This window comes from Camelus dromedarius, chromosome 15 (genome assembly GCF_036321535.1).
Source record: "Camelus dromedarius isolate mCamDro1 chromosome 15, mCamDro1.pat, whole genome shotgun sequence".
Classification (NCBI taxonomy): Eukaryota; Metazoa; Chordata; class Mammalia; order Artiodactyla; family Camelidae; genus Camelus; species Camelus dromedarius.
The window spans coordinates 52937318-53009406 of NC_087450.1; positions in this window are offsets into that span (position 1 = coordinate 52937318).

Consider the following 72089-nt stretch of genomic DNA (forward strand, 5'->3'; position numbering starts at 1 on the left):
AGGATAGACATTTCTCCAAAGAAACATACAAATGATCAACAAATACATGAAAAAACGCTCAATGTCACTAATCATTAGGGAAATGTAAATCAAAACTATAATGAGATATCATCTCACACCAGTCATATTAATAGAGTTTTTTTTTTGTATTTAGAACAAATTGCCTATTTGTTTGCTATTTTCCATTCCTCAGAGGAAAATTTAACAAGGCTGGATCGCATTTAAGTGGGGCACTCAGTTCGTGTATAGACATTTACTAGAGGGGTCTAATTTTTGTCAGGCTCGGTGCTAGGTGGAAGGGAGTCTGTAACAGAGATTCTCAGTTCAGACTTCTCTCTGGTGCTGCAGACTTGGAAACTCACTTCCTCCTGTGCATCTATACCAAGATATCCCATAGGAATTTCAAACTAAATATGTCTAAAATCAAATCCTTCATCTTATTCTTCCTCTCTAGTGTTCTTAGCTTCCCAACCAAGTAGCAGATGTCTTTTCTTTCACACATCCTTTTACTTTGGCAATACTCATCAATGTGTGCATTAATCGTATAAATTAATATTAGAAGTATTGATATTATTATGGTTTTAAATATTCCCATCCAGTAATAGCATATGCTGCTTCATTTGTTTCAATCTTATTTTATGTCCTTTTATATGAATTATAATTTTCTTCTTATAAGTCCTGTACATTTTGTTAAAATTTGACCTAGGTGGATTTTACAAATTTTCTGCTAATATAAAGAGACTTTTTCTTTTTTAATTTCTATTTGGTTATTCTTAAAAATGAAAACTACTGAATTTTGATATTCATGTCTTAACCTAAATGGCATCTTCTTTCGGAGCCTTCCGTGATCACTCCACTTAAGGGACCACCTCCTATCTGGTCTGTTTCTATACATATATGCCCATTTTACACCCCTGCTTTATTTTCAACACAGTGTTCACTATCTGAAATTGTATTAATTAAAAAATGTTTATATCGATTTCTCTTCCATCAGAATATAAGCTCCATGGAAACTTCTACTCATCTCTTTATTTCTATCACCCAAAATAATGCCTGGCATAAAATAACTTCAAAAATATTTATTGAATGACGAATGAAATGATGCGGTTTTATCATACATAACATTGTTCTTATGTAATTCTATTAACATTCTAATAAGATGTTTTGTTCTTTTATTTTGACTATAATTTTTTGTTTTGTTCTAGTTGTATAACCATAGCATCTGAAAATATATTTTGCCTTTCATTTTATTTTATACAGGTTATTTAGTTTAGTTTTCCTCCCAGACTCTATTAGCTAGAAACAGCAAAAACTATGGACTATGAGTGGTGATACAGGAGATTCACATCTTATTTCTGATTTTAATGGAAGTGGCTCTATTATTTCACTATTTGTGCCAATATTCATTGCTAATATCTGCAGATTGTTGGCCTGTGAGCTAACTTTCTTAATATTTTTATTAGAAAAGGTTGCTAGATTATTTCAAGTAACTTTTCAGTATCTATTGATATAATTTTATGGTTATTCTTTTCATGTAAGGTATCATGTTTATAGATTTTTCTGATAGACTCTAATTGCGTTACTGGAATAAATCCTCTTAGTTGTTGTGTTATGCTTTATTATGCTGTTGGATTTCATTTGATAATATTTTTTAGAATTGTCGCACCTATATTAAGTAAGTTAAACTGAACGACAGTTATTGTTCTTTGTACTATCTCTGTTAGGTTTTGATTATAAAGTTATACTATCATCACAAAATGAACTGGGAAGTTTTTCATCATTTTTTTCTGTGGCCTGGAATAGAATAACATTGAAATTATTTGTTCTTTAAGATTTAAAGAGAAGTCAGTTTATAGTTTTATGTAATCTCTGTGTTACTGTCAAAGGATATACTGTGGAGTTTTTACAAATCTTAGATGCCATTGATAGTAAGAAGCTCCATTATGTCATGTACTACTAAGAAAAGAAAAAAAAGTCAAATTATGTTAAGCTATTACCATACATAGTTTTTATTTTACAGTTATTTAAATAACTTTTTAGCGATATAGGGAGAACTTTTATCATATATGAAATTTGTGCATAAATGAAAAGAAACTGAAGATAATTTGGTAAAAATTTATTCTAAATACCTTTCACATCCAGAGTTGACTCTTCTGAATCTTTTTTTAACTTAGTGTCATTAATTTCTGTGTTGACTTACTAGCAAAGTTTTCTATATCCTTTCTCATTTCACTTCTGTTTACTTTTTCTTCCATTTTTAATCTACTTGTTTTATATAATATTTAGTGTAAGGACATAGTATGTCTGTTGCTACTAAACTCCAAGTTTCATCACCATCAGTATTTTCTATTATATACCTCTCTAACCTGCACTCAGAACATAGCTGCTAGTCGGCCATTTTTATTTCTCTGTGATATTCTCATATAGGTCTCCTCCTTGGAATTTGAATTTAAGCTTAATTTCTCACTAAAACTCTGTTCCTTAGTAAAAGAATTTCAGGTTTCAGGAGGCATGTCAGAAAGAGTTTGATTGGCTGTTATTATCCAAAATCAAATAAACAGAACACATTTCTATCTCTTCTTTTCAGCAGTGATGTTAGCCAGTATTTTCTTGCTTTCTTAGTCTTTCCATCTAACTCAGGCTCTCATAAAGTAAAAAAAAAGCTATGATCTTGTCTGAAAAAGAGACTGAAGTCTCAGTGAGTGAGTAGAGATTTGGTGGATCCTGAGATTCATGAAAAAATTTTCTAGCCAAGGCTACATATTCCATCCTCTCTATGAAAGAGGAAGCTGGAGACACACTGTTTTGGTGGAATCCATTTTCCTTTTTAACCATCATCATTTAGTGTCTTTTGTCAGCTATTTAGACTGTAGTACATCCTGCCAATTTTTCTGGTCATAAAAAAAAATCATTTTCTCTTTACTGTCGTCTTTGAATTGTGTTGAGATCTGGAGATTATAAATTCAACATTGGCATGAAATAAGTAAGTCTGAGATGGTTATCATTAGAGCTCTTTCTACTCAGGAAAGGAGTCTTTGAAGCTATTGTCTTCATTGTTTCAAGGAATTACAAACCCTAGCATCTCTGTGCCGAGGCAAAGAGGGAATGAGGATATTCTCAGAGGCTGCCCCACCACTTTCAGAGTTGAATGTCCATTTCCAGCATCCCCAGTCTGAGTCCTTGTACCTCAATGTTCAGGACTCTAACCACCAAGTACAGGTCTCACCTTTTACTATTTGCAAGTAGTTTGCTGCTTACATGGAGCAACTCCTTTTATGAAGAATGTCAAGGACTGAGTACTCCCTGGTCCTTTCAGCATGCCCAAGCTGGGTGGAAGTGGTAACATTTTCCTTCTGAGCCTAGGAGACTCTCATGTGGACAATGTGGTTAAAAATAAGTTAAACAAAGGACTGTGAAGAGTGGAGCTTCAAAATAAAACCTTAGGGAGACACTTATACACTCACCCCAGCCTTCAGGTTCTTCTCTCCCATTTTATCTGCTTTTCTATGATTGTCACCTTGAAGGTTTCATCCAACTCTCAGTCTCCAAACTCCCAACACTGTGCCATGCACAGGGGAGATGCTCCATATAGGCTGAAATACGTAGAAGCAGGGAAAATCAGATATGGCCATTTTATCTGGGTTCCCTGAAATCCCAGATCTTATTTTGTCACTATCCTCATTAAAAATCTCATTTTTTCTGTGTCTTCATTATAAAAGTTTGGGGTTTTTGGCTTAACAATCAATCCATATATAATCTTGCCCCACTAAGGCTTTTCAGGTGTCTTAGCTCAGGTTATCATAACCATTGACTAAGGGGTTTAAACAACAAATGTTTATTTCTCACAGCTCTGGAGGCCAGGAAGTCCAAGATCAGGGCACCACAGGCAGACTTTATTCTGGGACCTCTTCGCTTGCCTTGTATGTGGCTGCCATCTCACTGTGTACTCAGATGAACTCTTCTTTGTGGAGAGAGAGAGAGAAGGAGAAAGAAAGAGAGAGTGAGTGGCAACTCCTCCCTGGTGTCTCTTCTCACAAAGGCACTAATCCCGCCTTAAAGGCCCCACTCTCATGACCTCGTTTAACCTCAATTACCTTGCAGAGGCCTCATCTCCAAATTCCATCATATTGGAGGGTAGGGCTTTAACATATAAATTTGGGGCTACACAACACCATACATACAGGCTAACAATATTCCTCTCCACCACCCTTTGTATTCTTTATGATCACTTTGGCAAGCCAGTTCGTCTCCCTGAGAACAATTACTTTGATCTTCACAGCAGTGACGAGGCCATGCAGTGGTTGTGGTTGGGAACAGAACAAATATGCAGAAGCCAAGAAGTCAGGGCCTTGCAGAAGGACTTGGAACAGAGACCAGTTTGAGCCTATGAGGTTGTGTTTTCACTTCCCTCATGCTGCTTAGGACAGTCTCAGATGTAGAGAAAGAATTGATCCCTCCCTAGAGCTGTGGTAATTAATGTCCTGTCTACTAATTACAGAATGAGGGCTTGGCCAGCCTGTTTCTCAGCAAGATTACCTGGCAGCCTTCCAAGACTTCTAGTGTCACAAACTAAGGTCCACGCAGTCCTGTAACTGAGGGCAAACCATGCAAGGCAGGCGTGTACCTGGTGGCTATTTGTAGGATGCCCACTCTTAGACGACCCTCTCCTTCAAAAAAAGGCCTGTGTCTTTCTCTTTGATATCAAGTTGCAGTGAAACAAGCACAGACTTTGATCTCAGGCAGTTCATACCCCCAACCCCAGCAATCAAAAATTATGCAGTATTTGACAAATTAATTTAGTCCTCTAAGTCCCAGTACTATCGTCTGTAAACACAGGAAAATCATATCTAACAAATGAAATAATGTATTTTAAGCGTTTGGTCTGCAGAAGCAAATCCGTGGCAAGGAAAAATGGTTGGGAACTTTTTAATCCCTGTCTTTTTGTCATTCTCACATTGTCTTGTAAAAAATGAGTATACAGTAAATATTTGTTGAATGATGAGCAATGGGATTAGAGCAGGGACAGCAGTATAACAAGAACTAAATTGAGACTCCAAACTCACAGCTGCTGAAAAATACCTTTATTTTTTCCCACCCACGTATTTTGGTTACAAGTCAGTTTCTCTCCTGGCTGGAAAGCAGCATCTAAGAGGCTGTGTATCTCTTCTCTTCACTTTAAAGGAAGAGATCTTTTGAGTGTGAGCTAGATTATTCTGTTCCCCCTCTCACCTTCACAATTTCAAAGGCTCCAAAGGAACTTGTCAGTGAGATCTCATAACAGTAACTGGGCTGGTTTCATATTTCAGAGATGAATGGATGCTGAAAGGAATGCAAGCAATTTTTGTGGAGCACATATTATTATGTTGCCCGTTCTGTTGTAGGCATGGAGAATGAAAGATAGATAAGACTTGGCTCCTGCTCTGTAGAATCTCAGTTTGCAGTGAGACAGTTACAGTATAAATAAAGTGCAGTGTGCTGTGACAGAGATACATATAAAGTTCAGAGCCAGCAGAGAGAAGAGTTGTAACTACCTGGGGCTAGAAAGGTGGGCAGAAGACGCCTCAGAGAAGAGATCGCCTTTGAGATAAGCCTGGCAGGATAAAGATGAACTTAACAGGGAGAAGCAAGGGCTACAGCTTGGGCGAAGGCACAGAGGTTTCCTCTCATTTGAGAGGTTTTCGGGAATGAGGAGAGATAGGAGGAGGAGAGAAGATTTATTTTTAAAATAATGCTAACCCAACCAGCTGTTCTTGACCAAAGAAAGCTCTATAATCATTACAAAGGTGCTACTTGGAGCAGGGTTCAAACCCTATGCATGTATTTAGCTTTCTGGATCCTCCTGTTTTCTCAGACAGGCTTCAGATCCTCGGAACGAAGTGGAGATTTTAACATCTCATGAGCTCTTCAAAATGGGCCCTTCTAAAGTGGTTATATGCAAATCAAAGGCCATGAGGATTGTCAATGGTTCTACCAAGAAACTCACTGTGAGACCTTGAACTGATTATTTAGCCTCTCTGGTCTTCTGGTCCCAGAACAGAAACTGAGAAAACAAATTAAGACGTTTGCCAAATGTTTCCAGTCTAAGATTTTATATGAATACATATAGAAGGTGTATTAACATGGGGGAACTTCTTAAATTTGGACTAACTGAAGAGAGGATATTTTAAATTAGTAAAAACCCTGGGCACAACGCGTAGTGAAGTCTTACTGCTTTCAAGTACTCCAAGGAATTCCAAAAAGGCTAAACATGTAAACAAGTGTTTTCATTTGTAGATTAACCCTGATTTTTTCAACTCAGTTATTTGTACATTGAAAAATATGAATCTGTTTGACATGTGCTAGATTCTTCAAATAAATTAAATCTCCAACAACAACAAAACCATGTTCGTTGGCTGCGCTAACTCCATTTTTATAAAAGATCCAAAGGACAATCCTTTCCCTAAATATTGTGGTTTTTAAATTAACAGGTTATATTGTTCAGTTGCCATAGGCAATTTTAGAAAGTCTTATCCAACAACATAAAACAATGGGTAGACTTAAGTGTCTGGTGAAGAAGAGAGTGTGCTTGAAGACTCATTCTCTCTCCCTTAAAATGAAGATAGGACTCAGACTACTCTAAACCCTCTGAATTAGTGGTACATGTGACTGACAATCCTCCAAGGACTGTTTTCACAGTTACTGTAAACTCTCTGTTCTATACTTTTTACTTGCTGTTTAAGCTGCGGACAGTAGTGGCTATTGCGTTATTTTTATCCAACATAAATGCAGCTCCAGAACTTTGAAACTGACTTAGTTCTGCAGTGCTGTGTTTTCTTTAAACTAAGGTTTCTGTGTTTTCTCTGTGTTCTTCTTTGATAGGAGGACATAGCTTAATGTTCCCTTTTTCCTGCTGATTAGCTATTTTTGAGGGAGAAATCAAATTGACAACATAAAAAAAGTATGACTCCTAAAAGCTCATAACTCCTACCAGCTGATGAGATAAGAGCTCTCTCTGTTCTTTATCCATCAGGGAAAGCACATCTATCTGACAGCTTCCAGGAATCAGACTGGATAAGACTCAGGAAGCAAATTTTTGCATGATCACTGGAGCTGTGGACAGTCATATCAACCAGTCATCATTGTTGCTTCTAGAAAACTTCTATGTCTGAGCCTAGATTGCAGCTGGGTTTATGTTGAGACCATAGAGGTCAAAGGGACAGAACAAAACTGAGAAAAGAAAAAGTTAAAAGCCAAAGAAACTGGGGTAAATTTATTTGTTCATCTATCTGCTTTGTGCAAGCTGTCCCTCATCTATTGTGGTTTCCGTAGGATCTAGTTTGTCACTTTGACATCCCTGGGCAAGTCACCTGGTAGATGAAAAAGCAGTGAAATAGGACTTCTGCTCTGGCAGCAACCTGCAGTGTGACATTGGATGGATCATGAAAATCTCTCTTACTAGAAACATCAACTTCAGGAATGTGGCTGAATTATTCTGTATTGTTTCCTCACGGACTAGCCGAATACATTTACCACTGGGAATTTAGCAGCAAGAATGAATCCAATGCAAATTTGCTTGAGCCTCCTTACCAAAAGCTATTGGATTCAATGCAGAGTAGCGAGCCCACTTCCTTCATCATGCGTTTGAGAAGACTAGAGCCCGCTGATGGAGAGAAATTGCCGAGGACTTGCAGTGAATGTGTGGCAGAGTCAGGACTAGCACCCACAACTGCTGGTTGTAATTCAGTGCCCATCCTTGTACTTTTCCCTCCAATCGTCTCTTGATCTTTTCTGTGTGGTATTCAGCAGCAAAACGCAACCATTGTTCCAATCTCCTTAATCAGCTAGACTCACAATGGTTCCTGCTCATCTGTGCCTTCTAAAGCAGAGGTTTTCCAACTTTGGTCTCTAACAGAATTATCTGAGGAACTTGGTAAAATCACAGAGGCTCAGGCTCTATCCTGCTTCTGTTTAGCTGCCCAGGTTGATTGTGATACATGTCAAAGTTTGGTAAAATTTGCTCTAAAGCAGAACTGCTCAAACTTTTATGTGTGTATGAATCATGCAGGGCTCTTGTTAAAGACAGCTTGGTTTCAGGAAATCTACAAGTGGGCTAGGATTCTGTGTTTCTAACAAGCTGGTGGTGCAGGGGCTGTCGGTCCCTGGAACACACTTTGATTGGCAAAGGGCCTAAACGTAGGCCTATGACCAGGGAAATGTGGGCTGCCAGAAAGAATAACTGATCTCTGGGAGGTCTGGCAGCATTTCTACTCAAAAGGAAAGAGCCCATTTTGCTTTTCAGTACTCTGCTGTGTCCTGTGATATTTTAGATATTCAAAGCTGAGCGAGATTTTTCATCCAGTCCTGCTAGAGAGCCATGGTAGCCCATGTCGCTGTGCATCTAAGCAAAGAAATTAAAGCAGGGGCAGGGTGTTTGGCGCAATCATTCATAGCCACTGTGTGATTCATTCCTGTTTCTTCCAACAGCGCACCCTGCAAGAAACTGGGGGTTATTGGAAAAAAAAAGAATTTCTTTCCCGAATCATAATAATTTCATTCATTCTGTGCATAGTTGGTGCCTCACAGTGTCATGAGATTTGGATGCATTTCACTATAAAAATTAACCAATTTATGATATGCACAACCTTTTACTTTGATTTTTCAAATAACAAAACTGAGACAAAGAAAGATTAAATACTGGTCCAAAGGCACATAACCACATAGCGAGTGGTAGAGCCCAGTTTCAACACCTCTACATCTACAAAGTCCATGCTCTCAACTTTTCTGCCAATATGCGCCAGATTACAAAAGCTTCTCTGCACAAAGTCTGGGCATTCAGATATGCCACTGAATGAAGTACAAGTGACATTGGTCATAGGGATTCTGGAATCATTGAATACTGCCTGTTAGCGAATAATATGTGGTTTAAATATTGATGATGGTAAGTCTTTAAACCTTACTGAGAGTGTCTGGAAGCCCCTTAAAGTCTTGGTAATGTCTGGATTTTTGTAGACAAAACAAGCCTGTGTGGTGTATAGGAGGAAATATTTAGCTAGGAGTCAGGAGACAAAGATTCTTGTCCTGACTCTGACCCTGATTTGATGATTTTGAACAAGTCATTTTCCCATCCTCAGTCCCAGTTTCTGAATCTATAGAATAATGGATTGGGTCAGGTCATCTCAATTGTATTTTGCAACTTTATCACTGAATATAAAGCATCTACTTCACCGCTGCTGAATGAAAATAAAGATGTGATCAATAGACCCATAAATTTATTACACAGCAGAGATTGCACACCATAATGTTGTGACCTGTTTAAGGTTATGCAATGACTTGGTGGCAGAACAAGGACAAGGGCCCAGGTATCCTCAGTCCTGGTCCTGTGTTTCCCCCACACCATGGCCTTGCAAGATGGTCACTGAATATTCATCTAAGTCAAAAATACAATTATTGAAATAATGGATAATCCTTGGAAGTATTTTGTAAATAACAGAAAGAGTTGGATTTCCACACACATAAAAGACAGAAATTTCTAATAAAAGTAAAATTTAAATGGCTAACAATGTATTTGATTCTCCCAGTCAGGCATCATGGGAGATGGATGGGGGTGGGGAGTGGGTGAGCACTGACTCTGGTGACAGTGTCACTTTGCCCCTCTGTGCTTCAGTTTTTCCATCTGACACATGGACATAATGATAGCACATATCAGTGTAGGGTTGTGGGAAATGGTGGGTTATTACATGGGAGGCACTTAGCACAGTGCCTGGGAAAGTCAGGCTCCATAAGTATTAGCTATTATTACCCCAAGTTTACAGACGAGGTAACTGAGCCTCACAGGGGAGTTATAAGTCCAGGAACTCTTAGCCAAGTAAATAGTTGTTTTTTTTTTTTTTGTTTTGTTTTTTTTTTTTTTTTTTTTAACAGACCCTTCTGCTTAGTCTTGGAAGAACAAGGGTGCATGAAGAAAGCATACGGTTTGGAGCCAGAAGACTCAGGTATGAATCACTTTTACGTTCTATCCTCAGCTTGTAACATTGAGCACAGTTCTCCGATCCTTGTTTGATTCACCTGTAAAAAGAGTTAACAGTGATATCTATTCCCTAAGTTGGCTCTGAGGATCAAACTGTAATGTTCTGTTACAGTCTCAGTTATTGCTGTCAGCGCTATGAACAGTCCAGCTGGCTTACAGAGTTGGGCTTGGTGAAATGAGGGCATCCCCTGACCCAGTGGCCGTGGAGGTGACCCAGGAGAATGACCATGCCAGTGCCGCTGGGTACAGAGGATCCACAGTCACCCAGCATAGTTCTTAGTTTGAAAGTGATCTTCAAACCCCAAGGAGAAGACAGCTCTGTTAGGCAGGGAGAGGGCCTCACACAGGCAGACAAGTTGTAAGAGACCTCTCAGCTGCTTTAAAGCAGCTCAGACCATCTGGCCTTGATGAAAGACATCTGAGGCCTGCTTCGTGGGGTGACTGAATTCCTGGGGCAGATTCTTGAAGATCTGTAGACAGTAGCGGGGTCTCCAGTGAGGTCTCTAAAGTATAGAGTGACTTTTCAATGTACATTTGTCCAATCACCCCTTCATGGAACACTTTATAATGGCATGCAGTGGTTCGAAGAATGAAGACAAAGCTCTTTAATGAGGAGTATGTGACTGACTTTTCCTGCGTGGACGAGGCCCTGCCCACCTCTCCCCTTGATGTGGTACCTAGCTTCCCTCACACCCTCCCTCCGGCCAGTCTTCTTATCACTTCCTCCATCACAGAGGCTTGCACATTCTGTTTCCTCTGAGACTATCCTCTCCTCCCCCGCCTCTTCCTGGTTCGCTCCTGCATAGCCTGGACCTCTCGGGGAATCATTATTTTGGCGCATCCTCAGTCATCCCCGCCCAGAGCTTTTTATTAGGCCGATATCTTATTTTACGCTTTTTGGGTACCGCGTATCTCTCCTTTGTAGCACTTGTGGCAGGTGGAGTTTTACATGCATTTATGTGATTATTTGATTACCGTCTCTCCCCTCCAAGCAATATGAGAGCAGGGACAAATTATGTCCTTGTTCTTTATAACCCAGAAGAGTGTCTGGACATGGGAGGTGCTAAAAAGAAAAATTTAAACAAATGAGATAATAAATGAAAAATGTAGCTTCTTTTCAAATAGTGTGACTAGTTGGACGAATTAAAAAATTTTAGTAAAGCATCTAATAAGGACTTTGTCATCTCCTAGAGAACAAATGGAGAAATTTACTCTCAGATATGGTACAAATGCATTGATGTCTAACTTAGTAATGGCTACATTCAAAGCGAGTACCTTAATTTCTCCCTTGAGGTCAAATTGGAGAGAGGACTATAGCATCTCTATCTTACACACACAGCATAGCAATAATTTGATTAAAGACACCGGGAATGCTGGCAAAATTTTGATAAGATTGATGGAAAAATCAAAATTACAAAATGATTGATGGTCAAAATATTGAGGCAAATCTAAAAATTTGACATTGAACCTGGATAAAACCAAAGATCATTGTTTTGGGCTAAAACAAAGATATAAACAATTATATATATATATAATATATATATATATATATATATATAAATATAACCATTCTCCAGGTGGAGGGTAGTAAGGATGATTAGAAAATACATACGATCCATTCTTATGCTCATGATCTCTAAGCTTTGTGCCTGGCAGCCCGGATACCTTAGCAAACCCATAGGGAAGCCGCAAGGCATTTGAGGAAAGACAGAGAACTACTGGCTGAAGGTTGTGCACAGTTTCAACATGAGACTGACCTACATTTATCTCCATGATGTCATATGTTTGTGAAGCTGGGTTTTGGGAGGCTGCTGGGATAAAAAGCAAACACCATGTGAAAATCACCATGGAACAGGAAGCGTGGGTCAGAAGGTTTAGAAAGGTGTGCAGAGCCCAACAGGTGCACATATCCCATCAAGTAATTGTGGTTATTTAAAAATAAAATTTAAAAATATTATTTTTCTTTCATTCATGCATGTTACTTTTAAATGACCACTTAGTTGTTAGAACATAAATACTTATTAAATTATTTGGACCTCGCTATTGAATTAACAGTACTGTTAGGGGTTTATTTTGGCCTGGGTGCTGGGTGTGCTGAGACATTAGGATAAACTGAACCAAGAGAATTTGGAAAGCACTTCCCTGGGCATTTAGGTTCTAACCTAAAGCAATTACTGTAGAGAGGGAGGTAAAGAATTTGATTTTTTAAACATTGCTGTAATATTTTTCTTGTTATACACTAATGTATGATAATTAAGAATACAGTAACACATTGTAAGGAAATCACTTTGAAAAGTGGTGCATGGCACATAGTAAACATCAAAACAAGTAGAAAAGAGTAAAATAAAATAGAAAATTATTATACAGAAAAAAAACAAAAACAAATTGTGAAAACTTACTGATCTTTTAGCGTGTGTGTAAATTACTATGATAAATACTGTTGAGATTATAATTTGTGGGCTATTTTCTTCCCTGATTTTTCCAATGCAGTTTTTATCAGAGATATTTTCTTGTGCCGTTGAATGTTTTTCATAAGTTTACTTTAATGGCTCTGTGATACTCCATTGTGTGAATATGCCATAGTTTATGTCTTTCCTCGTTATAATTTAGCAATTTCCCAACTCTGTATCATAAAAATGCTTTTTTATATACTTGGGCAAACATACTTTTCTACACATCTTTGGATGAGTCACATTAATGTAAATACAATAAATGTCTTTCAGATGAAACACATAGTATTTTATAATTGATTGGCTGTAGAAAAGTATAGGGAGAGAGAAGAGCAGAAGATGAATTCGATGACTGGGTGGAAGGTGTTCACAACCCCTAACATGGCAAGAAAGAGGAAGTGCAGTATTGGGGGATACAGGAGAGAAAGAGTTGAAGTTTATGTATATCGAGTTTGAATTGCCTGGGGAAACATGCAAGCAAAGATATTGAGAAGCAATTAGATTTGTAAGTTTAAAACCTAGATAATATGTCTGGGCTAAAGATATGAAATTGATAATCATCAATATCATATGTATGTGGATTACATATATGTGCATATATATTTATATGTGTATGTGTGTGTCTGTAATTTGTGAGCATACATGAGCAGATGAGATCACCTAGAAAGAAAATACAGAAACATTAGTATAGTGCATAGAATGAAGTGAACCCATCAATGTGCATCGCATGGCCAGACCACAGTTAAGCTTTAGGTCCAGTGTTCAGTGCCAGGTTTAAAACAGACTTGGGTAGAGGAGCCAGATCTCTGAGTAGAGTTATCAGAATGATGCCTAATCACAGACTCTGTGTCCCAATGGCCGGTGAATGAATAAGAAACTATAGAAATGACACAATGAAAAAAAGCGTAACCAAAACAATACTGGCAGCCACCAAATGAAGAAACAGTTACCATTTCTGCCAACTCTTACTTCTCAAACTACAATAAGGTAAGTAGAAAGCAACAATGAATCCTCAAACTCTAGGTCAAAGGATAGGCAAGTGGTCTCAGATAAGGTAGGGAAAGTGTCAAAGAAAACGTCTCTATCTACTGATCAGATAGGAGGGCTGGACAGATTTCATGGAAATCTAAGGAAATAATATAATAAATATGTGACACAAAAACATATTTTAAAATAATTAATAAATTGCAGTAGACTGAAATATGAAAGTAGAACATAGTTTCAAGAAAAACAAAGCTTGAGAAAGAGAAACTGAATCCTGTTGGGTACTTGCAGCATATAAGACTTTAAGAAAATAAATTCAATAAACATGAGCCCAAAGACAGGGTTATTACAACTTGAAGGAACATACTAAAATCTCAAACAGCCTCATGATTGATCTAATATACACATTTAAGGAAAAAGCTGACATAGGGTAATTAAATTAATCAAACTAATAGTATAAAGAAAACAGTTGAAAAATCTGAGGAAATATAAAGAAAAAAGGTGGAATATTAAAATAATTATACAAAAATGTTAACTATGAAAAATAGAAAAAATACATCATAAAGAAAAGAGTTATTTTGAAGTAAAGAACTCTGAAATTAAAGTGCTTAATTTTCAGATAAAATGTAACAGGAAGAAATTATGCATTTTTATTCAAGTTTTTATTAAAAATAGATGATATTCTAGGTAAGTTACTGAGCTTAATGGGCAAAGAAAAATTATTTTGTATTTAGGTAGAGCAAAACGATCACCTAAAAATGGAGAGAACCTGGCTGGCCTCACAGTTCTCCACAACAAAATTTAGTATAAGAAGATAATGGCTCAATGTCAATATTTTGAAGAGAAGAAATCTAATCTAGAAATACTGCATCCAGTCATGTTGCTATTTAAGTACAAAGGCAGAAATGTGCTAACATGACAGAAGTTAGGGATTACAGCTCTCACAAGCTTCTTGAGTTAATGACTTGACAATCAAAGTCACCAAGAGGTAACTCAAAATAACACACCCAACACATGAGAGAAGCCACAGCAAAAGCACCAGAAATTTATTAAATATAGAACAAAGACCAAAAAACAGGAGAAATTATGAATTGTGAACAGAATATACATCTTAAAAACCTTGCTGTAGAGTCTAGAGAGCATCAGGGGAAGCTTTGGGTTTGTCCCGATCAGTGCTTGGAGGATCGCTCTGTAGCTCACTTCTTTTCCCCTCCAAGGTGCTAGCAGAGGGAGGGTACAATCAAGGAAAACTAGCCCAATGGGTATCAAAAAAACAGCCTCATTAATGGCTGGTAGCACATGATAGACCGGACTGTCAGTAGTCTTACCTCATAAAAGTGTGGCTTTTCAGAAAAAAGCTGGAGTGGAAAACATGAGTTTTTCTGGGACAGATGTGGGTTCTACCCACTCCATCCTCCACATCTGTTCAGTGGAGCATGCAGTCACTCATAAAAGCGTAGTGAGTGGTCCATTTGAGCCTAAAGCCCAAATGCAGTTCCCACACTGCTGCATGGACAAGGGCAGGAGTCAGCTCCACACCAGTCACTGTCAGGGCAGAGGGAAGAGGAGTGATAACCTCACTCCAAAAAGAGGCACTGCCTGAACTCTGGGCAAAAAGTTTTCATAGTCAGTGACCCACCAGCCTGAAATTAGATTGTGAAAGGGAGGTATACCTGAGTGTAGTCAGAGCGAACCTAGGGAGGGAATAAGCTGACTCTCTTCTTACATACCTGCTTCACCACTGAAGTGATTGTCAGTCCAAAGAATTATCTTTCAGAAAATAAAAACAAAAACAAAATGCTAACTTTTAGGAACAGACCTTTTGAATCCCACCAAAGTGAGAAATTTTTGACTGACCTGATGCATTTTTAAAGGAAATTTTGTTCTGGCTGGAAAGAAAAGCTTATTATATATTGCAAGTAAGTATATAAAAACTTTTATTTGGACTATCTAGAAGCGTGTTGTGTTCTGAATGGATCATAAAGTCATTTTAGAGTGCTGAGAGGTGAGCAATGCTGTGCCGGGAGCAGTGGGGATCCCATAGTGTGCCTTCATCTTCTGGGATCATCAGTACAGGAAGGAGACAGATCTCCATCTGAGAGTTTCTAATAGAAGGCAGACTAGCTCACTATTTGAACTATGGCATACATGGTATGGTACAGGGAAAATTTTGTCCAAAGGAACTAGTAAGGCTTTCTGATATTAGCAGTGGGAATTGCTATTTAAGCTTGGGAAGTTAGAATTCTAAAGGTGAAATGGATCTACTGGGCATGGAGATGCTGGTGAGTATCAACACTGCCATTCCTGCCCCCAGTGCAGAGGAAGGCTCTGGCAGACCATTGCCACATGTGTGCTGTGTTATGGATGAACTATGGTGTCTGTTTTCAACTCACTTTTGTAGTTATTGAAAAGCTGGAAGGAAGCTTTAAAAAAATTTAATTCAACTTGCCTCTTTTATCCCGTTGGTATTTTAAAAAGGAGGAAACTGGTTTAGAAGGAGAAGCAACCTGCCCAAGGTAACTTCAGAGCTGGAACTAGACCTAGGCTTTTTCTAGATAAAATTCTTAAAAGCCAGGTGAAGGCTTTTCATTACGGAAGCCCTAAGTCCATGTTGGTCTTTGTGCCACACACTTCCACTTGTTATTTTGAACCATGCTATTTTACTCCATTATAAAGTTTCTCATTTCCAAAGTAAATAATTTCTTAACTGAGCAGAGCCAAAACAAAACCCTCCCTGATTTGAATCATGCTGGTGTGACAGTGCACAGTGTAGGCTGGATTTCCAGCAAGGGTTTGGATTTCCTCTTCTAACTATAAATTCGCTTTTTCTTCCCAAGACTATTTCATTGCTCAGTCAAGAATTTTCAGATGTCAGAGTTTGCAAGAAATACGGCTCTGGGGTGTAATCTAGCCAAGACTTTTTCTCGAGGAGAACTGAAACCTGTTATTAAACCTTATTTCTAAAGGATTTACTTTTCCCCTAATGAGATCGGGAGCTTCTGTTAGGGGCCTGAGTTTCTCCTAACATAAAACTTCAAAGGGATCAATTACTGATACTCAGAGCTTCTACCTCATTTTTGTAGTTTCAGACTGAATATTTTTAGCTTTTGGATGCCTTTTTAAAAAAGTGTTCCTTCTTCAAGCTGTCAGAGAGCAGGGTACAGGAGGTACCACAGTAACCAATGTGGACACATCAGTCAGGAAAGGACTGCGTATACTCTTTTCCACCATCAAACCACTTTTTTCCCAGATTTTTTCCCCCTGGTTGCCATTCTTTATGTTACACAATGAATGTCAACATTACCTGTTGAAAGTAAAAGGGATTGTCTACATTTTCTCACTTATTTTTGAAGCCAAAGCATCTTTATGTACATTAATAATAATGAGCATGTCCAGAATTATGGGGAAAATGACAACACAGCTAACATTTATGTACTCTTTGTGTATTGGGGGCCAGGAAGAGATTTTTATTCATTCATTTCACAGATGTGTGATGAGTGCTGGATGTGTGCCAAGTAGCGTCTAGGATTAAAGATGCAGCACTTAATAAAATGAAAAAGAACCTGTCTTTTTGTGACACTTACATTCCAGTGAAATCCTTTACATTAATGACCTCACTTATTTGAATGAATACATTCATTTAGTCTCTACGCTAAATTTAGGATGCAGGTATGACTATTTCTTCAGTTTTACAGAAGAAACTTGGATTCAAAGAAGTTAAATATTTTGTCAATGATTCCAAAGTTAGAATGAGATTCCAGGGTTTGAACTCAGGAATAGAATTTTACAACCTGAGCTCTAAACTACATTATCTCATCGAATCCTCAGTATAATCTTTCCTTGTGATTGCACTAATCATTACATTTTGTATATGAGGAAACTAAGGTTGAGTTACTCTCCCTAAATCCCACTTCCGGGATTTGATTACAGTAGCTTTGTGGTAAGTGTAGTCAAAAGTCAGGGAGCATGGTAACTCCAGCTTTGTTCTTTTTTCTCAAGATCACTTTGACTATTCAAGATCTTTTGTGTTTTCCATATATATAGTGTAGGATTGTTTGTTCTAGTTCTGTGAAAAATATCATGGGTATTTTGATAGGGATTGCATTAAATCTGCAGATTGCCTTGGGTAGTGTGGGTATTTTAACAATATTAGTTCTTCCAGTCCATGAACATGGGATATCTTTCCATTTCTTTGTATCATCTTCAATTTCCTTCGTCAGTGTTTTAATGTTCTCAGAGTTTAGGTCCTTTATCTCCTTAGTTAAGTTTATTCCTAGGTTATTTTATTCTTTTTGATGTGATTTTAAGTGGGATTGTTTTCTTGTTTTCTCTTTCTCATAGTTAATTATTAGTATGGATTTGAATTTAGGACTTCTCTAGTTCAGTCCACTCATTCTTCCATGTACATGCATCACACATGTAGGGGTACACACACACACACACACACGCACACATACACATGCAGCCTCTACCTTGAATATGCTTTTTACGTATGAACAGTTGGGATCTGGAAGGATACATTCTTTGTGAAAAATGGCTGGACTATCATATACACATGAAGCAAAAAACTTCCTTCTTCCAATTTTCATACCAGATATGTCATTTCTGTATGTTATATTATTAATTTGAAATAAAGTAGGGTTAATTTATTTCTGTTTACAATTTTAGATTTTTCTTTTATCCCATTCCTGTTGATTTCATTATATATGTATACATATATAATGAAACATATATATATGTTTTAATTTATAGAGCATTAACATGCTTTTAAAAGTCAAAACTATGCAAAAAAGATGCTCAAAAACATCTTCTGCTCAGTTTTTATTTCATCCCTTGCAAACAACCAAATTCATTTTTTGTTTATTTTTCCTATATTTCATGCAGCAGTAAGCAGATATGTGTATCTTACTTTATTTTACCTTCTTCTTTACTCAAAAGTTAGCACATTATATATATATGTATATATGTATACAGATATAGATATATAGATATATACATATGTTGGGTTGTTTTCACTTAATATATCATGGAATTCACTCTCTATCTGTTCATAGATACCTTCTTTCTTCTTTTTATGGCTGTATAGCACTCCATTTTGTGGATGAAGAAGTTTATTTCATCAATCTCCTGTATTTGGACATTTAGTTTGATTCCAAATCTTGCAATTACCAATAATGTTGTAAAAAATAACTGTACATAAATTCATTTTCCTAGTATTGGATATTTATTATCATTTAAATTCTTAGAAGTTCTCTAGGTTAAGAGGTAAATTCTCAGTGGATTTCTGAGATAAGAGATATATGAACATGTAGTTTTATTAGATATTGCTAAGTTTCTCTCCTTTGTTACACTATTTTTATTTCCATCAACAATGCATGAGTGACTTTTCCTGCAGTTTTGACAATAGTGTGTTTTATCAAGCTTTTGAATGTCTTTCCAGTCTAACTGGTGAGAAATTTTAGTGTAGATTTTAATTTATATTTCTCTTATTATGATTGAGAGTGAACATCCTTTCATATGTTTAAAAGCCATTTAATATATTATTATAAATTTTTAACATCCCTTGCCCATTTTTGGTTTTCCCTCCACCAATTAAAATTAAAATATTTATATTTTAGTGTTATTAGTTATTTGTGATATACACCACAATGTTTTCTCCTGATTTGTCTATTTTCTTGTGACTTTGCTTAGATATTTTATCATGCTTTTTAACATTTTTTGTTGACAAATTTATCTTTTTTTTTTTTTTAATTGGTGCTAGATTTTGTGTCATGGACAGCCTTTCCTTATGCTCAGGTTATAAAAGAATTTTCTTCTAATACTGGGATAGTTGTATATTTGTTATTTGTTTATACCAATAGGAGTTTATTTTTACATATGATGTGAGAAAATGATCTAATTTAAACTTTCCAAATGGATATTCAATTACTTTAAGACCATCTAATAAAAATGTCTTCCCTCATTGATATGAGATACTACCTTTTTATACACTAAATTTTCATATATTAATTGCTTCTGGACTTTCTATTTAATTCCATTGGCCTTTTGTCTGTCTATTCATGCCTTAGTATGTTTTAGTAAGCATGGCAGTATGTTTAATGTCAGTTAAAACTAGTCCTCCCTCCCTCACAGGTCTTCTTTTACAATATTGTTACAGCTATTATTATATGTTTACTTTTTTCATGTGAATTCTAGCACCAACTTGTCTAGCTATATTTAAAAAGTTTGTATTTTTATTGGAATAAATTAAAAATTCCCCCAATCAACCTTTAATTTCTTAGAGCCCTTCCTTTAATATACTCCTCAGAAAGAACTCAAGAATATTCTTTGAATTTTTACTTGTTCAAAGCTAGCCTTGTTACCTGAATAATGGTTTGGCCGATGTCCCTGAGTTACTTATAAAACTCCCACTGTAGCATTGCTTTATATTCGTTCTTAAGAAGCCTGATGATTATGTACCATAGATTTGTCCAAACCTACAGAATGTACAAACCAGAGCGAACCAGAATGTAAACACTTTGGGTGTTTATTTTTGTCAATATAGTTTCATCAGTTGTAATAAATGCACCACTCTGTGGGAGGTGTTGATAATGGGAAAGGCCATGCATGTATGGAGGCAGTGGGGGATCTGGTAAATATCTATACCTTCTTCTAAATTTTGCTATGAACCTAGAACTGCTCTAAAAAATAAAATCTTAATAAAAAAAAAATCACTCTGGTCATTGGAACCAAGGCGGAGGCAGATATTCCAGTGAAGATGCTGTTAGTAACTTGAGAGATGATGGGGGCTCAGATCAAGTTTGTAATCAAGAATATGGTGAGAACACCACTTTCAGATGCTTGATTTAAAAAGCTAGCACATTCTATGCATTGATTTTTTCGAAACAATCATAAAATAAGTTAATTTTAGTAATCTTTCCCAGGGGGGTCCCTATATTATCATCTTTATTTAATTTTCAAGTGACGTCTCGTATGAATTATATATCAGAGTTGGAGAGAATCTTATTGGTTCAAACTTTAGTCTGAGTCTGTAACCAGTCATCTTTAGTAGAGCGTGGAGAGGAGAGAGTCCTGGTGAAGCTCATCATGAATCTGAACAGTTCAGTCATAAGCTAATTATCAGGTTGAATGAGGCTTCTCTGAGAAGCAGCCTGACAGTTTCAGAACAAACTGAGGCTGTCTTGAAATTCTAATCGGGATTTAGTACTTCCTCCAATTCCTCCTCCTTAATTTTAGATAAATGCTGTAACTGCTACAATGCAATATAGAATAATGCTTAATAACATTTTGTCAATTCCCTACGTGGAGCCAGAGAGCTAGAATAACTAAATTTGAAGCTGTGTACAGTTTGTATAGACCTGTCTTTGTGGGGAGAATTGAAAAATAAGACTCTCTTTATGAGATTTTTATCCTCTTCCTTATTTGTAACTGATGACTCAAATCATTCTCTAGAGTAACCACTTGGAGTTTAGTTTTCACTAGCAACTTTTTTGTTCTTTCCTACTGTTTGTATGCACATTGGATTAACAAGCCCAGACAAGTTTTAATATATAAAGATGTACTACGGTGAGTGAGGTAGAAGAAAAGGAACTGAAATTATAATCTCCAATACAAGCAAAGATGTGATAAAACTGGAGCACTATGTGTGCACTGCCCATGATGTTGGACATGGGCAATTCATTTCAAAAACCATAAAAATAGATCCATATCCAGGTGTATTCAGTAAACTTGTTTCTGGGGCTTTTTCCTAATGAAGTAACCTAAAGGCAAAAAATATGCTATAAGCCTGAGTATATTTCATCATAAGCTTTTATGAAGGAAGAGTTGGACATGTAGGATAGGGTGAAGGAAGGAACCCAATCCTAGCATTTCACTTGCTTCCTAATGACCAGGAGTCATTAGTCATTAAACAAATATTTGTTGGGCCAGGCAGAGGCAATGGGACACAGATATCTTTGGTGACAGCTCTATTCTGGGGACAGGACCTCTATCAAAATTGTTTTAGGCTATTAGAGGGAAGGTAAAAAGAAAGACTTCCTGAGTCTTCTGTTTTTCAGAAATAATGAGTCCAAATTAATCCTCATGCCAAAGAGACTCATTTTGGACTGGCGTATTTTGCTCCCCTACAGAATCTAAGCTGAGGTACTGAAGGAATAGGAACATATGGAGCAGAATTGGAAATACAAACTAATAGGATCATTGGTTGAGGGCTTGCTAGTATGGGAGCTATAAACTTAGAAGGATGGAAATAGAGGGGTTAAGGAGTAGGATTTACATTTAATAGGCCATGTTCTCATATACCACTGTGGCTGATAATTATATTATCACCTTGGCTCTTTGGTCAAACACCAGCACAGTTGTTGCTGTGAAGGTAGTTTTTAGATGTGATTAATATTTAAATCAGTGGACTTTGAGTAAAGCAGCTTACTCTCATAATGTGGATAGATGTCATCCAATCAGTTGAAAGCCTGAAGAGGAAAGACCAAAGTTTCCCAAGAAAGGCATTGCCTGAGTTTCTGTCTGTTGCTCTGTGGAATTTGGACACAAGACTGCAACATCAACTCTGAATTTCCAGCCTGCAGGCCTCCCCTATGGATTTCAGACTTTCGGACTTGCAGCCTTTACAATCACATGAGCCAATTCCTTAAAATAAATCTCTGTAGATATAGTTATATAGGTAGACAGGATAGATAGATGATAGATAGATAGATAGACAGACAGACAGACAGACAGACAGATAGGTAAGAGCTATAGAAATAGAGAACATTGGTTCTGTTTCTCTAGGAAACCTTGACTAACACAATCATTTTTAATTCCAAGTATTAATCATATTAGGTTATTCCCTTGCTTAAAACTTTCCAATTGTTCTCCAAGGCTTTGAGAATAAAATCCAGACTCCTAATTGTGGTCTTCAAGGCCCTCCATGATCTAGCCCTTGCCCCAACAGGTGGATTTCTTTTCATGCTACTCTACCAAACCAGGTCTGTTTGCCCGATGCTCAGCAAATCAAACACTGAGGCACCGAGGTTTGCAGCAGAGAAAGGGTTTATTCACAAGGCAGCCAAGTGAGGAAACAGGAGAATAAATCTTAGGCCCACCTCCCTGGAGGCAAGGGGCTTGGCATATTTATGGGATAAAGAAGCAGGGTGGTCTTAGGTGTTGGGAAAGATGATTGGAGGTAGGGAAAAGGTGAGGGAATCGGTGTTCTGCGCAGGCTCAGTTTTAGGGGCAATGGTCCCAACCAGCCTTAGCTGGCTGGGACTGGACAAGAGCTGATTCCAAGTTTCTGAAAAACAGCTTAGACCCATATGTCAGAGGTATTACCTATAGGAGGAGGTTAAGGGGTCAAAATTAAGGCGAGCTTGGTCAGCGAAGGCAGGTTACAAGCAGAGAGGTTTGTAACGAGCTATAAGACAACCTCAAGAATTTCTGTCCGTCACCAGTTCCCGTTAACCCTTTGGGGCATGGTTTCATTACTCCTCTTTCTCCTGCTCTATTCTCACTACAGTGCCCTTTTCCTGTTCCTTGAGCACAATAGGCTGTTCCTGCCTCAGAATCTCTGTGCTTTGTTCCCAATGTAGTGTGTGGTTAAGCTGGTGGGACCCGGAGTCAGACGGCCCGGGTTCAAAGCAGAGCCCCATAATTTTGATGAATCACCTCACCATTCTGGGCCTCAGTCTTCTAATCTGTAAAGTGGGGAAAAACCAATAGAAACTGCCTCATAGTCATGTTCCTGTATTAAATGAGTTAATACAAATAGCAGTTAAAGCAGTGCCTGGACTGGATAAGGTGCTCAGGAAACATGGGGCATCATGAGGCTGCCTGGCATGTGATGCTCCCCTCCCTTTTCACCCAGTGGCCTCCTTCGGTTCATTCAGACGTCAACCCGAATACCATTGCCTCAGTAAGGCCACTCGGTCGGCTTTGTTCAGGTATCCGTTGCCCACGTTTTCTGTGAGGCCGTACCGTGCTGGTAGGACTGTTGATTAATCCAGACCAATTTTGATAATCTCATTCTCCTTGCCAGGGATGGGTTTAGGCTTCATCATGTGATGCCATCCAGCCACATGAAAGACAGAGTATTTGGGACTTTTCCTTCCTCTTCACAAAGAAAACAACAAAGCCCATGCCTTCTTTTATTAAGTTAGGACCTGCTGCTTGGAACCAGAGCAGCCATCCTACACCTGGGAGAGGAAAGCCAGAAACATTCCAGAGCTTGACACTGTTTTATTGGTGAGTCAACCAGCCCCCAGATGTCTCACCTCCAGGTTTGATCATGTGAGATAATGTTCCTGTACTTTAAACTATTTTAATTGAGGTTTTCAGTTTGAATGATTCCTAGATGATATACCTTCCGTCACCACCCTGGATAAATTGGCCGAGTAACTGGCCTCCCCAACCCCAAGTTTTTTTTTCCTTCCTCGCTTGTGTTATCTGATATTACCACATTTGTTTGTTAAGTGGTTTTGGGCTGTCTTCCCCTAAGTGAAATGAAAGTCCCAGAAAGCAGAGATCAGCCTGCCCTCTACATCCCTGAGACCTCCGGGCTTGGGGTCTTAACCTGGCACACATATGGATGTGTGCTGTTAAATTTCAAAAAGGAGGTGAAAAGGAATTGCGAATCAGAAGTTGAGGCCCATTTCCATCCATGCCCGTGCTGCTCAGTAGCAGCTTGACATGGGGTGAGTTTCTTACCTCTCAGCACTCAATTACCTCGTCCACACAAAGCCATAAGAGGGTCAGATGAAAGGTCAGGGGAGGGAGATTTATAAACGGAACAGCAGAGTACGAAGGTAAAGGAGTATTACTTTTCCTTTATGAATAACACATGATTTTCATCTCAGATTACTTAGTGCTATTATTGTTTAAGGTCATAAAAGAATGTCCCTTAAGAAAAACATTCAAATTGAACGTTCCAAATAGGTAATTGACATCCATTCAAAATGCTTTACCAGTCTAGCGCTGTAAGATGTACTTTTCAGGAGGATTAAATTAGGTTTTCTCACTTTTCTGGACACTGTAAAGAGCTTTTTCTCCTAAAGTATTCTGTAAGAAGTTTTTAATTCCTAACAAGAAAGATCAGACTTACCTAAGGCAGCAACAGAGTGAAGAAAAAATAAAAGGTTCCGTCGTTCTTATTCCACTGGCCAACAGAAATCTCGTTTAAAGAAATTACATCTCAAGCTCTTGCCTGTAATTTCTATTTTTAAAAATCCAGCCTGTATTAGGATAATGGGGCAGGGAGCGCAGAGCATTTCTCTTAACACCTGCATTTATTCATCAAATTCACAGATCAGACTAATCCACACAATGCCAAGGGAATATTTATTTTTACCAGTGGCCTAGAGGATGATAGTCCTCCTGATCTAACAGATTGCCACATAAGCCCTCAACAAAATAGGTTAGAGGGAGACAAAACAGTACTCTGTGTGTAGCTAATATGTGAATCAATCAGACCTATTTAGGAACAAGCCCTAATGTGGTTCCAGGTATGATCACTGGAGTGGTATCGCAGGTAGGCAACCCTTTATAAAGCTGTCATTTGTAATAGAGCGTATTAAATGACATGCTTACGAAGAAATTATTTTCCTTTTTAATGCTACTCTATTTATTAAAATTTAGGTAAAATTTATGCTTGGATACCAAAAGGCAAGTGTAAAATTGGACAATACATTTTTTATCCAGGTGTTTAATCTGGAACGTAGCTATAATCTCTGAAGTCCACACAGAAGCACATGCATTTGGTTTATAGGAAAGATCATCAGAAACTTACCCTGACTTCACTCATCTGTACTTTAGAAGTAGTTCTAATGACAAGAAGAGGTGTTCCTAGGTGGGAAAACGTCAGCGACTTTAGAATCTCTTCACTTAATTCTCCCCTTTATACTGGGAGGGAGAGTGAGGCAGGTGTGTTTAGATGTATTCGATGCATTTGATGGAAATGTGACCAAAGTTTAGGGCAAATACTGCCCTACAGAGCACCTCCCGTTCCCTCTGATTGAGGGATTCCAGATTGAACTCTGTGAAGACACACTGAAAGCAGCAGAAATAAAATGAAAAAAATACTGCCTCGGCATCAGCTGCGCCCATGCTCGCATGGGCATCCTGAGAAAGGGGTGCTGGTCTCTGCCTTCTGCCCGGGCTTGAGTCCAGGTGTAGTCAGCCTCTCACTTCCTCATGAAATAAGGAGAGGGGAGAGAGGAGGAGCTGGCCATGCTGGGGCGGTGGGGGTGGGGGGTGGCTCAAGCCTGTACAAGTGGCCACTTAATGCACATTGAATTTGTCTACTAGTAAATTAATACTCCAACCTTTCAGCATTTGATAGGAAACTCCTCTCCTTAGTGGTGGAGGAACCTGGGGGAGGAGATGGGGAGACAGGCAGGAAGAAAGAAAGTCTCTCTCTCTCTCTCTCTCTCTCTCTCTCTCTCTCTCTCTCTAGCTTCTACAGATGCATCTACTTTCATCGTGTAGATGAGAAAACAGAGGCTCAGAGTGGTCACATTTTTTCTGAATTTCACAGCTGGTAAGGGGCAAAGCCAGGTTTCGAAGTCAAGTATGCATAATTCTAATTGACCCCAAATGGCCCTGCTTGTTGTTTTTCCCTGCCCGGTGCTGTTTCCCTACATTACCCTTTATTTGGCTTCCTAATGTGCGGTGATTGAGGAACAAAAAAATGACAGGTGGTAAAGGAATTGCCACAGGCATGCACACAGACAGCTGCCCAGAGGGACAGAACTGTCACGCCAGCATCATGTGAATGACTCACAGCTACCAGTGGAATTTTATTTTGATAAGCATACAAAAGAACTAACCCCCCATACCCACACACGTCACTACTTGGCATTTAATGTAGGAAGAAATTGTCCAGTATTTCTCAGGTCATCCATCATGTTACAACCCAAAATTATATTGACAACCAAAAATATATTGATCAGCAAGAGAAATATTCAGTGTAGCTTATTTTAAAAGGCAGTAAAGATTATAATAATGAGATTCTACAAGCATATTTCATGACATACTAATAATTCAAAATTGAATTTTTGAGAAGCGGGTTTTATGGCCAGATCAGGTTTTGAACAACTGCATTTTATGTAACTCTTTAGGTGATTCATACTGCATATTACCATATAAAATAATAAAGATGATAACAAATAAGCCTTTTTTTTTTTGCATTGTTTAATCCAGCATCGCCCAAACTTATTTGACCTTAAAAAAAAAAAACCCTTTTATCACTCTCATAATACAAGTCATAGAGCTGGATTTCAAGAGAATTCACTATGAAAAACAGAAATATAATACGTTCTGGAAATATTGATTCAGAATGTGTAAACTAAATTTTTCACCTTTAAATTCTCTTAAAAAGAAAAGTTCAGGTACCTGGAGCATTTCCTAGATGGCGTGTCTCATTCACTTCAAGGACCTAAACTTTCTCATTCTTTCCCAGATAAAACAGTTACAGAGACTTGATTTTACAGCTTTACTCTAGAAGACTGTCTGTTCCTCTCATTTTTAAAATATTTATGTTTAGCCTCAATGCTCAGATCTGTCCCTCAGACATGAGAAGACCGACTGGCCTGACGTGGTGATTGTCATACCAAAAAAATGGAACATTATCTCCAAACTGCAGTGAACATCAAGAAGGAAATAGATGGACACCATTTTCTGCATTTAAAGCAAATGCCACATCAAGAAATCTAACAGGCCATCACAAAACTAGCAATCAGAGGGCAGGCGCCTTTTGTTGGAGATACTGGGTGCTTTTTATTGCATTAGATGCAGTGAAGCATTTGAAACTGCCAAGTGACAACACAGAAAACACTTGAAAACTTTCTCTTAATCTCTTGCCCTACAGCAAATCAGTGACTCTGTCCTCCTCTCCTACATTTGATATGACAAGCAGCACTTTTTGTATAAAAGATACATGAACAAGTTAATGAGTGCTGTACAGATGCAGTACAGATAGTCACCTGCCATCTCTGTGGAGCTAGGGAGAAGTTAAATGGTCGGGATATGAGTCACCCTTTTCACTCAAACCCAAAGAGTGTTGAAATGTAGTGATCGTTTGTGTCTGATGGCAGAAAGTCCCAGTGGTTCTTCATTGTTACAGGTAGCAACCATAACTTGAATCCACCTGTGAAAGAACTCCCAGGCTCCTTGTGCCTGGAATTTTTTATCCTGCAAGACATTGCAGCCTGCCGGGGAGCCCGACCTGGGCCTCAGGGACGTACATTCATTGTGCAGGGGCCAGAGTTAGAGCCCATCAGAAACTTGCCAGTGTGCTTGACGCTGCCAAGCCCCATCTCAGGACTGAATTCTCCTCCTATATTTCTATGCTCCATTTTAGACAAAATTTCTAAGACATCCTGGCTCTCTCCCTGACACTACCCCCACCCTGCACTTCTAAAATTGTCACTGGTCTGTTACCTGGGGATCCTTTGATTCTCCATACCTGGCCTGGAGCTGGAAAAGATATAGCATACTATACAGTTAAATTTGCTGTCCTTCCCTAAGGGCTGCAATTCTGTGCCTGTGATTCACTAACTTCCTGTTGAACTCCTCCTCCTCCCAGCATGCCATTGAATTGATGTTGTGCTGCAGAATGTTCCAGATGTTCCAATATCTTGTAGGAAGCCAGTGCAGAAAGCAGGGGGAGGGTGGAACAGAGAACAGGAGTAGGATTGGGCACTGAACATAGAGATCAGATCATGGTTCTGGACAGTAAACACCTCAGATACCGTGTTCAAATGAAAGTATGAGAGGAAGTGAAATCCTGGGATCAGGAACTGAGATGAGGCCAAAGCCAAACTGGTGTAGGCTAGGAATAAGCTAAGGGTGCTCTGGGGAACTCTCCAGAACAGCCCTTGAGTGCCTGACTTTACTGGTCAAAGTCATACTTGGGTAATACATTGGCTTAAAAATACAATGCCCAAAAACCACATACTAAATAAATTCCAATAAGATGAAGCCAGAATTTTGAGAAGCAGGTTTTGAATAAAAGGATGATAGAGCACAGAAAGTTACTACAGGCATATCTCATTTTATTGAGTTTCACTTTATTGGTTTTTGCGGATATTGCATTATTGACAAATTGAAGGTTTGTGAAACCCTGTGTAAAGCAAAATCTGTTGGTGCCATTTTTCCAGCAGCATTTGTTCATTCTGTGTCTCTGTGTCACATTAATTCTCACAATATTCCAGACATTTTTGTTATTATTATATTTGTTTCAGTGATCTGTGATCAGTGGTCTCTAACACTTCTATTTGTAACTGGGGGACACCACAAGCCACGCCCATCTGAGACAGTTAGATGAATGTGTGTGTGTTCTGACTGCTCCAACCACTGCTGTTCCCGTTTCTCTCCCTATTCTTCAGCCTCCCTGTTGGTTTATTCGTCAGGCAGATTGGAAATAACTTTTCCACTGACTCAAGGCAATCAAGAATTTTTTAAAAGTAGACCCCTGGGCTGCCAGTACCTTGAATTAACTTTCCTGGTGTGCAAAGACACATCTAGAGAATGTGAGGGAAATGAGAAGCCCAACCCTGTGTGGAGGGGCTTCGTAAGTACTTTGTCAAAAGGAGGTGTGGAAACCTTAATTCAGGTGAAATTTCCAGGCAGGATGTGCAGAGTGTGCCTATGTCTTTAAGATTTCTATTTCCAGATTAGAAAACAATTCAAGTCAGTTGTTAAGACTATCAACAGAAAATGGATTTCAGAGACCTGATTTGATTGTAACATATCAGACTCCAGAAACCAATTTATGAAAGGGAATTGGTGTGAATAACAAGCTCTAATCTCATAAGCATGTGGATGAGGTGTCCCTTCATCTGACCCTTCTCACTGTTTCATATTAAAGCCTGTGGAGAAGTGCCTTGGTATGTATTCACACAGACAGATTTTTACCTAGCGCTGCTAAGAATTATCTTCGATCTTATATAAATCTCTTCTTTATGAGATTTGGGTCCTTGTAAGCCCTAACTTGATAGTCTGGGCCACCCTAATGTAGTGTGGAAAGGGACTACGTGTGAACAGAACAATGTTAATGAGTCTCTAGCTTCCTCATGTAGAAACACATGGAAGAATTGAGGCCACAGCTTTGCAGGCACTTTTAGACCTCAGTGGTCTTTTAGGAATAGGACAGTGAGGATGTGTCAAGGCTGTTCACTGTGCAGGGGTCCTGTGGTTCTAGAAAGGCCAAACATCCTGAAGGTTTTATGCACGGAAGGAAAGAATTGCGAGTTCTCTGTCTCTGCTCTCCCGCACTCAGGGTGTGACGGCAGTGGTGAGACCACATTTCGCTATGTCAGCAGTGGTTGTGGGAAGAAAACATTTCTCTCCCTTCCTGCAGTTCTATCTGCTGACCTTATTTCTAACCTTCTGCTCTCATCCTCCCCTATTTCTAGTTACAAAGACTGCCACCTGGTTCTCGAAGCCGCTGCAACACCTCTGCCTGGCTGGGTTTTCAACACCTTTCCTGCCGTGTCCATGGTAGTTCTGAGTGTTTTCTTTCCAGGAACGGTATTTATAGTTTGCATTTCAGCGCCACTAATGTCTTCCCACTCCTAGAGCCTCTCTGTCTAGTGTGAATGAACTGTCTTTTTCACTTTGGGAATGTTTCCTTTGATTCTGAGTATGTGTTTGTAGTGCTAAAACCTCTTAATTCTAACTTGTTGGGCAAGGCCCCTCCCTTCTCTACTGTGGGGGAGCCTGAAGCTGTCCTCTGGGAGGAAGAAGTGACCCTGGAACTCATCCTCTGGGTCCTCCATCTATTGACTTCTCTTCTCATCAACAGGGGATGGGCCAGAAGTGGCTTCTTGGTGGTACAGTGGTGGCTACCTCATTTTCTGATATAACCTCATTGCGTTAGACAGGATTTTCCAAAGACACAGAACCAATAGGATACCTATAAGGAGATTTATTGTAGGAATTGGCTCATGTGATTTTGGAGGCCAAAATGTCCCATAATCCCAAAAATTCTGACACCTGCAAGCTGAGAGGGCTAGAAGTTCTGAAATGCTAGGCTAATGAGAGTAGAATGAACAATATCACTAAAACTGTGCTTTGAGAAAAGGAGTATGGGAATAGGTGTCAGTTAGAAGAATGAAGCAACAGACAATAGTATTTTGCACAATAAAATCATTCAAGTTTGAATTGCTAAGAGTCAACACAAGAATAAATGGAAAGAAACTTTTAAACTTATTGGACGGAATTGCCAACAAAACATTCAGTTTTTCTCGCTCATGGGAGTTGTGATGCAACTAACGGGGTTGACTCATGAAAAATGAATTGATGTGTTAATTTTTCATGCATCATCAGTGTATTTCTGAAACAATCCTACCACCTGATTTTATCCTGCTTAGGCTAGTGCTAAAATTTATGTTGCATAATTAGAGAAGGCATGGCTGCCAGGAAATTGGGTGAGACATGAAGACAAACTTCCGGGTGCTAAAAGTTAGAAGGGACAGGAGTGAAGGTGATTGAAAGGAATCATTACTGGTTCTGCTAGAGTAATGTTGAGTTTAGATTTTCATTTCACCAATTTTTTTATACGTTCCTACAGGCTCCTCTGTGGTACTGACTAACTCCTGAATGAGGTTGAAATTTATATGGGGTGATCCACATTGGTTGCTCCCACACTCTTCTATCCTTCTTAACAAAGACTAAATGAAATGAGCATAACCATGTGCCTCTAAGAGAGGTTTCCTAAATGTAAAATGTGGGTGATATTTACTTCTTAAGGCCATGAGGAATCTTAAAACAAAATAACATGAAAGTTTTTAGCACAAGGCTGGCATATGGAAAGTATTCAGGAAGTACTGATTCTTTTGTTGTTCTGTATTTGTGAAATGAAGAGGTTGGACTGAAAGGTGTCTGAAGTCTTCTTCTTTCTCACATCCTCAGGCTGTGAATTCAAAAGCTGTTGTCACTAGTCACATGTGGCTATTCAATTTTCATTTCAAATTATTTAAATTAAATATAATGAAAAATTTAGTTGCACTAACTATATTTCATGTGTTCAAAAGCCACTGAACCCAACAGAGAAGATACAGGACATTTTCATCATTGTGTAGTTCTATTGGGTAGCATTAGGTGAGAGTTTGAGATATTACACTGGAGTTTTTCCTTTAGAAAGTAACTTCAAGTTGTTGAGTCAGATATAAGTTCAAAGAATAACAGACATATACCCGAGTCCTAGTTGAGTTGATGCTCCCAACGGACCGTTTATTTCTCTGTAAACTCCTGCTTTAGAGCCGAGGCTGATCTCTACCTTATGCATATCTGTGAACCTCTGAATTAATTCATGCTTTCCTCAAGTAGTAACCACACAGCACAAGTGAAAAGCTTGGAAGGGATTTTGTAATACAGAGTTGTAGACCCAGTCTGAGCACAACAGCAGTCCCTCTCTGTAGGGAGAAGTATAGCTTAAGGATTGAACTCGCATCATGCACCCCCTACATTTGTCAGGTATGGTGCTGAAGACATTGACACAGATTACATCACCTAAAACTCAAAACTTTTTCAGAGGAGGTATTAGCGTTCCAGTTTTACAGAGAAGGAAACGGAAGATCAGAAAAGCAGAATCACTCATCTGAATCACAATGCTAGGGGATAGGTAGAATCAGGATCCAAATCCGGGGCTTTCGGTCAAAGCCCATAGTCTTTCCACTGCAAAAGCTACATGAAAAGCCAGAGTACGTTAGGTTCTGCGTGACTTGTACAAGCGCTATGTGAGCTCAGCAAAGGGAGGCATTCATGCAAAGGAGAGCATTCGGTTGTGATGGCAGTGGGAAGGGAGGGAAGGAGAGGACACGTCAGGAAACGGCAAGCGCATACAAAGAGCCACTCGATGAGTGACTTTTCAATATAATGTGACCAAGGGAACTTGTTCTCTCTTCCCTCGTAGGACTCTTCTTGGGTCTCAGGGCTAGTGTGGTCTGGCAGCAGCTGTCTCAGTCCCTTGACACACCTTGCAGGTCAGGTTGAGTTTTTTTGCTTTAATTCTCATATGCATTATGGATAATAACATCTTGTGACTGTTGGTCTGCTTCATTCTTCATCTCATCCATCCTCGGACATCATCCAGGACATTGTGGGTGGTGTGTCTCTCAGCATTGTGGGCAGGCAGAGAAGAAGGAGATGTAGTCACATTCCCTATACTTTCAATCCTTAATTAAACCACTGAAACCCCTATGTTTTCTTTAGCAGTTAAGGCCAATGAAGAAGAATCTCTCCTCTAGGGAAATACCATCTAATAGAACTCTCTGTGAGGATGGAACTATCTTACACATGTGTTGTTCAATAAAGTAGACACCAGCCACATGTGGCTATTGAGTGCTTAAAATGTGATGAATCATTTTCAATAATATTTCATTTTAATTAACCTAAATTACTTAAATAGCCATCCATGGCCCGTGGCTACCATTATTGAACAGTGCACTTGTAGGCAGTCCAGATTGCTGATATATTTTGTCTTCTACAGCTATCTGGAGAGTAACATTAACCCCAAGCAAAGTTTACCTTTTCTTTTGGAAATAGTTTATTGGTTCCCTACACTTGGAAAGTTCTGAGGACAAACGTTAACTTCATATTCTGTACTGTCCCTAATTTTGCTGCTTGTAATGACTTTTCCAAAGACAGTGACCTTGATGTTGTCAAATCCTATGATCACTTCTTTACCCTTAACTTACTCAAACTCTCGGAAACATTCTACATTGATATTCCATTCTTTCCATCGCTCCCTTGGCTTTGGGCGCACTGTACTCATCTGATTCTCCCCCTATGTCCCTGACCTCTCTTTCTTAGTTTTCTCTGACCTCTTCTCTTCTCTCAGTTGTAATCCAGAGGCCTCTTCTCTAACACTCTAACTCACTCAGCACTGAATAATATCTATATGTCATGATGATCTAATACTTCTATCTCCAGCTCCGACCTCTTCCAGAAAGCACAGACTCAGATTGTACATATAAGTCCTCCTTGACATATCCACTTAAATGTCAGATATGCAGCTAAAAATGAACATATTTGAAACAGAACTCTTGATTCTTCCCCAAATGCTACTCCTACCCATTCTAAAACAGTACTTCCATCCATTCTGTTCTTTCCTATCTAAGTGGATGGTTCACCATCCTTCCAGTTTCTTAAGCCAAAATCTTGGTGTGATCCTTGATTACTTACTTTACATAATCCCTCATAAGCAATACATCAGCAAGTCTTCTAGACTTTACATTCAAAACATTTTGCTAATAGAGCCTTTTCTCTTCATTCCCAATGCTGTCACCCTAATTTGAGCCACACCATTTCTCTTTTCATTTCACCATTTGGACTACTGAAATAATTTCCTAAGTGCTTAGCTGCAGCAGAACAAAGCTAAAATTTCAGCAATGATGCCTGTGTATGAATTAAAAATTTGACTAATCAGAGGGAGTTCTGGGACCAAGGCTATAGCAAAGACATTTTTTTTTTAAATCTCTGAATATCCACATGAAAACCAATAGACAAGTTAGATAGCAAAACCAAAACCCATGGACAAAATTTACAACAAAACTGACTGAGAGATATCTCCACGAATCCCATAGACAAAGCCTGTGAGGACAGCCCACCGACAGTTACGGACCTAAGTAGCATCAACATTCGTATTGACATCAACCGAGAAGCACAGACAACAACAGAGAGAAGCAACAAGGTGTCTGAAGGACCTGAGACTAGCGCCTCAAACTAGCCGATAGGTATTTGCTTTAAAATGCTGCGAACCAATTTAAGAACAATAGCTGAGGCTGAGCGCAGTACTGCCCACTACAGTAGCAGAATTGATAGTAATGCTTGAAGGAGCTGTTGCATTTTGGCTGCCGTGAAAATTTAAGACTAAGCCACCAGAGCACCCTTCCAGAAGAGAGCCCCACACTGCTGAGAGGATTCAGTGTTGAGCAGGTTAGAAGTAAAGAGAGGGGAAGGTATAAGAATTCTAAATAAAGTGCTAGGGAACAAACCCAAGAGGTCTGAGAAAGAAGGCTTCCATATCTTTGAACACTCCATGAAAGCAAGAGAGGAGGGAGCTCTGTGAAGCAATATCCTGAACCCCACCTCTTTCTAAAAGTTGAAGGAGAGAATCAAGTATGTATTCTACCTGATCTATATGAACTGTACCAGTAAGTATACAGAAAGCATGTGAGGCATTTTCTCTTTACAAAAATATTCCAACCAATAACTGAAAAGGAAATGAAAGAAAAAGAATATCAACATTTTGCAATCCCCAGTGGATATAGATGTTGAGCAACAACATTTGCTGATATCATAGAGTGAAACTCAGACATCCTGTGCCTCCTAATGAGAGAGCATCACACCATCTCTGGTCTTGTCAAAGGACTGAACGTGAGACAAATCAAGCTTCTGGATCCAGCTGCTAATTTGCAAGAAATACAGAGGACAGAAGATGTTGAACTGCACCATGAGTATATAATCAGCAAAATCTAGACTTTGGGAAATTCTACCAGCCAAATGACCCAGAGTTTTCACAAGATATAAGGAAATCAAAAGAAGACAGGGTGAAAACTTTAGCTTAAAATAGACTTAAAATACATAACATATTTTTAAACAAGATTAAGCTATAGCGAATGAGGATGTACACTTGGATAATAAACTATAAGAAGTGATTATAACAATCAAATTAGTGATAACATTTGGGAGAGGGATTGGGTTATTATTAGGATGGGGTGCAAAGTTTCTGGGTTAGTGACCTGGGTTGTAGTTAGTTGATATTTATAACTTATAATGACTCATTAAGTGACATATTTTATGATTTTTTTTTGTGTATATGTATTTTATGTTATAATGAAAAGGCTTTAAAAATAGACTAATCAATGTTCTAGATTTCTCTGAGAAATGATGAGCTATCTGGGGACTATAGAAAGATTTCCAGAGACATGGTGTGGCAATTGGATTCTTAAGTATTGTGAATGTTAGGGAGAACGTTGGAGGCCTGAGTGAACAAGTGGCCTCAGGAAGAGCTGAAAGCACTGCTGTGTCTTCATTTACCGTCTCCTCCGGGTCTGGAGGAGTGAGAATCAGGCTGATATTGTGAGATAAACCTTATGAGAAGGGTAAGTAAAGCTCTTTCTGAAAAGGACACTGGAGGCTAATCACTGTGCTTTTCCAAACCAAAGTCAGCAGGTCTTCAAAAGGCAGAAGCCTAAAGAGGCTAAAGGAGATGCTGAGTCACTGGGAAATGCTGCTAATTAGTGTGTGGAGTTCTCCACCAGGCCCCGCAGAAATGCAAAAGCCAGAGCTGCTGTGAGTGTAATTGTTTCTGTAAGATTCCAAGAGTCAGCTTCTCTCTCCTAAGGCATAAACAAGTCACAGAGAAGATGGTTCTCTCAGAGAGTGTAATTGCCCAATACTTACTTCAGTGCTGGGGAGAGGAAAAGGTAGGACTTTGAGTAAACTGACCTTCTCAGAAGACACTATCTATGACTAATGGACTAGGACAACCCTGCATGTAATCACTGACCCAGACTCAGAAGTAGCTTTGATCAGTCTCGTGAAATGGCGCGACCATCCTCCAACTCGCCCCAAGTCCACCCACTTGTCTCCATCCTGCTAAGTCTCCGTCATCTCTCTTATGGCGCTGGAAATAACCTCCTAACTGGTCTCCCTCATTTTGGTGTTACCCCATTAAATCCATTACATTGGGCAGTTTCCTATGTGAAACTTTCCAATGACTTTAGTGATACAGGGGAAAAAAAAATTCAGATGCCACACCACAGCTTAAAAGACCATGACTGCTTTCCTGAACTCACTAACTATGGTTCTTTCCTCTCTCTGCTAACAAAAATTCAGGTACCTTTCCCTCCTTTTGTTCTAGAATATGGCAGACTCAATCTTACCTTTCAGCTTTGCACTTGTTTTCTCTGCCTGGAATTGAGTGACTCCTGATTTTTGCGTACCAGGCTCTTTCAAATCATTCAGGTCAGTTCAAATATTACCTCTTCAGAAGGCATTAGATAGCTCAGTTTAAAGAATTCTTAACCATATGACCCAGAAATTCCACCTCTGGGTATATATCTGAAAAAAAAAAAAAAAACAGAAACACTAATTCAAAAAGATACATGCACCCCACTGTTCGTAGCAGCATTATTTACAATTGCCAAAGTATGGAAGCAACCTAAGTGTCCATCAACAGATGAATGGATAAAGAAGATGTGTATAAAGGATGAAATTTTACCATTTGCAACAACATGATTGGACTTGGAGGACATTATTCTAAGTGAAATAAATCAGATAGGGAAAGACAAAATACTGTATGATATCACTTATATGTGGAATCTAAGAAATACAACAAACTAGTGAATAAAACAAAAGGGGAGCAGACTCACAGATATGGAGAACAAACTAGTGGTTACCAGTGGGGAGACGGAAGGGGGAGGGGCAAAATAGGAGTACTGGATTAAAAAAAAAAAGAGTTATTTGGGGTTGTATGAAATCCTCTGTGTGAAACATTTGAAAGTTGTAAAACACTGTAGAAATTAAAGAATCATTTATTCCATAAAAAGGTTTAATGAAGAAGAGTTCTTAGTCTTCTTCTTACATATCATTGCTTTATTTTCATTGTTATAGTTTTGACTATTACTTTCCTTGTTTATTTTGTTTACTTTTTCATTGTCTTATCTGACTCCACCTTCTAGAAGTTAGCCATCATGCAGATACAATGGTGTTAATCTTGTTCTCCATGTTTCCCCAGCATCTAGCCCTGTGCCTTCCGTAGTAGATGCTCAATGAAAATTTTCAAATGAATCAATCAAATAGATTACTCACTGATTTATGAAATTTCACAGCCTGCTTTCTTCCTGGTGCCGTTCCTGTATTAACAAGTTCCTATGTTAATCTGTATAATACTCCATCCTGCTTTTTACAATATATTTGGTTTAAGGGTGAACTAGTTACAATTCCCTGAACACAACATTCTAACTTGTGAGTTCTTGCGTTTATACATGGTCTTCCATCTCTGAGCTATGTCTTCCATTTACTCCCTTAGTGACCTAAAAAACCTTCTCATCTTTTTAACTTTTATCCAGGCCCAAGCTTTGTGATACTGATTAATTCTTTCTTCTCAGTTTATCATCCTACCTCTCTATTACTTTAGAACTTTGTGCATTATCACACTCTATTTTAATAAATTTCACAATAATAAAAAAAAAGTTTCAGTTTTACATATGAACTAACCTGGACACTGATAGTATATATGACAATGTATGTATCTCCTCCAGTGGAACAGCCCAATGGTGATTATAGGGACTTTATTTCTGTTCTGTACAATTGAACTGAATTTAGCACTAGGAATCTGGTCTTCATGGCTAAAATTCTAGAGTATTTCAAATTATAAGTAAACATCTATTGACCTTACTGTCACATTGGCATTTGTATACATTTGATTTCATTCAATGCATGTTAATTTTACAGATTGAAACCCAAGTTTTTAAGGATCTTGCCATCATGTCTTTATAGTTTTCCTGCGTGTAAAATGTAAAAAGTGGTATGGGGATTTCTGTGTAGCAGTAGCGTTAATGACAAAATGACTCTGGGGGATCTTACAGAAACTCAGGAGTTATTGCATTTATTTGATGGCTCAGGTGTCATTTAACCTGGATATATCACATTGACCTTGACATGGGAGTGTTTCATTCAAATTTTGAATCTCCCATCAAATTAATTTCTTCTTGATGAGATGGATAGACTAGGCTATTTTTTCAGTTGCAACATTGGGAACCATAAATATACGTATCCTGGAAATGAACAGAAAGAAGTGTCATTAGGTGTCCAACACTTTGCTTCCCACCTCTCTTCCAGTCTCCCCACCATGCAGCACCCACCCACACATACAACTGAGTAGTCAAGGGCAAGTCACTTATCCTCTCTTTGCCTCAGTAATCTATCTATGAAGTGGAGATTACAGGTTTCCTGAAGGTCAATTCTTGCCTGATAAATTGTGTGTGTGTGCGCGAGACCATTGTTCTATAGGGTATGAGGTAACCACAGACACAAAATCTCTATGTCTCTGTGACTCTCCTTTATTACACTTAATACCTGAATAACTCACTGTAGAGAAATCCATCTTAATAAACCTAAAATTGTTGGCTCTACTTTATGGATCTTCCTTTGGCCTTTGTGTATGGGCAGGTATAAATTATGACTGAGCTTCAGGACTCAATAAAGACCCTCAACCGATATTACTCATTCAGAACCTCATCTTCAGACCACAAAGGGGAGCAAAGTCAATACAACTTTCTTTTATCAGGTAATAGTATTAGAAAATGCTGTGTCTTTATTTAAAATGCATTCCTTTGTGATAGGATATCATGTTTGAATGATCTAAATGCATGTGCTCCTGTTTTAGGTTAGAGAATAGAAACAAAATCATCTTTTTATATGCAGATTTTATAATCTTATTATCACAAATTCATAGGACATCTAATTGTCAATTATTGTTGCTATCACAGTTTTGCCACAAATGGAGCCTACAAATCAACTTGGCCAAAACAGAAGTCATTATTCATGAAAGCTTCCATCAATTTTTAACTATTATGTTGTTAATAACAACATATAGAAAGTCAACCGGCATCAGTTATTATTATTATCTTTTGCAGCCGTTAATATTGGTGTGTATGGCAGAGTGTTTAGACTATGGGTGTATGGTTCATACTCCCCAAGCTGACTTATTAATAACAGTGCAAACTTGGGCAATTTACTAAATCTCACTAAGCTACAATTTCCTCCTCTTTCAAACAAGGATATTAATAGCACATACCTTATAGAGTTGTGAGAATTAAATAAGCTATGATACCAGGCTACGACTGCAATGCTGAAAATTTGTCAGTTATTCTCATTGTGTTGCTTCAACTGAGGAGATCTTTCTTGGAGAATAAAAAGTTTTAAAATCAGTCAATTGAAAAGCTATTTGAAAAACTGAATAATTTTGCCATGAATATGGCAAATCGATGTTGATGAAGTCCCCTCATGTGCCTCCATCACCTTGAGCTTGCGTTTAGTCTACGGCTCATATCTCTTACAGCTGATTTACGATTCTCTTTGGCCTTTGATGTCCTCTGTTGGACATTCATCAATGAAAAGAATGTGTATCTTGCTCATCTTTGGATCCCTACATCTCCTTGGGAAATTTTTTGAATATAATTAGTAAATACTTCTAAACCTGGATTTTCATTATTATCATTAATAGTTTAATATTTATGCTATTTTTATTTCAGCCTTATTGTCTTTGAGCTATCTTAAAATGGTACAACACAGACCATGGCAATGATCAAAGCAAATTATATAGAATTTTCCTGCTTCTCTAGTTATTATGATTTAACCATCTTCAGTTTCCTAGGCACTACTTAGAAAAGAGTTTTATTTCTTATACTGTGTATTTTTGTCATTGATGGCATATTGATTAGTTTTGCTCGGCCAAGATATGTTCAGAGAAAGTCAGTCAGTGATACATCAGAGCACTCAGTCCCACACGGTGTAAGAACACATCACCCTCCAAATCTCTGATATCTGAGGAGTCAGGGAAGTTGGGCGATAGCATTGTTCTACCTCAGATTAGTTGTGTGACCTTGAGTATTCAGTTAAATTTCCAGAGCCTTATATTTGAAAAGGGTATAGAATGAGCAGATTACTCCATTGTATTTTTACTCCAGCATATTTTGATTATTAATTACATGTGATGAATCCTTTAAAATAATTTGTTTGGGTAGCAGGTATCACATTGTGACATTTTAAAGATAATACAATTAAAAGAATATTATTTAGGTATGCTGGTGATGTTTTAGCTTTATAACCAAGATATCTAAGTTTGACCTGTCATTTCAGAATAATTGGTACATGTATGATTTTTAAACATAGTATGATTTATATGGAAGTTTTGATAGAATCTACAGAAATGAAAAAGATGATTTATTGGTCTAATTTTTCTAGGAACTCAAGCCTATAGCATATTGGGATTTCTAATTTATGGCTTTCCCACCAAGATTTGCAGATGGAGTTTTGAAGGGGGAAGTCTTAGGTCATCTCAACATGTTTGGAACACATAACTTGCCAACAGCCAACTCTTCTGCATTTTAATTCCCCAACAAGCAAGAAGAGCTGCATCCTAGCTATGCATGTGTTCCCTCATGCATGCACAAAGTTTCATCAAAGATCCATGGTTGGATGCTAATCTTCAAAAGAAACAGAACAAAACATATAAATAAATTAAGTGTTATTTGATATTAAATCTGAAGGATTCTTCTGAAAATTGTTTGCACCAGGAACAGAGGGAAATGTTGGTAACCTCAAACTAGAGATCACTGAAATACATTTTTCAGATATGAAGTAACCTTTCAATAAGCAGAATCCCCTTTTGTATGAAATGATGAAAAACTAGAGGAGGAAAGATTTATAGGGACATGTTATGCATCCTTAGACCTCTCTCATTTTTGCTTTAGACCTAAGGATGGACAACAGAGGGGAAAACATGCAAAATGATTAATGCCCTAATTGCATCAATTGTTATAGGCTTGACTATACTCTCCTATTGCCAAGAATCTGGTACCTACCTGATGGAGGAGAAAAACCACCTCCTTCAACTCCTTCTCTCTTCCTGATGTCTGTCCTGTGCAAAGTGGGGGAAGGTGGACCCTGAGTCCAGAGATATCCTTCTTAGGAAGTTCTGCAACACCCTCCTTGTTTCACTTATATAAAGAATGGCTTAGGAAAGATGTTAAGTCAATCATTGATGTAAACAGAATATACATAGAGAATTTTTCTGAAAAAGTCTAGCTGACACTAATGAGAATGTCCTCCTACAAGTTCTGTGAAGATACCAGGAGCTGGCTGCCAACCACATAAACCCAAGTGTAGACGGGTTTGATCAAAAGTTCAATTAGAAACACTTTATTTCTTGCTGAAGCAAGATTTCTGTGTTCCAGGCCCTGAGCTGTAAGTTGAGGGAAATATGCAGCAGGAGGTTTTCTGTATACAAAAAAGATATACATGTTGGCTCTACCTCTGTAAATTAACAAAATGGCACTGGTCCGTGGGTTGTGTTATGACAAACCATTAACTTTGCCTTTCTAAGTCCCAGTAGATTCTGTAGAAGATAAATGCCATCTGCTTCAGAGGACGGTGTGTTAGTTGGCTAGGGGTGCCAAAATAATACCACAGACCAGTGGTTTAAACAAAGGAAATTTATCTTCTCACAGTTCTGGAGGCTGGAAGTCCAAGATCAAGATATTGGCAGGGTTGTTTTCTGGCGGGACCTCTCTTGCTGATTTGTAGATGGCTGCCTTCTCACTGTGTCCTCACACAGCCTTTCCTCTGTGTGGCCAGGCTCCTCCTGTCTCTCCGTCTTACAAGAACACCAATCCTATAGGATTATGCCCTTTGACAGTTGGAGATTGAGGTTAGTGCATCTAAGAGCTAGGGATACCTACCTAATTTGTCTTTAAATGTGATTTATGAAAACTTCTAGTTTCTAAGCTCCTAGCATAAAACCGCTTAACCTTGAAAACAGCAAACATTCACATACTCAGTTCAGATGCTGGCAGGAAAACACTGCCCTTCAGGTTTGGAGGGCCAAGTACAGGGCCTGAGAGTGCACACATTCCCCTGGCTCCCTGAGATGCTCCCTGGGGAGGACAGACTCTGAACTCCCAAGCAGAGCCTGCCTTGTCTGGACAATGAAGGGTAGTTAACTCCAGCCTCCTAGTCATTTACTCTTTTCTCTCATCTTTCATGGCCTTTGGCTCTTGTGAATCTCACCCATTAATTCTACTTTTCACTATGGATCTGCCGAAAAACAAATACACCTCAGAATGTATAAATCATTGAGCTGAAGACTAAGAGCTGGAAGGAAAATTGGTGATGGCATATTCAATACATTAAAAAGGAATAGAATCTCCGCGAGATGCAGTATATTCCCTGAGAATACTCAACATCTCAGCTTGTGATGGGGATGTGATTAAAAAGCACATCTCCTGAGTCCCAGACCAGGCTGTGGTTATAAATAGTGAGAACTAGGTTTAATTTTATTCCCTGCACCAAGCCTATTATAATTTGCATGGTTAAGTGAAACACTGAAAAAAAAAAAGATATTCATGAGAATAAAATGGAAAAATGTGCTGGATCTTCATACTTGTTTAAAGATCTTTTCAAACTGTTGTAGGCAGAATTCTCAGCTGGCCCCCAAGATTTCCTCCCCATATAATTCTTTCTCTTTGAGTGTGGGCAGGACTTGTGAAGATGATAGGACATTGTTCCCATGAGTAGCTTGCCATGTACGCCAAAGTTTAAGGGATTTTGCAGATGTAATTGAAGTCCCTAATCAACAGACTCTGAGCCAATCAAAGGGGAGATTGTCCTTGTTGAGCCTAATCTTATCAGTTGAGTTGTTAAGGAAGTCAGAGAGATCTGAAGGGAGATTCTCCTGCTGGCCTTCAAGGTGCAGGCCACTCTAAGTTCTGCAGATTCAAGATGAAGAATTATTTCAATAATCATGTGTAATTAGAAGAGAACCAGAGTATCAGATGAGACTGTGGTCCTGGCTTGTGAGACCCTGAGAAAAGAACCAGACTAATTCATGCCCAGACTCCTGACCCACAGAAACTGTGAGGCAATAAGCAGTTGTTGCTTTAGCTTCCAAGTTTATGATGATGTGTTACATGACAATTTACAGCTAACACAGATTCTGGTACCTGGAAGTGGAGTGCTGCTGTAACAAAAATCTGAAACTACACGAGAGCAGCTTTGGAATTGAGCAGTGGACAGAGAGACTGGAAGAATTTTGAGAAGCATAGCAGAGAAAGCTGGAATTCTCTTAAAGAGATTATTGGAAGAAATGTGAACTTTGAGGATGCTGCTAGTGAGGGCTTAGAAGGAAGTGCAAAACCTGTTATCAGAAACAGGAGGAAGGCTACTCCTTCTTATGTAGTGGTGGAAAGCTTAATGAAATTGCCCTGCAGTTATGTGGAAAGCAGAACTTACATGTGCTAAACCTGGTTATTATATTAGCAAAGGAGGTTTCTAAGCTGTTGCCTGTTTTCTTCTTGTTGCTCATCGTAAAATATGAGAGGAGATAGATACACTGAGAGACGAACTGTTAAAAAACTAAAATAGGACCATATAATTTTGAAAATTTGGCCTGTAGGCAGGTTTTGTACAGCTCCTGAGCTAAGAATGGTTTTTATATTTTAAAAGAACTGATTTTAAAAAAAGAAAAGAAAATGGAAGAATATGCAACAGAAACTGCATGTGGCTTGCAAAGTCTAAAATAATTACTATCCAGCCCTTTGCAGAAAAGGTTTGTCCATCTCTGTCCTAGAAGATGAAAGTAAAATCTCTCAGAGTAAGTCAGTAGGTCTCTGGGATGCCTTTACAGTCATAGTAGGATGGAGATGACAGGATGAGCCAGGTGTTGGGTGATGCATTCTGAACAAAGGAGAAAGAACCTTAATGGCATCATCTAGTGATGGGAAGAAAATTTAGGAGACTCTGGCCCATTTTCCAGCCTTTAGTTAGAGCTGCATCTAATCCAGTTCAGAAAAAAAAAAGTCTTCAGCCATAACTTGGACACCATCTGTCTAATATATTAAAGAAAGGTATTGGTAAAATAAACTTTGATGACTTTGTGGTTATATTTGGAAGTTTGGATTCTAGTGACTTCAGAAGGCTCATGGAAAAAAAGACATATAAAAAGATGCTTGGTTTTGTTTTCAAGGAATCTCTTACTGGAGAACATTTTCTGAGTCTCCATGTAGAGTAGAGATATAATAAAATTGACAAAGAAGAAACAATGTGTATGTGGAAGGGGGTTGGGATGGCAGTGTGATTAATGGAAAGAACCGTGGCCTTGGATTCAAGAGACTTGGGCCTGTCATTAACCATTTCCTCATTTTAATTTCTCCATGTGTCAATAGATAAACAAGTTTATACTGTATAGCACAGGGAAATATATTCAATATTTTGTAGTAGCTTATGGTGAAAAAGAATATGAAAATGAGTACATGTATATTCATGTATGACTGAAGAATTACGCTGTACACCAGAAACTGACACAACATTGTAAACTGACTATACCTCAATTTAAAAAAAATCATAATTTCTCCATGTGTCAATTGGAGAGAGAGTTGAAATGGACCAGTGGTTTTCAAACTAAATTCGGAAATGCATAGGGTAGCCAGGAGGTACTTCAAGAACCATCATGAGGTACAAGGAGGAAGAATAACATGCAGTCTCAAGGTCCCCACTACCTGTTCAATCAGAGAAGCTCTGCTGTTATATCTTACATGTTTCAGATTTGAGATAAAATTTCTTATTAAAGAGAAGATTCTACTGTCTAAAAGTAAAGATCCTTAAGTTTGGTTTTATCTTTTTTACTCTAAAATTCAGTATGTATTGCTCTCCCCTGTAAGCCAACTCAGTAGAGGGGAAGGAGGTGGGCAGAAGGGTGATGGGGAGAGGACAGGCTGAATCTGCAGAACTGATCCTGAAGGTTCAGATGAAATGATGGGTCTGGAGCCATGGAGAAGGCAGATGTCTCTAAGGGAACTTCTTTATCCAAACCTCCAGGATTCTGAATCTGTGCAGATCAGAGTTCAGTTAAAGCCAATAGGCAGAACTCAAGATTTCAAAATCTCCAAGGTCAAGAGGTGTTTTTTCCCCAGGTCAGGCAGATTTAGGATTCTAGACTGGTAATCTGGATAGCAGTGAAGTGAGAGTCTAGACCAGCTGCCTAGGCAGCAAGAACACCTCAGTGGTGGAATATTTACCATTCCTGTTGGGACGCTCTTTATATTCCCTCTGTTGGGCTCAGTGGTAAATCCCAGACCAAGGACAGCCTGTCACACAGCATCTTCTCATACTTGTCAAGTTCCAGAACATAAATCCTACAGCGTTTAATCTGGAGACACCCTTAAGGATTCTCTGTTCAAACCACCCCATTTAACAAATTAAAAATCTAAGGACAAGGACAGAGACTAATTTATTATTTAGAATATAAGCTAAGCTGCTGTAACAAAAGATTCAAAAAACCAGAAATGACTTATGCAAAACAGAATTTTATTTCTCTATTTTGTGGGAGTACAAAACTGGGCAGCCCAGACCTGAGGAGCTACTCTGCTGCTTTCTCCCACATTCGACTTTTGTCTCTGGGGTCAAGGCAGCCGGTGACAGGGGAGAGAGGAAGTGGAAGGCAAGTACCTTTCTCCTTAAGCACATCACCCGGAAGTGACATCCTCTCTGCCAGAATGTAGTCACATAGCCACACCCAGTTGCGAGGGAGGCTAGATATATAATCTCCACCTAGGAAGCCCTGTGACAACTTGGAAAGTTCTATCACTTAGAAATAAGAAAGAAAATGGATATTGTGATGCAAATAGTCTGTCACAAACAAGATCCTGGAAATAAAGGAGAAAGTTTAAAACTTTTGGTTCTCATTTCACAGCCATGGGAATAGAATATGAGTCTCTTGATCCACAAAATAGAGGCACTTGAAGGTAATTAAAGACCATCTAGATCAGGAGCCTCAACTTAAGAAATCTGCCTAAGAAAGAGAAAATGACTTGATTAATATGCCACTAGTGGTGGAGCTGACGTATGTGTTAGCCTGCCCTCCACCACCAGGCATAAAGGCCACAGCACTTAGCACAGGGCAGCACTACTTCAGATATTGAAGGAAAGTAGAAAGAAAGAAGAGATGGCGAGAAGAGAGGAGGAGGAAAAATGAATAAAAGGGAAAGAAAAGGAAGAAGAGAAGAAGAGAAAGACTAAATGAAAGGAATGACTAGAGATACTGACCGAGATGATCTGCTTCTTGGAATCCCACCTGTGTTTCCCTTTCTCCGCTTGTCCTCTTTATCTTGAGCATGGCTGCATTAGGGAATCGGGATGTCCCTAGTGCTGAGTATAGTCTGGCTCTTAGCTGCCTAGACACGGCAGTGCACTGGCGTACCACAAAATACTTACATGAAGGATAGCGTAGTCCTGACCAAGGATGCTATCAGATATGGAGAGGGACACTGGGATGTGGTGGTCACCATCACTGTGAGTGAATTGTACCAGATGGGCAAGCTTTGGTCACATAGGATGAACAATCAGAAGTCCCAAGACAAGGCAGGAGCAGGCGTCAGGCAGGACTAGCTCAGGGATGCAGGCAGCCTTGATCAACAATTCATCTTGAGACTGATCTGGCCAGTGAGGAAGTTGAACTAGTGATAACTGGATATCATCAGTAAGAATTCTAGGACAGGAAGGGGCCATGAGCTCTGAATGGACACGATTTCTACTTAAAGCTACAACTCTTACAAAGGTCAGGACATATAGAGATTCGCTGAGATAATGTATAATTCAAAAATCCACATCTTCTTTCCATCTCATACCTGTATGTAGATCTTGCACTGGGTCCTGGATCCTGAGCCAGATCAGTGGCCAGGAGAAGAGAGGTTATTTCGCTTGAAGAGGATAGAAGATGGTACACAATGAAGGCTTTGGCATTTTTTAAATCAAAGGAATTATTTGTGATCCCAGGAGCGATCTAAACATTGGGACAGTCCTTTATCCATCTGGAGACCACAGAGGTAGTGGTGATTTGTGGCTGCCTGGATTCCAGACGAGTGTTCTTATTGTGCCAAAATAGATCATGCTCCCACAAGTCCTAACAGGAAGATAATGAGACAGCAAGAATATCTGATGAGAAAAAGTAACCAAACAAACTAAATGTCCCTCTAAATCTCAACAGCTCCTAATGATAGCGAGTACTCATTTCTTACCACTTCTGAACACTTCACACGTACCACTTTGTGATACTTTTACACATATTTTAAATGAGAATATGGCACAAAGGTTAAGTGAACGGTCTAGAGCTATTTGGCTATTAAGCAGTGGAGCTGGGATTTGAACCTAGACTAGTTGGTTTCCTCAGCCTGCCTGGCTGACCACTCAACTCCTCTGTTTGTCAATATTGATATTTTTTCTGTCTTGGCTTCTTTTTATCCATCAATCATTTCCTTTAGGCTATTCTGTCTCCTCAGTGACAAAAAGGAAGTCATTTATTGACAGGTACCGTGCTGATTTCGGACCTTTACCTCGTGCCAAGCGTACAGTCAGTATCTTGAAAATGCTTGACTGATGAATTAGTGACGTTAAACCTTCACAGTCCAGTTAAAAATTCTCTGAACATTATTACTAAAGGCAAATGTGAGAACATTCTCACCAATTTCCTTTTCTACTTACAAGTAAATTGCTCAGGCATTATATTAAGAACTAACAGCATCAGCTGTCATCCCGCCTCCGGGGCTAAAGTTAAAGTAGCACCCATCAATAACCAGGCCACAGCCACCCTGACCCGGGCTGACACCAGCGAGCCGTCCTGGAAGAGTGAGCTTCTTTTTGGCTTCTTTTGTTGGCAGCATTTCACCTTTTAGTCAGTTTCATCTTTTACTCACTGGGATATTGTGTTGCTAAGACCTAAGATTAGTTGCTCGTGGAAGAAGGAGTGGGCGTTTGCAGCAGGCTCTGTTAAAATCATTACCCATTCTCCTCCCAACACTGCCTGGACCGAATGCCTGGATTCGTGACTGTGCTTTCAAAAAGCAGTGCTGAAATCCATAACCCCATCCTTTAAAATAGATCTTTCTAGATGAAGAAGGAAAAGTGGAAAACAGTTCCTTCGCAGTTATTTTGGGCAAGTGACCTGAGAATATAAAGGGCACTCTTTGTTGAATGAATGTGTGGACTGAAAAATGTTTAAGGAATTCTACATCATCAAGACCCTTTCCCAAGACCCTTTCACAGGAAGTACCTTTCTCATTTCATGCCAAAGACAGTTTCCTTCTCCTCTCCTTCCTTCTCCTTAATACCTACCTTCCTCTTGTAAAAGCCGCCGACTCCAGCATGTTTTTCTTCATCCAGCTTTTCCATTCATTCATAAATCACTTAATAAAGGCTTCTGTTGATCAAGATCCGTGTGAAATTGGAAGGCAGAGTTCATATAGATGCGGTCCTTGAGCACAAGATGATCTTTTAGCGTCTGTACCTTGACTTGATGTTTCAGTGTGAACTTGCTGATTTGTATTCTAGGCAGGCGTTGAACGTTACTGAAGTTCACAGGGCTGGCTTGTCGAGAACCCTTCCCTCTAATGGCAGAATTGATCACAGGAAGTACCTTTCTCATTTCACGAATCTGATACCCTGGCCACGGTTCACTGGGCTAAAGATGTATGTCTGTTCATAGACTGGAGAACTCATCAGGATGTATCTCTTGAGAAGCCTGAAGAGGGGTTAATCAGCAAAAACAAAAGTGGGTAGAAAAATATATACATTGTTCATTCCACCTATAATAAATTAAGTAGGCATCCTTTGTTAGTCAGGAAAGCATAACAAGCCCCCCCAGCATCTTCAGGCAACATAACCTTGAATTAATCTGGGCAGCAAGCTTGGCATTTGTAGAGCAGTCCACTGGGAAAGAGTGACTTCATTTCCAAGGACTTCACCAAAGTGAGGGCCTAACCATTTAATTTTTCTAGAGGATTCTTGAAAAATTTCTTAGCATTTAACAATCTGAAAGTATTTGTAATTCTTATTAACTATTAAGTTATACCTATACATAAGGGACTTTCTAACATTCATTAAATGGTCAAAGTAAATTGAAATTATATAGTGAATGACATTGTTCATTAATTAATTCATTTATTCAACAGTGAACATAAAACAATTCATAAAGCAATGAATAAGGCAGATATGCTTCTGTCCGTATCAAGCTTACAGTGTCAGTTCCTGGGGAGTCCAAGTTCTGGTTTCTCTGGATCTCTAGAGTCCATGAGAAAGCTCTGTTCTGAGTCCCAGCTGATCTTCAAGGCAAATTTTGTATTTCATACCACCCAGTCCAGCATCCTGGTAGAGTTTAGAAGAACTGGCTTTGAAGTGACAACATCTGGGTGTGAATCTCAGCTCTGCTACTTACCAGCTCTATTACTTTAGACTAGTTACCATAATTACTTACAAACACTATGTCAGCTACTGCTGCACAAGAAACCACCCCACAACTTAAAGGCTTAGCACAACAGTCATGAATTTTTTTCTCAAGAGATGTTGGCTCAGCTGGGGCTCAGCTGCTCTGGGAACACCTGCTAGCCTGGGCATGTTCTCATGGAGACAGCAGAGATTCAAGAGCTCCTGATCTGCAGGACTGGGTTAGATGATGTGTGTGCTTACCTCATGGTCTCCACCAATGGCAGTTGTTACTATCACTTCAAGTTTCCCCTTTGCCATTTGGGCAGCTTTCTTGGATGTCATCTTGGTCCACCATCCACTGACTCCTCCCTGCCTCTCACCTTCTTACCACATGGTTGAAGCTCACGCTTTCTCAGATTAGAAGGGTCTGGACTCGATTTGTAGTTATGGGACATTCTCTGAATCACCTCTGGAAGAACCTCTTGCCCAGAACTCCACATTTTCCTTCCTGGCTTTCCCTCCCAGCTGGAGCACTTCTACAGTGACCAGTTCCCTTCTGGCAGCCCAGTTGACAGGTGCCATTCACAAAGAATGATGCTAAAGAAGGGTAGTATCACTCCTGTTGCAAATGCATGGTATAGATTTTTACAATTTATCCTCATAACAGTGTATAAGGATACAATAGAGGAAGGAGTTGTTGGCATGTATTAAGTCTGCTCTGGAAAATATCAGATGTCCTTCTAGGGGCAAGTCCTTTAGCCTATGATGGAGAGGGGACAAAAGACATGCCTATCACAAAAAAATACGAGGAGTTTAGTCTGTGTAGTTTCTGCTTCCAAATTTGCCAGACAGTTGATTCCTCCTCCAGTAGAGGGAAATGGGAGAGGGGCTGCAGAAATGCAAGGAGGAGACTTAATAATTGAAGTGTCTCTTGGCAGACCAAACCAGAGAAAAGGAGAAGCCCATTGTCCCTATTCCAACAGTAAATGCAGATCACAGCACTTTAGAATTCTCCTGTATGTCCCACTGACTTCTGGGAGTTTGACAATTACCCTAAGACATAAGGTTTAGATGTCCCATCATCTGCATTTTGTCACACATTAGTCATTTCATCAATAAAGGAGATCTGTCCTGTAGGATTTCATGACCTAATAGGGAATTCGTTTTCTATTTTATAAATACAATTTGGAAAGCTTAAACTTTCATGGGTAAGGGTGATATTACTCTCCACCTCTGCATTTCTGTGATTGTCAGAACCGTATCATCAAGTAATGCACGACTGTACAAAAGATAACTATTTATGCCCACGCTCCTGCTGTAACACTGAGAAAAGGGAATCCTTCTGATGCCTACATAAATCTGAGTCAAAACATGTTCTGTCTTGAACATGAGTTTGTGGAGGTCTTCTCCACAGGGAACATTTTTGTATTCACAAGGATAATGAAATGTCCTTTGGACTGTGTCCTGCCTATGTCTTTGTCCTTTCTAAGTAATCATGTGATCGTCAAACAGCCATGACGTCTAGGAGGGAGAGTACTGGCCATACTAGCAGTGGATGTTTACAGAGGTTGCATGATTTGCCAGAGGTCACAATGTAAGTAACTTCCAGAGCTGAGACTCAAATCTACAACAATCTGATTCCAAATGTGCTTTTGGCCAAGAGAATATTTCAATATTTCTTCTTGTGTCATGAAAATCCTCCATTTGTTGATGTTCTGAAGCAATAAATAAATTAGAAATGAATATGGACACTTGGAGAATGAAGTCCGTAATATGTATAAGATATACATGTAGCTTTATTAAGTTGATACCCCCCCTAAGGGAAGGGGATGAAAAGGGCATCATTTAGCAAAATCAGACAAACATTAGTTGAGCAAAATCTTTCCCTCCCTGCAAGCCCCAGTATGAGTTTTCAAAGCAGGGGACCGCAGTTTTCTTCACAGGTGGGTGTTTTGTGTCATCAGTTTCTCAGTCATATCAACTAGAATTGACGGGGTGAGAAGTAAACATGGAAATTAATCGACCTCCTGGTGACAGCCTCCCACCATGACCCCAGACTGTTCAGAGTGACCAGCTCCCAACACACTGGACAGAAGGGAATTGTGAACACACTTTGCTGATCACCTGATATCAAGCAATGTGAGCAATGTTATCTTGCAGTGACAGGAGACATAGGGAAAGAAGCTTTCTCTGAGTCTTCTTGGCCCTTCCTGGACACGTGCATGTGAGCTTTTCTTATCTTCACAATATGTTTGGGTTGAATTTGATAGGCTAAGATGTGAAGCAGTCTGCTCAAACATCCCACAAACAGGAGTGGGTCCTCAGTGACATGTCACTGTACAGAGGTATAAGCCCCTAAGGTGAAACTAGTACACACACACACACACACACACACACACACACACACTCCATCCCTGGAAATCCCTTTTTTGTATATCTCTATTGTGTTTTCTCTGGGGCTTGCAAAGTCTAAGCACATGCAGGACCTCACAGCATCCCTGCAGGGCAAGCAATGCAGATGAGTTAGCCCCTGTCACAGGCAAGGGGACCATACCATCTTCCTGGGAAGGGTAGATGCTCAGTGACTCGCTAAGAGGGTTTGGCCTTATTGAGATCTGCAAGGAACAGAAAGAGTGACAAGTAGGCAGTGTTTGGAATGTGGGCAGTGTATTTTCTCAATCAGTTTATCAGCTGACAAATAAGAGCCATTAGAGACCATTAACATCATAGCCTCAGCTTAAAAATTAGAAGAACAAAGGAAGTAAGAGGAGGAAAAGAAGACTGAAGAAGGGAAAGACATGTTGAATGTTTGTGTATGCGTGTGTGTTGTGTATTTCTATAGACACATATGCTTTAGTTCAGTTACAATATATTTACCCTTTTAAAATTTGAGGACACTTGAGAAGTATATGAATGCATGACTTATTATAAATTTTGTAGTGCCTTATAGTTGTAATCACAATACTCGGTCCTTTATGAAACACAGATAAAGGAGTATTTATGAACACTTAGCATAGAATTAGAAATCTGGAGACCTCAGTTCTAGAACTGAAAATTGCCCATAAGTAGGTAGCTCTGTGAAGCCAAGCAAGTTTATTTTTCTTAATTTTTCTATACCTTATTTTTTTTCTATAGAAGTTATATAACTATGTGCTTGTACCTTGGAAGAGCAAAATAAGATAATAAGTGAGGATGCATCTTGAAAAGGAAAATGTCTTCCTTATATTCAGGGGACTATTATTAAGCATAGTAATAATGCCTTGAAATAACAGAGTATGAAACACTCATCCCAGAGTGAACTCAAATACACAACCTCACTTGGTCTTCAAACTGGTGAACCTGTTTCACTTTGAAATGTCCAAATAGTTACAAGGGCTGCTGCTGGTGGACCTCCATCTTCAAGAGAGAATTTAGAGAGAATCAGCATTGCATTCCTTCCTATTTTGGCCTTAGGTGTAAGAAATGAGTTGGCTCCAGGGATCTGGCCAGCTGGGGTTAGGTTGAGTGTGTGTGTGTATGTATGTGTGTGTGTGTGTGTGAGAGAGAGAGAGAGAGAGAGGGAGAGAGAGAGAGTTAATGTCACACTACAAAGAATTAAGTGAAGAAAAATAAAAACGTAAGTATAGATCACTAGAAGTGCATGTATTTCATCCTTCAGAAAGCATGTACTAAGGTGAAATTATGGATATATAATTTTACTTTTTAAAAAATTAGTTACTATTTATACATTACGGTCAGTGAATAGGTAATTCTGCACGTTGAGATCTAAATGTGTCTAAATATGTGTATTTGTGTTTGTTACTAGAACAAAGTAGTTTTCTGAGACATACACATCGTTAGAAGGAGGAGGGAAAGTTTGAGTCCATATGTTCAAAACTGCTCACTACACAGAAGAATAGCAGATGCCTATCTCCACAATAAGTAAAATTCAATTTCTATTCATACAATCTCTATTGCAGGCTTAATAAAGCATTTGCATACTGTTAAAAGAGAAAGGAGAAAGAAATTGAATGAGATGCTAGGAGGTTTACCAAATCAGAGATAGAATTTGAATACATCTGGAAAAGATATTTGTATAATTAGTCCTTTTAATCTGGTATCTATGGAAACAAACATACATTACTATCCAGAATAGATCACTGTATCTGTGTTAGTTTAGGACAGAGCCCATCTCATTCTGACACCACCATGGCTTCAGAGCCTAAAACCCAGGTTACTTCTCCAAAGGTCAGCCCTGGACCTAAAGGGGGATGACCCAGTCTTAGTATTTATCAAATCTGAGCAACCCCTTTTCAGACTATGTAAGTTCACTGCCCTATTTGCAGGTTTTCCAAAGGCTAAAATACAAATTTCAAGCACCTTAAAAAAAAAAAAAGGCAAAAAGTTCCAATAGAAATCTTATACCAATATGGGTAAATTAAAGACTCAGTTGCTGGGTAGGTAAACTTAGGTTCCCCTGACGGTCCCCATTTCTTCATTCACCACACAGATGCTGGAGCTGGCATCCGGCTTCTAGAGAACAAGTGGAAAAGAGAATCAAAGATGGAGCTCTGCTGGTGAGAAGGATCTGCACCTACAGTTCCCAGTTCCCGACCCTGATACCTCCGACTTGGTTGGGATTGCTGGTGTGAGTTTTAAGACTTCTCCAGCACTGGAAGGCTGCCACTCAAAACAGCTCCTGACCACCTAACAACTGGTAAGTCAGAACATGAGATGCAATTTGCTCTTCCAGTCATTAGCAAACAAGGAAAGGACAGTGAATTCAATGGGACTTCTAGCAGCAGGGAGCTTACGATGCTTGTTGCTGCCAATACAATTTTGTTTAGATCTGTGCTGATGAGAACTAAGAGTACACTTAGGAATTAAAATGTATGTAATATTCAAAGAAAATGAAAAACAATATAGCTCATTTATCTATCTTTTCCTAAAATGTGCCAATTGGGGCCCTTTGCATGGTTACAGATGGCCCGTCTAAGACTAAATAGCAAGATGTTATATGCCATCCTGGAATTTCATAATGATGATGGCAGTGTGTATGTTTTGTGTGTCTGTGTGTATGCGTGCACACAGTGGAGGGGTTACAGATCATCAGATACTTGCCTTTAAAGTTACTATAATAGACAATAATTCATTATTTTACTTTTTTTAAAAGTATTTATTGAATACCAACCAAGTACCAGCACTCTTCTAAGCACTGAGGATGCAACAATGATAGAAACAGACACGTCCTCTGCCCTGAGGAAGCTTGTGTTCTAGTGGAAGTACCTGGCTAATAAGCAGATAAGCAGATAACGATATCCGATGTCAGTGCTATGAGGAAACAGAAAGCTGGGTAAGGGACTAGAAAATGACCAGGATGTCTATTGAATACGACTGGCCAACAAAGGCCTCTCTAATTAGGTGTCATCTGAACAGAGACCTGAATGAACTGAGAGAATCAGCCCCATGAGCATCTCAGGGAAGACGTTTCCAGGCAGAGAGAATATTAAGTGTGGAAGAACGTGAGGAAACACTTGTGGGTGGGTTGTTATTAATCTGCCAGATTCCAAGTAAGTTGGTTAAAGAAAGTCTGCTCTCTGATGAGGACTGACAGTTTTGCAAGGAAGTTAGAATTGACTTGGTATTCTCTCACAGGGCAAGGCGCTACCCACCCTTTACCTTCCACTCCCATTTCTACAATTACGTGGCTCAAATAAAGTGTAAATAGAAAAAAATATACAGATAACACATGCATACAATGAGAGGCTTCCCCAAAAAGGGATTGGGTAGTATCAAAACTGAGCAATCATAGGACATTAATAATGCAAGTCGTAACATGTGTTATGTTATGGGAAGCCACAGTGAAGATGGCTCTGTGTCCATGAGATCTCCAAACGTGTGACAGGATTTCTGATCCTTCCCAATACAGGGCACTCTGCCCGATGCTGGAAGGAGGGAAAGCAAAAGGAATGCATAATCCGTGTCTCCAGGGAGTTAATGCCTGATTCGAATGACAACGGCCCTAGTGTTTCTTCATGATGCCTCTGAGAACAGCCTTGCAATCTTTGATGTCAGACAGAAAACCGTTCAGAGGCCAATTCTACCACCTACAAGCTCTCAGGCCATAAGTGAATTTTTTAACATTGCGGAAACTCAAATTTCAACCTTATACCTACCTCTCAGGCTTGTTGTGAGAATAAATTAGTTAACGTGCATAAAGCAACTAGTACTGTGCTGGATGTTTCCTTCTGCAGTGGGAAGGTTATTTATTCCTTGGAAGCTAGTGATAGCCTTCAAAATGGCTTTTATGTAAGAGGCAATTTATCCAAAATAGTGTCATCATTTAGTAGTCATCCAAATGCCTAGATATATTGACTCAGTACAATGGGAATGGATTTGGCATGGCTTGTCAACTTTATATATAGCTCTAATTGTGTCTGTATTTTTTGCATTTTTACATTTTAAATCAGAATTTTGTCATGTCTCTCTGCGAATTATACTCATTAAATGTATCGATCCATTTCCACCTAGAATGCATAATCATTCAATCATTTGTTTGCCAAAGAAAGCTCAGAACATATGGATACAATGAATTCTTACATCTGATCAGTTAGCCATCTCACATACATTAAATAAACTTAAGTGTATGCTAGATCCTGGACATACAAAATCAAATACAATCTAATTGGTTTCTACTTTCCAGGAAAACACACTCTAGTGATGGGGCAGGAAATGTAAACAATGTTTGCAACACAATGTGATCATCAGTGATACAGAGACACCCTCACTTACTTTAGAAGCCCTGGGGAGTGACTAACTGCATTTAGGTGTTGGGGGTAACTGAGAGAGTCTGAAGTTCTTGAAGAGAGGTGAGAAAGGAAATAGTATTTGGAAGTATAAGCATATATGCTATGTAGATGAGATTAGGCTGGAAGAGTTTGTGGAATAAATGTGGAGAAAGAAGGATGAGAAGAAAATTGATGGAAGAATTGAAAGAGCAGGTAAAAATGAGGAAGGCAAATGATGAGAGAAGAGAGATCAACTAATGAAAAGCTTAAAGCCATCACCTCCATTTACCCACATAATTTCACTGAGAACCTTCTATGCCTTTTATCCGGCTTAATGCTGGAGACGTAGAACTGAATGTTGTGTGATCCCTACCACATTTTCCTTGAATACATTGCCACCAGTGTTCAAGGGTAAATCTTGCCAGACTTCTCTAGTGCAGAACAAACATTTATTTTATCTGTTAATTTCTCACAAGGAAGACTATATGAGGTGGCAAAGTTTGGAATCAATGGTTCTAAAATATCGTTGCAAACCAGATAGTGGATGTTACAAGGCATTACAAGAAGTGAGGATGCACTTTAAAACCAGCTGGGTGGTACTTTGGGCATTCAAATAAGAATACATACCAACTATGCCTCTCTTACTGGAAACATAAATATATATTAGTCAGGGTTCTCCAAAGAAACAGAACAAATAGCTTGAGTTTTATAACAGAGAGAAAGAGAGAGAGATTGATTGATTTTAAGAAATTGACTGATGGGATTTGGGGGACATGGCTGAAATCTGCAGGGTAGCCAGCAGTCTGGAGATCTAGGGAAGAGTTGAATTTTTCAGCTCAAGACAGAAGGCAGGGTGGAAGCAGAATTCCTTTTTCTTTGGAGACCCTCAGTCTTTGCTCTTAAGGCCTTCAACTGATTGGATGAGACCCATCCACATTATGGAGGGTAATGTGTTTACTCAAAGTTCACTGATTTACATGTTAATCACATCTAAAAAACGCCTTCACAACATCTAGGTTGGTGTTTAACCAAATGACTGGGCAGTACAGCCTTGCCAGGTTGACACATAAAATTAACCATCAGAGATCTCTATACAGTTTTAGTCCCTTGGAAGAGCTTATGAAGAACAACGGGTGGGAACAATTCTCTAAACTGGTGCCATATTTCAAGGCAATAGGCTATACACTGCTAACAATGATTCAGATGGTGCTAACAATCAGCACTTACTGAAATTCCATTGATTCATTCATTCTTTTGATAAATATTTACTGAGAGCATCCTATTTGTCAAATCTTATCATTTGAGAGAAATCAATAAGTTATTAACTTGTCCTAAGAAGCTTACACTTAGAAATAAATATCAAAATTAGAATAACCCTTAGAAATAATTTAATCTAGAGGAATGGGGAGATTCTAACTCCTAGTCACACAGTGTATGAATCCCAGAGCTGGGGTCCTGATTCAGAAAGGCTCATCTCCACGAAGTGCTCTTGTCCCTGAATGAGAATTCAGTTGCTGCCCATATTTCTGGGCTCAGCTTCACGTACCGAGCATGGTGTAACCCTCCCGAGAAAATGTCTAGGTCTCGTTGCACAATCAAATGAGCCACGTTAGAATTTTGAGACGTATGATAATGTGTAGAATGATCCAGAAAAGCAAGAAGACTCTCTTATCTGCTCTTAGGTGGGCTTCTAGACAGCAGATCTTAAACACACACACGACAGAGGGATTTTGCTCCCCCTATCGCACCACAGAGAAATAAGGCAGAGAGGGCAGAGCTGAAACAGCAGCCATGTGACTCCAGAATAATGTTGTGGGAACATGACAGAGCCCAGGGAAGGGAGTCCTCTGGGCAGGAGTGCGATCCTTCTGCATATGTTGTATTGGCTGCTGTGAGTCTTGTTTTCCATTCCTAACCAAGGAAGCCGTCGGCTCAGGCCTTTGAAAGAATCAACCCTGACTGCATGACTGACCAACTCATTAAAATTGAAAAATGCAATAAAATAAATAAAAGACATTCATAACAAGCCCCCCATCTAGAATTTAGCTTCTTCAGAGAAACAAAAAAACTTAATAAAACTGAATAAAAATGCCTAGCACTGTTTTTCCAATTTCCTGCCACATTCTTGTTAATCTATTTTAAGGAGATTTTCGTTATCTCTGAGCAAAGCAGGAATAGTTGTTCCCTCTTTAGGAAGCAGCTCAAATGTGTTCTGCCCCAGTGAAGTACTTTATGCTTTTCTAACAGAGCAGACAGGGAATTGTGACAGCGAGGTAGCCCAGTCGAGAGGCATCTTTTGCTAGTCAGTCTTTGTGCAGTGCCTGAATGAAGAATAGCTTCAAGCATAGTCTAACGACAGATCTAGAAAGGCAAGGTTTCCTTGTTGTCTGTTCCAGAACTGCCTTTTCAGGTAGCCGTTACACATTATGATTCCCTCTGGATCAATAGAAAGATGAGATACAGATAAGTCGCGCACATAGAATGATGACTCTGAGTAATCTCTGGCCTGGCACTAAAGAACATCTTAAACAAAACTTATAAAAGCTAGGTAGGTGCAAGCTTTATCCAACTGCATCCTGTCACAATCCTCTCCCAATTTCAGCCACTTTCTACCATCTTGTCAACTGAAGACACTATCAGTAGAGAAATTGGCCTGTCCCCGTGACCTTATTCTCTTGGACTATTTCTTGTGAGTGCTGCTTTCCAGTCGGTTGGAGACCTACCTGTATCTGTGACATCCAGCACACTGTCTTGGCGTTTAGAGCTCACCCCACGTGCAGTGTCAATAAATCAAACTTCATAAAGAAGGTGCCAATTGTGTTAGTTCTTGAAAAGCATTGAAAAATTGGGCATGAAGAAATGGTGCAGTTCAAGGAGAAAAAAAACTATCATTATTATGCATTTGATGTAATTAATCCACCACCTCCTCAACGCTCATTTAGTGGCTGGAAACTTCAGATAAGCATTGTGATGTTTACAAGGAGACCATGACAAGGAAAGATAGGTGTTACTCTATTTTACACAACAAATTCACATTGCATAGCACAGGGAACTATGATAAGTAACTTGTAGTAATTTATGGTGAAAAAGAATATGAAAATGAATGTTATGTTCACGTATGACTGAAGCATTATGCTGTACACCAGAAATTGACACAACATTGTAAACTGACTATACGTCAATACAAATATATACATACACACACACATACACATACACAAAAAAAAAGATAGGTGTTAATTTGACTATTGTTAATTTGAGTTGGGCTTTTCCTGGGATTTATTAGATTTAACTCTTTGTGAAAAAAAAATAAAATAGAAAAAGTAAAACAAAAAATTGTAGTGTTGGGTTTTATCGTATATATCTGCCATTGGTGATCAAGGCACTCTTCTCCCAATCAAGGGGAGGAGAAATTTTTGAGATTCACAGAGATCTCATCCTTGATATCTCAGTAAGAAGCAGGAATATGCTCTCTGCCTTTAGCTCTAGAATCATTTTGGTGAAAATCAAAATGAGGGCTTATCCATTGGAGAGCAGATCTTTCTGTCAAGAATCCCAAGCCCTCCCCATCACCCCCCAAAACAACTAAACAGTCTGTGTGCTTAAGTGAGAACTGTACATCTTCAAAGCCTGAAGATGAATTAGGAAAGAGATGAGTGTGAGGTGGTGGAAACCAGGACGGCTCTAAAGACACACACTTTGAAAATAGTTTTCAAAATTGTCGTTGTCTGTGTTTGTTTTATTTTGTTCGGCACACCTCAGCCTGAGGAGCTTTTTCCCTGGAACCATGAAACAGGTTTGCTTGTTTCCTTATATTGTGTCTGTGTGTGCATGTTCATTTGCCCTTGCATGTATGTGGTTCCTATGGGAAAGGAAGTCATTTTTCAAAATATCCAATATGCAGAACAATTGTTAGTAGAAAATGGAGAATCTGCTGCAAAACTCTGGACATCTAATCTCCTTTTCTCTGTACAATGACTTTGAGAGTTTGATTTCCATGAACGTCTCAAATTTATACTTTGTGTAGGGATTTTGCTCATGAGCTTCAGTAAGGCTTTCTTTTACTCAAGGCTCCTTTGCTCAACTTCTAGTTTAATTTCCACTTTAGAATCCACTGCTCCCATTTTGGACATCTACTAATGCTCCTGCACCAACCAGTTCACTGATTGCCCAGACAAGGTCTCCCTATTTCCTCCACCCCACCCCTGTCCCCAGATCCACTGAGTGACAAGTCACATTGCATCGCTGAATATGGAAGCGGATGCAAATAAGAGACAGTCTGTGTTCTTTGACCTTCAATGCTAGGTTTCTGTCAAGGATAATTCAGAAAGAGTTCCATCCATAATGAAGCCTTGTAGAATTTCATTTGCCTTTAAAATAAATCGATTAAGACTAAGCTCGTGGCCAAGAATTAAGCTTCATTTAAACTAACCTACCTCAGACCATGATAAAGACCTTGTCTCGTAGCTAACAATTCGATCTTCACCTTGTACATTGGAGGGGAAGCATCCTACCCTTGGCTGAGCCACTTGTTTTAGCGAACAGCTCCTTCTGTGAAAGCCATGGGGGCACATCCAGGGTGAGGATGGCAGCGTGATTACAGGGGAACTTTCGCTTGTTTTTAGTTTCTGCAGTTTAGCAGGCCTGGAAAAACCAACCCAGATTACAGGGAATTTTGTCCAGGTGGCACCAGGATGGATCAGGTGTCTACACTGTGAGGTTTAAAGGACAGAGTGCTAAGTGAAACAAGCCAGGCACAGAAAGACGAATACTGCATGATCTTACTATAGGTGGAATCTAAAAAGTTGAATATGCAGAAGCAGATGGTTGAAGAGTGGTTACTAGGGGTGGGGGAGTGGGGGGCAGGGGGCAGTGAGACATGTTGGTCAAAGGTGACAAAGCTGCAGTTATGTAGGGTGAATAAGTCTGCAGATCTGATGAACAGCATGACAACTACGGTTAACAATACTATGTTGACTCCTGGAAATATGCCAAGAGCAGGTTTCAGGGGGGTTCTCATCACATGCAACCAATGACAACTCAGTGGGAATACGATATGTCACCTACTTATTACTATAGTAACCTTCTCACTGTGTATATGTGTTTCAAATTATGTTGTACACAACGATATACAATTATTATTAAAATTAAATACAATGTTTTAAGAATGTGGGCCCAGAGGAATGTAAACAGTTTTCCTACAGGCAAGTCTTCCTTTCTTTCTTCTTTCCCTCACTCCCTCCCTCCCTCCCTTCTTCTCTTCCTTCCTTGTGTGTTTTTTTTTCTCTTTCTCTCTTTTTTTCATCCTGTCCTTCCTTCAACATGGCTACAGTATAATAAAGTGTCAGAAAATTTCAGGAGAAGGAAAATAGATCTTCTAAAGACATAGGACTGTCTAAAGAGAAGAAAAGAGATTTGGCAAAGAAAGCAGACTATAGGCTTCTATTTCACAAACATGGAAACAGTTCTGTAAATTATCTGTATATATAGGCAGAGAAACTGAAAAGACTGAATAAAGCTGATGGCTACTGTCGGTCGACGAGACCCTGAGGTGAGGCGTGGAGAAGCCAGGCTGTTCCCTGGGCTGAGGTGATAGCAGGGAGGAAATGTGTGTGAAATCAGCTTTTGTGAGATGAGTTAAGCTAGTGCTGTGAAGAAGGAAAGTAGACTTTGCCAACCTCTGTGAACCAGTCATTGGGTTAAAGTCCAACTTTGTCTTTCAACTAAAATTTTTGATTTAGTTCTGCTTGTATTTCTAGCATTCCTGGGAATTCTAGCAAAGAGGGCATTTGGGGATGCTATCCTGGCCCCAGGAAATTAAAATATAATCTTGGTAGACTTATTGGAAATTGCACCAAGATGCATTTTATAATTTGCTGGTACATGGCCACTTTTTGGCACTCAGATCTCACTGTAGGAGCCAGGCAAATTCACTTAGTGGCGGTAACATTCTCTCAAGGGTGACATCCTGAATTGCACTCAGGCCATAGAAATAAAAATATTTGATTCAGATACAGTGCAGTTCACTCTTGAATTTAAAATTTTAATTTGAATGTTCCTCTTGCAATGAATAAGTGTCCCCAGTCTCGTACATGAAAGCATATGGTGTCGTCTCTCACACAAGCTTCCAGTCTCTCACAGGCTGTGAGAATTAATAACAATAAAAATAACAACTTGTTTGTGTTTGAATGGTTTGCACAATTCTTTCATGTGTATCATCCTGTTAGACTTTCATAACAACCTTCTGTGGTAGGCAGTGCAGGGAATATAATTATGCTTTTTTTTTATAGGTGTGGAAACTCAAGATCCAGGTTGGTTAATCAGCCAGCCCAGTATCACAACATTGGTCAGTGACAGATCCAGATGACAGGTCCATATTGTGGCTGTCAATTCTGGTGCTCCAATCATTCCACAGTGGTGCCGTGACAGGGCTCTGTTGTTCAGTCCCCCCTAGAGAGTACATTTGAAATTCTTAAAAGCCCAAAGACCATATGTGCTTATCTCTAGAAGTAATACTAAAACAAGAGACTGGAGAAAATGCATCCTACTCCACTGCCAGCCTTTAGGAACAGTAATGGATGCAGTGGAAGCAGCTCTAAAAACAAAAGGAAAGCCAGCCAAGGACCTCACCTGAGCTGGGGAGAAAGGGCAATGTTTGGGTCTGTCAGAGCTGAGAAAAATCACTGAATCATCTGCATGCATTGAACTTAAAGACAGAAGAATGAGTTTCAGTGTTTTAGATTCTCTGGAAGATTGGTGAGTAAATGGTCTCGTTAAAGAACCATCTAGATTGACCCTGCTCTCAGCCTCAGGCCATCTCCTCTCAGTCATGTTGCCAGTGTCCACTATCTTGTGCAGATCTGAGGCCGCTTCAGCACTAGAAGTGGCTGCTGCCATTCACAGAAGCACCGGCTTCTTTTCAAATGTCAACATGATATTTCTACTTGGTGCCATGACTTCGTCTGTTGTCATGACTTCTTGTCTTGGCAGTCAGAGGTACTAGGGGGTGTGGAGGTCAGTATCCTTGTGCAAGAACACTGAAAGAACGGTACTGAAGTCTCTTACTACTTTCAGCTACCACCCAATAGGACAGCCCATGGTCATAAGAGTGCTAAACTACCCAAATCATAATAAATAGCTATTTTTTCAGCAAATATTTACTGAGTACTTACTATGTTCCAAGCACTGTTCAGAGGACATCACACGTATCTGTTAACTTGATCTTCACCACAGCAGTATGAGACAGGTTCAGGTCAGGCCATCCCCATTTCACGGATGGAGAAACTGAAGCACAGAGAAGTTAACTTGCCCAAGGTTATAAACTAATGTTAGGGAATATGGATTCCAAAACCAGGTAATCTGATTCCTAATCGACTCTAAGATGCTAGAAAACAACAGGACATATAAAACCATTCTCAGGCGTTACGTTAGTAACAAGAGTGTCCAACCTTCAGGGACAGGACAATTTCCCCAACTAGGTGGTCCGATTTCCCAAATGAAAATATAAGATTCCCTGTTAAATTTTAATTTCAGGTAAACAATAAATAAATTTTTAAGGATAAGTTTGTCCTATGCATACCTGGGACATACTTAACCTCAAAAATTTTTCCTGTCGATCTGAAATTCAAATTTAACTGAGTACTCTGTATTTTATCTGGCAGCCCTACCCCCAACCTATCACTGCCACCTGCTTCATGAGTCAAGCTGTCTTTATTTAGATGCTCTTACAGTCGGGCAGTTCTGACTATTCTTGCTGCACTTGGATCACTTCTGTAGGATCTTTATCAATCAAGATGAGTAAGGCCAATTAGATTTAACCCTCTGGAGTTTCTTTGCAGGCTTTCACCATGAAAGCTTGGGATCTCTTAACATCTCCCCTAAGTCAGCTCCCTGACTGAGAGAGGTATGCCCTACCTTCGCCCTCAGGCAAGGAAGCATCTTGAAGGGAGTGGCTTGGATAAAATTCTCTCAGATCCTCTTCCCATATACTGTTTTCCCTAGAATGGGATTGTCACAAACCAGAATATCAATGTATTGAGAATCTCTTCCTATTGAGCAGCTAACATTGTTTAGAACCCTTCTCTTTAGAACTTACTGTGAACTTGGCATCTGTCCAAGCATCTGAGAATTCTTGGTCTCGGCCTCTCTGGGAACAGCCAGCAAGAAATGACCTCTTCAATGCCAGCTTCCTGCCACGTGTGAAATTTTCCAAGACACCTCATATTTTTACCCTCCAAGAAATTGGGGGGGGGGGTGCGCTCCGCCCTCTGAAGAGTGAGTTACCTGTGGTCCTTGCCACCAAGGAGCCCGACATGCCGAGTGTGAACAAAGATTTATGCCACAGCCAGCATTTGAATAAGAAGTCGGTTGAGCAAAACTGGTTTTTTGCCCTGTATCTGTAGCCCAAAGTCACCCAAGTTTCCTACACCAGGCATATAGTGAGCACCCAGGACCTCTTAGGAAGAAGAAGAGAATTAAGAGAAAGAGGCTATGAAATTGCAGAAGTGAAATATGAGTTTTCTATCACATCTAAGACCTTTCCAAGCTGGCTAATTAAATTATACCTTCCAACAGAGAATGTAAACACAATTTCAGGTTCTAATCTCTCGGTAATCAAGCATTCCATTATTAATGTCCTCTTCCTTTTTCTGAGCGTAATTGCGCTTTGCGCTACATGTGGCATTGATTAGCAGTAGGAAGTGTGTGTTCTGTTTTGTTGGCTTGTGAGAAAAGTGGCTATAAAAAGGCATTGAATTGGGAAGTAAGCTCTATCCAGCTGTGCTATGTTGCTTAGGGGGTCTGTGTCTGACGAAGAAAACCCAGCCAGCTTGTTTAGTTTGAAATCACAGCATAAAGTTCCATAGTGCCTGTGAAACCACCATTCTTGACCCCAAATCAATTAGGAACTTTTAGCAACAATGATCTGTGCGGAGCTTTACATACTTTTTTTTTTCAGGTATCATTTTAGTTAATCTGGACCGTATATCTGTGAGTTAAACATTTTTATCCTGATTTGCCAGATGAAAAGTCTGACGCTTAGCAAGGTTAAGTAACTTTGGTCAGAACATACAGATAGCGTGTTGGGGATAATGTTTAAACACAAATGTTGCAATTTCAAACCCTGTGTTCTTTGTGTTATAGGACACTTGTCTCCCAGCAACAGTGAGTCAGTTCAGTGCAGTTCACCAAACATTCATTGAATATTACATTCCATAAACCAATCTATGCACCATGAAAGCATAAAAAAATAGTGGTAGAAGCACACAAAAATGCACCTGTTTGATATGTTGCATTACAGATAAAAGATACTGAAGAAACAAGGAGGAAGGAGGTACTTAGGAAGGAAAAATCTTTAAAGAGGAGATATTTCAGTTGGTCTTGGAAAGGTAAGACATTTTGACAATCAGAGAAGAGGGAAGGGAATGGAGAAGACATTCAGTGGAGGGATACGGTAAGAAAGGTCTTGTGGTGTGGAAAATGTGAGTTAACACAATTTGTAAGATTGTAAATTACTGACAGAATGATTGAAATGCAAATTGGACCGATGAGAAAGAATTTAACTTCCTTGTGTAAACAATACAAAACTTGGAATTCGTCTCCAGAAATACCAATAACACAAAGAGTTTTCAAATTGACTTTTTTTTCCATATATAAGAAAAGAACATTAAACACAACTGTCAGCCACCATGGCTTGTAACTAGGGGTGTGGCAGTGTGCTTAGACCCAGCCCCTGGAACAGGAATGTGCATTTTACACATCGAGTCTCAGCAGCAAATGCTCACTCACTTGGCCACTAGTACCTGGGGCTGTCGCTTCCTGTGCTGGGTAGCATTTCCTTTCCAAGATAACTTCCATGGTTCCCTCCCACTCCAAGGTTTTGTTCTGTGTTCCCATAACCTAGGTCAGTTTTAGGAGGGCAAAGTAAATTAACTCACTTGGTTTCTGACTGCAGAAGAACTACTTACAGCCCACTGAGTTGCACTGGAGGAAGAAAGGCAAGAGGCAGGTCTGCGTGTCTTTGAGGAAACCATCTCTTCTGTGATGTCCCACTAATGGCAGCTCCACTTGTATAAACACTTCCTGAATGATACCCTTTCCTGGGCCACCTGTGCTTCTCTGTCTTTCAGTGACTCACCTGGGAGGTTGAAAAGCACTTGGCATTTTCATGACTCATGGTAGACGGTCAAGCTAATGGAGAGAAGTATCTTTTTCCAGCTTTCCCTGCTAAACCTCTATTCTTATTTGCATTCCTTCCCCAGGTACAGATGAGACCTGCAGCTTTGGTCTGAATATCCTTACTCCAAAGATCAGGTGTCACAAGGAAACTAGGAAGGCGGCTGAGAGCTAGGAACTTACAGCATGCATGCTTGTAACCTTTCCCTCTGGGCAAGATGTACAATTTGCTCATGGCCCAGTTATCCATTAAATGTTTCTTTCTTTTCCCTATTCATCCAGCACTCTCCCAAGTGTTGTGGCTTATAAACATTGAGAGATAGCACACAACAGTGGTCTAATACATGTAATCTGGATCCAGACTGTGTTTAACTGAGAAATGGTAATTCTCTGTGAGATTTTGGGAAGAATACTCAAACTTGCTGCCCCTTAGTTTCCTCATCTGTGAAATGAAGTGGGTCGTATAAGCACCTTTCTCATAGAGTTCTCACGACTATAAGTTAGGATATGCATAAATGACTCAGAACAGTATTTGGCACAGAATAAAAGCTTCATGCATTTTAGGCACTGTTCATCATTATTAGGTTATAATTAATCATTATTAGTTTATAACATCAATAACTGGAATAAAAGACAGAAATGGCCAATGTTCATGTAGACTCAGTAAGTGAAGTGATGTGAGAATTCAAACAGTTGGATGAAGTCAGAGAAGAATTTACAAAGGAAGGAGTATTTGGATAAATGTTGAATGGATCTGTGCTCTTACCCCTTTAATTTGAAGGTTCTGAGGATTCCTCTGTCGTCATGCTATCTCACAGCATCTATCCCATGGGTAGTCAAAGTCTTCTTGAATTATAGCTTATTTAATATTTGCTCCATTGCTTTGGTCTTCTTTTTCAGGGACTCCTACTGTTTGTATGCTAGATTGTCTTTGCTTAATTTCAGTAACTGTCCCTTTTCTCACATCTTTTTTTTTTTTTTTTTTTCAAAATTTCCATGGGTTCAAAATTTGGTGTTTTACTTGTGTTAAGTTGCTGGTTTCTCCCCTTTGGACTCCCCACTTCGTTCACTATTCAGAGGCGTCTGTCTTCTTTTACTCCATGTTCCTGCAACAGCTGTTTCTCTGACCAATTATTTTTCTGGAGCTAAGTCTAAATGAACAATTGATTCTTTATTTTAACTGTCAATGGCTAAATTTCACACTCTCCGCCATGTCACCCTTTTTGAAACCTTTTACCCTCCGGATCTGAATACTACTTATTTCTATTCCTAGATTCCTGACCATTTCTTCTCAGTCTCCTAACTAAGCACTGTTTCTTCCATCTAGCACTCAATTTGGGGAGTTCTATTCTTGGTTCACAGTTCTGATTACTCTTCCAGGCCTTATGTGAGTTCATATATCCCCATGTATTTATCAATTCTGTACAGACTACAAACTACATTTCCTGCAAGAGCACTCCTCCAGCCTCTGGTTACTGACCCCTCCCCTCGTAGCCTCCTCATCACTCATTTTCTTGTGCAGACTTGGTCGGGCTTTCTTAATGGTCTCCCCACTTTTTATTCAATAATTGAATATGTTACGTGGCAAAAAAAAAAAAAATATCACCTTCCTCTCCAGCTTCTCCTGCCTCTTACCACTTTCAGCCTTGTGTTTTACACTGTGAAGTGCTGGGCCATTTCTCATTTCCTGTACACAAAATCCTTTTTCACACTTTGCATATTTCTCAAGCTGTTCCTTCTGCTGGTGTGCTCCAGTCTCTCCTCTCTTTCGAACATACTTTAAAATTCAGCACAGACATTATCTCTTCCAGGAAACATCCTCTGGACACCCAGCCCAGGTAAGCGATCGTCCTCAGTGCTGCCGTCACAGCCTGGGGCTGCCTCTGTGTCTGCAGTGAGGATTCCCTCTGGTTGTTGCTTAGTAGTTTCCCCTGGATTGTGAAGATTTGCAAGAGCTGGGTTGTAAATCTAAAGCCTGTTATAGTGTCTAATCCACAGCATTCTCAGTAATGTTTGTGAAGCAATGTACTCTTGAGTAACGTGAGAAATATATGTCTCTATGAATGTATAGGAAAACTAAAGAACATGTGAAAAAACTAAGGATCAGTAGGTACAACCATCTCATTTTACAAATGAGGAATCGAAGTACATGATATATCCTGGACTGAAACCAGAATACCTGTTTCTTATTCTGGTAATATTTTCAGGGAAGTCATTCTGGGTATGATTGGAAGTTATAAAATGTTTCTCCCTCACATAATTTACTTTAAAAATTCCAACCAGGCTCTGTTACAGCCTCACAGTTAACATAACAGGGATCTTTTAATTTGATTTTTTTCATTCTTTAAATTATATTCACTTGTATTTGTGACGTTCTATTTTAGCCTCTTTTTTAAATTATCCAAATTATAATCTAATTTTATTCTGAAATTATTGCCTTGATCCTAAACCACGGCAATAAAGCATTGGCTTTTCTTAAAATAACTGCACTGTTTGGCAAAATGTGATGGTTTCCATATCCTGCACCTCTTACAACTATTAAAGAGATTATTTGACAAACAACATGTTTGTGCTGTTTTTCCAGGAAAGACACTAAGTCCCAACTGTAATGTTTTTGTTTTTCTTTTTTGAGAAATCAACTATAATCATGAGTTGATCTAGATTAGAATTTAGGAGTTAGAGCATCTAGTTAGGAAAAAAAAAAAAGGATTTTAAGAAAACAAAAACAGACCTAGAGAAAGAGAACAAGAGTGGTTGCCTGAGGGAGGGACTTGAGTGGGTGAGCAAAATAGACAAAGAGGATTAAGAGGTGTGAATCTCCAGTTGTAAAATAAATGAGCCACAAGGATGTAATATAGTCAGTGATATTGTAGTAAGTTTGTATGGGGACAGATGGTTATGAGACATATCATAGCGATCATTTTATAATGTATGCAAATGTCAAGTCATTATGTAGTACACCTGAAACTAACATGATATTGTATATCAACTATATTTCAACTTAAAAAAAAGAATTCTAAGAAAATAAGTGAACAAATATGAATAAATGTTTCTTTATACTGAGTGTGTTAACTATGGAATTTCAGCTTTGGATTAACTGTTATGAAACTATAGTTAAAAACACTGTTGAAAGGGTTTTGAAAATCCATCTGAGAAAATGATAATTCTAAACAATTTGATTTCTTGTAAGCTCTGTGCTGTAACAGACCAGCTATTACCAAAGCCATGTATCTGTCCTTTATTAACTTAATGTCTTAAAAAAATGCCTCCAATGAGTTATGACTCAATATTATAGTCTCAAGCCTCATTGAGTCTTTGATATTAAAAAATGGATATATAAAAAAATCTTCCACCACCTACTCCCAAACAGCTGTGGCATTGCTTATCCTTTGCACACAGAAGCTCTAGTAAGATTTTTGTAGAATTTGAGCTAGGGGGAGAAATGTATACTTCCCTGATAAACTGATAGGTAATATTTATAAATTCAATCTAATTCAAACAATATTTCCTCTTATTTTGAAATCACTGGTTTCAACCAATAGAAACCACATTTGACTCAAATAAGCAAACAGCATATACTGGAAACTTATAGTGGGGCGCCAGACTCTCTCAATCCAACACCTCGCAAAACAATGACAACAGTATCATAGCAGTCGACAGTCTGATCAGGACACTGCCTATGGGATAAATACATTTAAATATTTGTTTTGGATTTGGGCCATGTGGATCACAAATCAGACTTACTGGGGAGAGTGTCTCACTGGCTGCCATTAAGCCCTGGACCTGCCCCAGTGTGGCAGGGGGCGGAGAAGAAGCATCTGACCCCTCAGGCTTGTAGGGAACGTTGGCACGTGGATTTACCTTCCACTGAGGCTTCACACAACAGGGGGTTGAGGGGTCTCCAAAATTAAACTGGGGGCTGTTTGGGAAGAGGAGTGGGTATTGAGCTGTCAAAGTACGACAAGTGTCCTCTGTGCCTGACCCTCTTCTAATTGCTGGCAATGGAGAAAGGGAAAAGTTGTTGGCTTCACAGAACTAAAAGAATTCCGAAGGGGAAAAAAATGAGGGAAAAAAGAAGCCTCGAATGAAGTGAGTGTTATAAAAAGAGCACAGGGTGCTAGAGAGGGGGTTCTAACCAGTCAATGGGAGCCAGGAGAGAGAGTTCACCCTGGCTGGAGGAAGGCTGAAAGGGAAACTATGCCAAGTGTGGGGCTTGTTACTGCTGCTGCCTGGTAGTCCCCTCATCTCCTTTTTCTAATTTCTAATTTTCTATTTATTACCATTTCTTTATGTGCACACAATGTATATTCACATGCTAGGGTAGAAGCAAAAATAAGAGCTGCCATTTATTGAATACCCATGACTCAGCGGACTTTAGAAACACAGTATCATTCAAGGCAAATGTTATTATTTTATAGTGATATATAACATGTGTATAATTTTCACACATACAATTTATATGTGAAAAAGACTCATAGCTAATGAATGTCAAAGCCTGGGTTCTATATATTTATATGAATCCAAAAACGTGGGAGAACCACATGTTTATTAAAATAATAGATACATGAATACATAGTAAACATTTTCTGACACTTATTATAGAATTGGAAAAATCCTAAAAGAATGTCAGTAAAGGATCCAGGTAAAGAATAAATGTACTCAGGGTTGTGAAAACACATTTGTGGCTTCTGTGACATTTCTCCATAGCTATGACTGGGATTTAAAAACAGGGACTAGAATTGAGAAAACTGAGACCCCTATGTCGGCATCACTGTTTTTCATCTTTGTGACCATAGAGAAGTCACTTAAAATTACTTGAATGTTAGTTTCTCATCTACAACATGAAATAATAATCTCTCTCACAAACACATTATAAAATTTAAATAATATGGCACACGTGATGTTATTTTATTAACTTTGGATGTAACAAAAATGCGCTTAAGTTTACTATCTTAATTATGCTACAGGGAGTAGTAACATGTGCGTTATAAATCTTCCCAGTGTTTCCTCCTGTTTTTCACAGTTTAGAGCTGTGATTGTTTATTTCAGTGACTTAGCAAAAAGATAAAATAATTCTCCTTGAAATATAGGAGTCATTTCACAGCTCCACTTCAGTGCAACTGGGGTTTTCTCTCCGGGCTGTGAAGTTTTGCACCATTTCTTCTGTAATTCACTGCTGACTTGGACGGCAGGCCTATTTTTCAGTGGGAATTAACAAGCGCCTTTCCCAGAGAAGCATTTACTGGATGGGGAGTCACGTCTCTCACATCTACTTCCTCTAGTCATCTTTTCAGTTAGCCTTGTCCCAACATTTGTGGAGGGTTTCTGGGTGCTCTGGGACTATATCCATTCTCACTTTTGGAAAGATGATTTAAATTCTCTACTTTCAAAACTACAGTCACTGTGGGATTTCTCTGTAGGGATGGAGCCTCAGTGAGAAAGAGTTCTGTGATTGATTGTGCTTGTGTAATGGATGTGTGGAGCTATGAAGCTATAAACCATCTTGAGAATGAACAGGAGAGTAAAAGGTCTGTTCACCAAGGAACCTGTCCTGCATAAGAATCAAGAATCAGTCTCTCCCTTTCTCTCTCATCTCTTTCAATATATCTCCTTCCTTCCCTCCTTGCACCCTGTCCTCCCTTCCTCTCTCTTAATAGTTAAATATAGATATGTTAATTTTGAGACCTATCCAAATTCATTCAAGATTTTAGGGGCTGGCTGCAGCATCACCATGTG